This window comes from Chamaea fasciata, unplaced genomic scaffold, assembly GCF_029207755.1.
Source record: "Chamaea fasciata isolate MVZ Bird 193981 ecotype frontalis unplaced genomic scaffold, bChaFas1.0.hap1 SCAF_126, whole genome shotgun sequence".
Lineage (NCBI taxonomy): Eukaryota > Metazoa > Chordata > Aves > Passeriformes > Sylviidae > Chamaea > Chamaea fasciata.
Window position 1 is genome coordinate 5389 of NW_027094211.1, and position 65380 is coordinate 70768.

At 59.3% G+C, this 65380-nt stretch overlaps 6 protein-coding genes and 7 long non-coding RNA genes across 19 annotated transcripts in view; 7 read left to right on the forward strand and 6 right to left on the reverse strand.

Moving 5' to 3' along the window:
• Positions 1–11145: 11145 nt before the first annotated feature.
• LOC136304574 (putative high affinity immunoglobulin gamma Fc receptor IB) lies at positions 11146–14017 on the reverse strand. The gene is made up of 7 exons (XM_066208076.1): positions 13987–14017; positions 13343–13363; positions 13024–13254; positions 12507–12773; positions 11638–11842; positions 11321–11532; positions 11146–11240 (listed from the first exon to the last, which is right to left on the reverse strand). Exons 1-7 carry the CDS (start codon positions 14015–14017, stop codon positions 11146–11148), a joined length of 1062 nt encoding a protein of 353 aa, XP_066064173.1.
• A 2752-nt stretch (positions 14018–16769) lies between these two features.
• Positions 16770–18155, forward strand: LOC136304592 (low affinity immunoglobulin gamma Fc region receptor II-like). The gene is made up of 4 exons (XM_066208088.1): positions 16770–16801; positions 17267–17287; positions 17376–17606; positions 17847–18155. The coding sequence occupies exons 1-4, from the start codon at positions 16771–16773 to the stop codon at positions 18140–18142; spliced, it is 579 nt and encodes a 192-aa protein (XP_066064185.1). The 5' UTR covers position 16770; the 3' UTR covers positions 18143–18155.
• Positions 18156–18575: 420 nt separating this feature from the next.
• LOC136304575 (Fc receptor-like protein 2) lies at positions 18576–19600 on the forward strand. The gene is made up of 3 exons (XM_066208077.1): positions 18576–18879; positions 19011–19313; positions 19509–19600. The coding sequence occupies exons 1-3, from the start codon at positions 18576–18578 to the stop codon at positions 19598–19600; spliced, it is 699 nt and encodes a 232-aa protein (XP_066064174.1).
• A 341-nt stretch (positions 19601–19941) lies between these two features.
• LOC136304586 (uncharacterized) lies at positions 19942–20683 on the forward strand. Its single transcript, XR_010724676.1, has 2 exons — positions 19942–20170; positions 20257–20683. It is a non-coding gene; the product is annotated as an uncharacterized lncRNA (long non-coding RNA).
• Positions 20684–23744: 3061 nt separating this feature from the next.
• Positions 23745–29399, forward strand: LOC136304572 (uncharacterized). 3 transcript variants are annotated; one of them, XR_010724670.1, is made up of 4 exons: positions 23745–24008; positions 24198–24267; positions 28454–29180; positions 29292–29399. It is a non-coding gene; the product is annotated as an uncharacterized lncRNA (long non-coding RNA). The 3 variants fall into 3 exon arrangements; XR_010724671.1 differs by lacking the exon at positions 29292–29399 and having other exon boundaries at positions 24195–24267; positions 28454–29276; XR_010724669.1 differs by lacking the exon at positions 29292–29399 and having other exon boundaries at positions 28454–29276.
• Positions 29400–29403: 4 nt separating this feature from the next.
• LOC136304573 (uncharacterized) lies at positions 29404–31340 on the forward strand. The gene is made up of 3 exons (XR_010724672.1): positions 29404–29435; positions 29594–30573; positions 30834–31340. It is a non-coding gene; the product is annotated as an uncharacterized lncRNA (long non-coding RNA).
• Positions 31341–31386: 46 nt separating this feature from the next.
• LOC136304588 (uncharacterized) lies at positions 31387–32512 on the reverse strand. Its single transcript, XR_010724677.1, has 3 exons — positions 32371–32512; positions 31943–31964; positions 31387–31855 (listed from the first exon to the last, which is right to left on the reverse strand). It is a non-coding gene; the product is annotated as an uncharacterized lncRNA (long non-coding RNA).
• A 49-nt stretch (positions 32513–32561) lies between these two features.
• LOC136304576 (low affinity immunoglobulin gamma Fc region receptor II-like) lies at positions 32562–35215 on the reverse strand. The gene is made up of 6 exons (XM_066208078.1): positions 35185–35215; positions 34620–34640; positions 34301–34531; positions 33768–34046; positions 32642–32840; positions 32562–32565 (listed from the first exon to the last, which is right to left on the reverse strand). Exons 1-6 carry the CDS (start codon positions 35213–35215, stop codon positions 32562–32564), a joined length of 765 nt encoding a protein of 254 aa, XP_066064175.1.
• A 6568-nt stretch (positions 35216–41783) lies between these two features.
• On the forward strand, positions 41784–43698 carry LOC136304589 (uncharacterized). 2 transcript variants are annotated; one of them, XR_010724679.1, is made up of 4 exons: positions 41784–41864; positions 42597–42618; positions 42694–42756; positions 43289–43698. It is a non-coding gene; the product is annotated as an uncharacterized lncRNA (long non-coding RNA). The 2 variants fall into 2 exon arrangements; XR_010724678.1 differs by lacking the exon at positions 41784–41864 and having other exon boundaries at positions 42510–42618.
• A 1435-nt stretch (positions 43699–45133) lies between these two features.
• On the reverse strand, positions 45134–46903 carry LOC136304582 (uncharacterized). The gene is made up of 3 exons (XR_010724673.1): positions 46881–46903; positions 46713–46792; positions 45134–46625 (listed from the first exon to the last, which is right to left on the reverse strand). It is a non-coding gene; the product is annotated as an uncharacterized lncRNA (long non-coding RNA).
• Positions 46904–47101: 198 nt separating this feature from the next.
• Positions 47102–50150, reverse strand: LOC136304581 (low affinity immunoglobulin gamma Fc region receptor II-like). Its single transcript, XM_066208084.1, has 7 exons — positions 50120–50150; positions 49476–49496; positions 49157–49387; positions 48640–48906; positions 47844–48113; positions 47452–47754; positions 47102–47371 (listed from the first exon to the last, which is right to left on the reverse strand). The coding sequence occupies exons 1-7, from the start codon at positions 50148–50150 to the stop codon at positions 47277–47279; spliced, it is 1218 nt and encodes a 405-aa protein (XP_066064181.1). The 3' UTR covers positions 47102–47276.
• A 10055-nt stretch (positions 50151–60205) lies between these two features.
• LOC136304571 (uncharacterized) lies at positions 60206–63159 on the forward strand. 4 transcript variants are annotated; one of them, XR_010724667.1, is made up of 5 exons: positions 60207–61000; positions 61112–61255; positions 61414–62139; positions 62261–62389; positions 62834–63159. It is a non-coding gene; the product is annotated as an uncharacterized lncRNA (long non-coding RNA). The 4 variants fall into 4 exon arrangements; XR_010724668.1 differs by having other exon boundaries at positions 61133–61255; XR_010724666.1 differs by having other exon boundaries at positions 60206–61255; positions 62266–62389.
• Positions 63160–63864: 705 nt separating this feature from the next.
• The window catches only part of LOC136304577 (low affinity immunoglobulin gamma Fc region receptor III-like), a 3166-nt gene continuing 1650 nt past the window's right edge, over positions 63865–65380 (reverse strand). Inside the window, exons 5-6 of the mRNA XM_066208079.1 lie at positions 64382–64656; positions 63865–63894 (exon numbers count right to left, since the gene is read on the reverse strand). Coding sequence (XP_066064176.1) covers positions 63865–63894; positions 64382–64656 — 305 coding nt within the window. The remainder of the gene's footprint in view (positions 63895–64381; positions 64657–65380) is intronic.

Genomic DNA, 65380 nt, shown 5'->3' on the forward strand with positions numbered 1-65380 from the left:
AATCTCCCTGAGTCTCCAGCAGGTCCATGGGTTTGTTCCCGGCCTGCTGGGCAGCAACCCAGCCCACAGGGAAGGCTTTGGCTGGGCCACATTTAGGAACTCTGCCCATTTTCCTCCTTCCCACCCTCAAACTTCATTTATTTCCCATGGCATCAGCTCCCAACAGGGTTGAAACTCTGTCCATCCTTGGAACAGAGCACAGGAATCCGTGGAAATGCCTGTGTGTCCCTCAGGGTCTGCTTCCCTGGGAAATGCACTCCACCCTGCCCTGAATTCCCCTGCCTGGGCACTCCCTGCTCCTGCTGGGACACCCGTGTTCCCCAGATCCACGGCTGGAGCCCCTGCTCAGTATTTCCACACTTTTCCCTCTCTTCTGGTGTCCACATCCAGAACACAAACATTCTTTCTGGGAGGTTCCAAAGGGCTGCAGGTTTTGTTCAGGAAGGAGGGTCCCGGTCGTGTTGTTGAGCAGATGGGTGTGGGATCTGCAGAACTTCTGGGGCTCTCTCAGCCCCTTGCTGAGAGGGACAAAATGATCAATTGCTGCATTTCCGGACTGCTTCCCTCACAGTTGCCCCTGCAGGAGGGTTTGCAGCCAGCCCTGCTCTGAAAACCATCCAAGGCCCTCGCAGAGCCACTGCTTGGGCTCCCATTGGCTTTTGTGCTTCTTGCAGGGCCCAGCAAACCACAGCCAGGCCTTTTCCTGCCACAGAATTGTCACCTTTGCAGCAGCTCGAAAGCTGCCAGAATCAAAGCCAAGGGGGCGGGGGGAGCCTCAGGTCGTGGCTGCCACCTGGGGCTGGCCAGAGCAGGGCTGGCCAATGCCCATCCCTGTGCACTGGGGCTGGGCCATGGCTGGGCCCCACACTTGGATGGCCACTGGCTTCAAGGCGGAGGAGTTGGGGAGCTCCTTCCTGCCTGGGGCTCCATTCCCGAGCTGCTCTCACTGGCTCACATCCTGCAGGGGACAAGTGAAAATGGAGATATCTGGACCCTGCCTGGAGCTGCCATCCCCCAGGACAGGATCCCCTTGGCCAGCATGTGTCCCCCCCGGGACAGGATCCCCCCAGAACAGGACCCCCCTTGCTGTTCCCCCCAGGACAGAACCTGTCCCCCCGTGTGTCAGCCACTGCCCATCCCTGGGACCCCCGTTCCCCTGGGAACCCATCCATGGGACCCCCATTCCCTTGGTCTCTGCTCCCTGGGACCCCCATCCCAGGACTCCCATTGCCCAGGACCACCATTGCCTTGATCCCATCACATGGGCTGCTTCTTCTTCCATAACCACTCTTCCCAAGGGTCCCCTATTTTTTTCCCCTTCACCCCCAACTCTGGGACCTACATCCCATTATCCGAAATTCATGGGGACCATGATCACCCCGGAGCCCCATCCCTGAATATCCCCAGGCATGAAGACCCCAATTCCCCTGGATCCCCATTCTCTTGGACACCCCTCCTTGGTTCCCCACATCCCCTGAGCCCCCCACTCCTGGGAACACCATCCCCCACTGTGCCCCCAGACTATCCCATAATGTCCCCAGCCTGTCCCCTGCTGTGTCTCCACCCATCCCCCACCAAGGGCCACCTACTCATGGGGACGAGGTGTGACCTTTCCTCCTTCCTCTTCATCCGAAGAGCCGCCACCCAGGGGACCGGTGGCCACAACAGCGAGTGACAGCCAGTGCACATGGCCGGGGACATGGGGATGGCCGGGAAGGTGGCGCTGCTCCTGTGGGGTGAGTGCCCCGGGCACGGGCCTGACACCCCGGGGATGGGTCCTGGTGAGGCAGAGACCGGTGGGGAGGGGGCACAGGGGGGCTGGGGTGTCCCCTGAGGTCCCCAAGGCCAGTAGAGCCAGTGTATGGGCATGGACCCCAGTGTGAGCAGAGGAGTGGGGTGGCTGTGGGGACAGGAAAAGGGGAACTGGGATGTGGGAGCAGGAGCAGGGAGATAGAGATGTGGGGACCAGGATGTGGCCAAAGGAACCTTGGGGTGGTGCAGCAGTGGGAACAGGGACAGAGGAACAGGGCTGCCAGTACAGAGAGAAGGGCCATGTACCATGCAGATGGGCTGTGAGGACAGGAGCTGTGAGGCTGGTGGTGGTGACCTTTGAAAACATGGGGTGGCTGTGGTGTCCCCATTCCCGGAGTGTCCACAGTGTCCCCGTGTCTTGCCTCAGCCGAGTTGCCAGGATGTCTCTGTCCTCGAAATTTCCATGCCAAACCATTCCCCATTGGGACAATTTTGTGATAGTCTCCACATCCCATCCCCCAGGAGCTTCTCTTGCTGGCCTGCCACCCCAACCCAGCCCTGTCCCTTCTCCCTTCCAGCCCAGACCCTCGGCCTCGCTGGTGAGTCCTCGGGCGACACCACATCCCCACCTCGCTGTCCTCAGCCCTGCGCTGACCCTGGCAGGCTGGTGTCCTCTGTCACCTGCAGGTGCCCAGACCACCCAGCTCCTGGTGGAGCCCCCCTGGAGGCCGGCGGTGCTGTGGGACCGGGTGACACTGACCTGCTGGGGCTTGGGGCCCACCGGTGCCACCACCTGGTACAAGGACGGGCGGCGCTGGGGGCAGAAGGGATCTGACCGCATCCTTGTCACCAGGAGTGGCAACTACACATGTGACAGACCCGGCAGTGGGCTCAGCCCCCCCGTGTCAGTATTAAATGGTTAGTGGGGCTGTGAGGTTGGTGCCCCATGAGGGCTCAGCGTGGGCTCCTGTCCACGTGTGGCTTCATGTCCCAGTCCCCAGCACATGTGGACATGCCAGTGCATCCCACTGTACCCCTGTGCACACCAATTTGTTCCAGTGCACACCAGTTCATCCCAGGGTGATGGGTTTCCCCCTGGTATTCCTAGGGGCCTCTGGTGTAATGGGGACCCCCCGGACCCCTCTTGAGTCCCTCAGTGTGAGAACCCCCCTGCCCCACAGACCGACTGGTGCTGCAGGTGCCAACACAGACACTGCTGGAGGGGGACACGGTGACACTGCGCTGCCGGGTCACGCAGGACATGTCGGTCACTGGGGTGCGATTTTACCACAAGGAGATGGATCTGGGGCGGCCCGTCAGTGGCACCGAGCTGTCCCTGTCCCCCCTGCAGCTGCACCACAGCGGTCGCTACCTCTGCGGGGGCTTGGTGGGCTCGGGAATGTCACAATGGCACAACTCAGCACCAGTGACAATGACAGTGCATGGTGAGCATCCGCACAGCTGCCACCTTGATATCCCAACACCCCAACACCTTATGCCTTGACAATCCCAAAGCCACTTCCCAGTGGACTCAGAGTCACAGTCCTAACCTCCTGTCTCCTTCCCAGAGCTCTTCACTGTGCCGGTGCTGGAGGGTCCCCCCGAGCCCATCGAGGGGTCCCGCCTCCATCTCAGCTGCCTCAGCACCCCCAGACCCCTGCGGCCCCGAACCCGCCTCCTGCACCTCTTCTACCGGGATGGGCAGTTGGTGGGGGGCCCGCAGGTGTCCCCGCAGCTCCTGGTGCCCGCCGTGGGGGTCTCCGACTCGGGGAATTACACCTGCCAGGTGCGCTCTGAGGAGAGGAAGGTGTGGAAGAGCAGCGCCCGGCTCTGCGTCACAGTGCACAGTAAGTGTGGGGATGGGCACGGGGAGCCCCCACAGCCTCCCTGGGTCCCCTAGCCCTGCCTGGAGACCTCTATTACTGTCCGGACACCCCACACCGGTGGTGGGTCCCCCATGCTTTCCTGGATCCTTTGCCGGGTTCCCCAGCCCTGCGTGGGTACCCCCATCTATCCTGTAAACTTTTTCCATGTTCCCCAATCACTGCTCTGGTCCCCCTCCATGTCCCCCCTATCCCCTCCCTGCATCCCCACACCCTCCCTGGAGTCTACCATCATCCTTCTCCAGGTGTCCCCTCCCTGAACCCCCCATCATTTCTTGGCATTCATTCCTAAGCCCCTAGCTCTGCATCCCCTTTTCCTCACTGGGAATCCTCTGCTCCTCCCAGAACATCCCCAAGTCCCTCACTGTCCCCTGGTGTCCCCCTCTCCCCTCAGGAGTCCCACTCTCAGGGGTGTCCGCGTGGGTACAGCCCCCCGGGGGACAGGTGGCACTGGGGGACCGCCTGGTGCTGAACTGCACAGTGGCCGAGGGGACAGGTCCCCGGACCTTCTCCTGGCACCGGGGGGGCTCAGGGACACCACTGGGCAGTGGCCCCCACCTGGAGCTGCGCCGCGTTGGGGACAATGACAGTGACCACTACCAGTGCCGGGTCAGCGATGGGGACAGCACGGCCGAGAGTGTCCCCCTGAATGTCACCGTCCTGGGTGAGTGGGACCCTCGGACTGGGGGTGATCCCACCCACGGCACCCCCAGCCCACCTTGCCAGGTGCCAGCCCTGTCTGTGTCTCTGCAGTGCCCGTGGCCAATGCCACCATCACCCCCGGTCCCCTGTCACACCAGGTGCACACAGGTGACCCCGTGACCCTGCGCTGCTCGGTGCAGGTGGGCTCAGCCCCTGTCAACTTCACCTGGCTGCACAATGGCCAGGAGGTGGCCCAGGGTCCCATCCTGGAGCTTGGGGACATCGATGTGGGACATTCGGGCACCTACCAGTGCATGGCCACCAACCAGCTGGGACAGGACGGGCACCGCGTGTTCTGGGCACTCAGCCCTGAGCTGGCCCTGGAGGTGACCCCTGGCTCACCCTGGGTCACAGGTGGGCTGACACAGGGTCACACGGGGGATGCAGGACTTCTGGATTTCTCGGTGACCCCACTGTGTCCCCCTCTGTCCCCAGCAGTGGCTGCAGGGGTCGTCGGGTCCCTCCTGTTCCTGCTCCTGCTGTCATCGTGGGCTGGCACCGGCGGCACCGCCTGTGTGGGTGACAATGAGGGGGAATGGGGGTCCCAGGGATTAGGATCAAGCTCCTCCAGAACACACGGGCCATATGGTGTCACCAACAGCTCCTGACTTGGGTGAAGCTGAGCCCCCAGAGACCTTGACTGGGGGCCCTGGGAGATTTGGGGAGCTCCTGGAGGGTCATGCAGGGATGTTGCGGGTTCTGTCAGGGTTTTAGGGCAGTTTGGGGGCTCATGGGGTTCAAGGGTAGTTCGAGGTTTTTTAGGAGCTTCAGAGATGCTCGAGGCTCCCAGGGGCAGTCAGGGGACCCGATGTTATTCAGAGCCCGTGAGGACCCCACCAGTCACCCTCCCCTCTTCCCTTTGCAGCCCTCAGGAAGCAGCAGGAAAGGTGAGTGAGGTCTCAAGATCTGACGCCTCATTTTACCCTCACCTGAGACTCCCCCCAGACCCACAGACACTCCCTTATCCCCACAGGGCCCTCCAGGATCCTCCGGCCCCCCCAGAGGTGGAGGAGCTGCTGTATACCCACATCGTGGGCATCGAGCAGGCAGGGGGTGAGTACAGGAGGGGCCAGGGACACGTCATCCACGGGTGTCACCCCCCACCCAGGTCCTCATATCTGGTATCTCTCGCAGGGCCGCCCCGGGCCACATCCCCCCAGGTGACCTACATGGAGATGCCGGGACCCCACAGGTGACAGCGGGACCCCAGTGACATCTATGGGAATTTGCTGTGACACTGGGGGACACTGGGAGCACCGGAGGTTCCTGTCCAAGGACACCCCCTCTGTGTGTCCCTCCCAGCTCTTGTGGGTGCCCACCGTACCCAGGGGGTGGCCACGAGTGGCGGGTCCCATGTTGGCCCCACAGCTCCCCATTCCAGTGCTCCCAGTGCTCCCAGTACCCACAGGGGCTCCCCATTCTCCCCCCCATTGCCAGGGGCCAGAAGACCTTTGTCCTTCTCATTGGTTCTAAAATGCAGATTTTTGGTTAAACTGGGAGAAATGGTTTCTGTTTGTTCAGCACTGCCAGGTCAGCTCGGACGGAAGGAGGTCCCAGTCAGGCTGTTGAAGAGATTGGTGTGGGGTTTACAGAGATATGGGAACAGGAATAACAGTTCTTTACTAGAATATCTATAACAAGACAAACAAACAACAACACCGCCACCAACAACAAACAAAAGCACAAACCCAGTCCCAGCCCTCTCGGGGCTGCAGGCACTTCCCCTGCGGTACAGTTCCGGGCACAGCCGGCAGGGGCGCTGGTGGCTCCCGGCCGGGCAGGGCGGGTGCGATGATTCCCCCGCGGCTGCAGGGGGCGCTGTGGAAACAGCTCGGCTGTCTCTCTCTCCATGGTTAATGGAGACTCAGCGGGCGGGAGAGAGAGAGAGAAGCGTCCTTCCCTCACTGACGGGGCTGGGGGGCAGCTGGGGACGGTGCCGCTCCGGATGGCAAAATGGACTGCGGCAGGAACCCTCGGAGTGGCGGCTGGAACGGTGGGAGGAGGCACACCCAGGGTGGCAAAGGAGGTGTAGCAAAAACTCTGAAGCTGTAGCAGGAGCCGTGGGGCTTGGGTGGGGCACGGGGTGTTGGGTTCAAGTGTAGGAAAAGCCAAAGTAGTCACAGAAAACAGCGGAGCTGGGCAGCCACAGCCGTGCTCCCACAAACAGCTGCTGCACGCAGCCATGAGACACACCCTCTGGGAAGGGTGAGGGGCTCTGGGTGCTGGGTTCTCCCCTGAGACATCTGAGAATATGGTGAGGGTCCTTTCCCTGAGGGAGTTTAGAAGATGCCAGTTCAAGGGCTGCCCTTCTCAGCAAAGCCTCACTCATGGTAGGAGAAGCAGTGAAGGGTGGAACTCTGCGGTGGCGGCCAATTGTCCCCAGAGCAAGAGCAGCACTGTCCCACCTCCGGTGCCAGGAGCAAGAGAGAGGAGCCAAGATCAGCCCCTCACCCTCCAGCCAAAATCTCGTGGTATGTCTGCCCTTGCCAACAGATGTTGTTCCTGCACCCTGAGGAGCCCCACAGCAGAAGGGTCCTGGGAGAACCCCAGGCAGAGATTGAGCTGTGGAATTCCCTCTGTCTCCACAACAGCTCTGCCAATGCCCAGCGATGTCTTTTGGGCTCCCTGAAATCCCCTCTCCTGGGAGAATCAGTGCCAAGGATTCCTGGGGCAGAGTCTGACATCATAGAAGGGAAATGTGTGACATCACAGAGTGGGCTGTGACATCACAGGGCAGCTGTGTATGACATCACAGAGCACATGACGACATCCTATGGTAGTTGTTTGACATTCACAGAGATGACTGTGACATCTCAGAGTGGTGGTGTCACATCATAGAGGAGGTTGTTACATCACAGAGCAGGCTCACAGCAGGTCTTTGAGGTCACTGGATTGGTCACTGCTGCACTCCCCTCTCAAAGCTGCCCTGCAGAGAAGCTCCCCTGTGCTCCTCATGCAGAGTCTGGTTCCCTGTCCTCCTAGGTTCCCTCCTGCCCCCCAGCAGCACAGCCTGCCCCGGAGGACGTTCCACAAGATCAGTCCCCAGAACCTGACACGGGGATGACGGCTGGAGCCACGGATGGCGTGGGACCGGAGAACAGGGACCCCCCAGCAGCATTCCTGTCTCACCCCGTTGGGGGGCCTGGGCCAGGGCTCCTTCCCCAGAGCTACAAAGGCCCCAGACAGGACCAGGATGAGGAGGACAGACCCCGCCAGCCCCCAGTGGTGTTCGAGGTCATGGACAGCAACCACCAAAAGGGCCTTCAGGGGAGGGGCTTTCACAGCACTCCCCTCCCCAACCTGTCCTGTAACCCTGTCCACTGACTCTCAGGCATCCATATCCCACCTCTCCCACATCTCCATGTCCCACAGCCCCCACACACCCATATCCCTTGGATCCCATGCATTGACACCTCACACCTCCCAATGCATCCACCTCTCTCAGCTCCCACATATTCCTGGTGATTCCTGTGGCCAGCACCAGCCCAGCCCAGTGTGTGGAGCCACACTGAGGGTCCTCAGCCCTCTTTCCCCCCACCCAGAAGCAGGAGAAAATCACCCACGGGAATGTCTCTGCTGAGAAGGGTCTGCTGGCAGTGCTGACATCGGCCACTGGCTGCCTGAGCTTGCAGAAGGAACAACCCCTTCCTTCCTGCCTGCCTTCCTGCCTTCCTTCCTGCCTGCCTGCCTGCCTGCCTGCCTGCCTGCCTTCCTGCCTTCCTTCCCGCCTTCCTTCCTGCTTTCTCCCTTCCTTTCCCTTCCCTTCCTTTCCTCTCACCCTGGATTCGAGGGTGCACTGGGAAGTGGGGAGTGGGGATGGCAGAGATGGAATGGCGGCAGCAGAGAGGGTATCTGGGTCGAGACAAGGACCAGGAGAGATCACTCATCAAATCCTGTAATAGGTAAAACAGCATCAGAATTGGAGAGAAAAAGTCCTTTCAAGGATCTAAAGACAGGTTTATTAAGAAAACTACAAGAGAGAAAAAAAAAAATAAGAATCTGAAAAAAACCTTCAAAACACTTCCCCTCTTCCCCAAAAACTCCTTTCTTTCTCTCTGACAACATCCAGAGAAAACAAAACTTAGACTTCATGTCAGTCACTACCTCTAAAATAGTCTTTCATCAGTCCTCTCAGAGACAAAAGTCTCTTCTGGTTGGCCATGGAAACTTCCCCACAAGAAAGAACAGTTCTCTTGTGGCTTTTTCATTCTCACAAAACCAGCCGCCTCTGAACCTGCATTTGTGAAGTCCCTCCCATATCACACAGCCTTCCCACAGCTGCGTAATGGGCCATGTAAACTCATGGGGTACCATTTTAAAGATGAACGGTTCAAAAGCAAAGGTTTTCTTCACCTCTAGGAACAGAGATCTTGTCTCTTTTTGGGGGCAGATCTTCATCTTCATCACTCTCTCTGTTCAAGCTTCTCATAAGATCACAACTACTTCAGTATTTACTTCGTTGACCACAAATGCCTTTGCTCAGATCTAAAATCTGAATACTCTGATCTCGCCATCCATGCCTTCCAGGACTTAGAGAGATATTCTAGGATATCACAGTCCATTCCCAAGGCTTACAAAAGAATTTCAGCCTAAAATCAAGGCATCTTCTCGTTCTATTGCCATCTAAGATTCAGCTCCTCCTTCACTGACTATGTCGTCATATTGTCTTTCTATTTGTCTTCACTCTGTCTTTTTGTCTCAAGAGAGGATTAGTGCTTTGTAAGTTCCATCCATGCAGAGGAAGAGTTTCCATTCTCCCAATCTGCAGAGGCCGTGATGGTTCTCCCGGGCAGTGGCCGAAGGTGGTAAATTCAGGCCATGCCAGGGCTGGGCCAGGATCTCCGGGGTTCTGACTGCATTCAATTTCCAGCTGCGGGGCCGCTCCGCACGGCTGCAGAGCTGCCCCTGCTCTTGGCCGCAAGATCTCTCCAGCTGCTGGGGCCTCTCCCTCCGCAAGGGGTCTTGGTGCCGGTGTCTGGAGCTGTTCATAGTAAAGAATTCTTCCAAAGCCGCGCTGGGGGCTTCCCCCGTTCCTCTGCCCGGCAGCGCTGGGGGCCCGGCCCGGCCCTGCGAGGCCTCCCGGGGCCGCCATGGGGGCGGCTTTAGCGGCAGGATGTCAGCAGCCGCTGGAGGCCCGATCCGGCCGGGACGGGGCGTTCTCTCCTCCCCTGCCCTGCCCGGGAGCCGCCGGGCCCGGCCCTGCCAAGGCTCCAGCAGCGGCCGGGCCCGGCCAGGCCGCACCAGGCCCGGGGCCACGCGGCGGAGCGGGGCCGACCCCGCCAGCACCTGGGGACCTCTGCCCAGGCGGGAAGGGAAGAGAACTTTTCTGGGATTCTTCTGATTTCAACCTGTGTGGCCACAGAGGCGTACCTAGCTCATTAATTGGTTCAATAGGTTGTCGATATTCAAAGCTAATCGCTGATTTGTTTTGCCAAAGCTATTCTTCAATCAATGCAAAACCAGCACAGGCATGCACTGTAAGAAAATGAGTCATGGGTGAAACCAAGCAAAAGAACGCCCAGAACATGTAAACTCGAAAGTATTTTTGAAATATGCATAATCTTCTTGAATATGTATTCAATCAATACAATGAAAAGGTACACAAGAAGAATTGTTATAGAGAACTGTGCGCCTTGGGCTGTTGCCCAGCACCCAGCACGCTGTTTGCTGTCCCTTTTCTACCTTATTAATATTTAAAGATATTAAGGAGTGAGCCTTGTTTCTCACACAGTTTAATCAAAATGCTGAAGTTCAGGTACAGTAGAGGGAAAAGGGTCATGGGCCGGCCCAGCACTGGGTGAGGGAAGGACGAGCCCAGTGGGGTGCCGTGAAGAGGAAGAAGGGACCGCTGAGGGGAATCGATGTCCCCCAGCGCTGCCAGTGTCCCCAGTGTCACAGCCCACTCTCAAAGGTGTCATGGGGATCCTACTGTCCCTCATGGGGTCCTGGCACATCTGCGTTGGTCACTTGTGGATCCCGAGGTGTGGCAGGACCAGGGGACACCAGTGGGGGCCCGGAGAGTGACACCAGTTGTGGGGACCTGAGTGGGGGGTGACACCTGGGGATGATGTTTCCGTGTCCCCCCTGTACTCACCCCCTGCCTGCTCAGTGCCCATGACGTGGGGGTCCAGCACTGCCCCCTCCTCTGGGGGGGTCCTGTGGGGATAAGAGGGGTCTGAGGGGTGTCTGGGGAGGGGCAAAGGAGAGTCCCAGCCAGAGCCCCCCACTCACCTGTCCTGGGGCTTCCTGGCAGCTGCAAGATTAAGGAGAGAGGGTGACCTTGGGGACCCCAGGACCACTGAACCTTCCTGGGAACTTGGCAGCATCAAACACCCACAGGACCCCTAATTTCCACTGAAGCCCTGATTCCCAACAGACACCTGATTCCCCCCCAGTCACTCCAAGCACCCCTGGAATCCCCCAAAACTTCTGCAGTGCCCCCACCACCCCTCAGTGTCTCTGACCCACTGTGCCCCAGAACCTCAAGCCAGGCAGAGAGAGGCACCCCCCAAACTCCCCCAGGCCACCAGAAAGATCCCCCAACATCCCTGTATGGCCCTTGAAGACGTCCCCAAACCATCCAGGAGTTCACAGTGGCACCCCAATGCTCCTCAAAGCCCACCCAGGGATGGCCCTGGAACACAACTAATTCTCCAAATTCTCCAAATTCCCCCCAAATCCCCCAGGACCCCCAGCCGAGCTCACTGTGGGCTCAGTTTTCCCCAGCTCAGGGGCCCTGGGTGCTGGCCCAGCTCTGCTCCCACTCTGGGGGCTTCCCCTCACTCCAGGACCCCCATCCTCCTCATTGTCACCCATCCCAGTGGTGCCAGCAGTGACAGCCCCCGATGACAGCCAGGAGCAGGAGCAGGAACAGGAGGGTCCTGCCGACATTCACAGCCACTGCTGGGGACAGAGGGGGAAACATTTGGGTCAGTGTGAACCCTGGGTGTCCTGAACACCCCGGTGACCCCTTGTGAGCCCACCTGTGGCCCAGGGTGAGTCAGGGGTCACCTCCAGGGCCAGCTCAGGGCTGAGTGCCCGGAACACGCGGTGCCCGTCCTGTCCCAACTGGTTGGTGGCCATGCACTGGTAGGTGCCTGAATGTTCCACACTGATTTTCCCAAGCTCCAGAACGGGACCCCGGGCCACCTCCTGGCCATTGTGCAGCCAGGTGAAGGTGACGGGCTGAGCCCACCTGCACTGAGCAGCGCAGGGTCACGGGGTCACCTGCGTGCACCTGGTGTGACAGGGGACCGGGGGTGATGGTGACATTGGCCACGGGCACTGTGGGGACACAGACAGGGCTGGCATCTGGTGAGGTGGGATGGGGGCGCTGCGGTTGGGATCACCCCCAGCCCGAGGGTCCTGCTCACCCAGGATGGGGACATTCAGGGGGACACTCTCCTCTACGCTGTCCCCATCGCTGACCCGGCAGTGATACTGGCCACTGTCATTGTCCCCAACGCGGCGCAGCTCCAGGTTGGGGCCGGTGCCCAGCAGTGTCCCTTAGCCCCCACGGTGCCAGGTGAAGGACAGGGGACCTGTCCCCGCGGCCACTGCACAGCTCAGCACCAGGCAGTCCCCCAGTGCCACCTGTCCCCCAGGGGGCTGTGCTGACACGGACACCCCCGTAAGCAGGACCTCTGTAGGAGAGGGGACAGCAAGGGTCAGTGAGGGACACCAGGGGACAGTGAGGAACACGGGGCAGGAGGGGGGGGTGGAGAGGGGCAGGGGAATCCCAGTGAATAAGAGGGGGGGGCAGAGCCTGGAAAGGAACCCTAAAGAACATGGGGGGGTTCAGGGAGGGGACACCTGGAGAGGCAGGGGGGTAACCCAGGGAGGGTGTGGGGACCCAGGGAGGGGATGGTGTGACCTGGGGACCGTGGGGGCAGAGCAGGGAGGGGTGGGGTTGACTCAGAGATGGGCGAAGCGACCCAGTGAGGGATGTGTAGATGAGGAGGGAGACTCAAGCAGTGATGGGGGGTCAAAGGAAAAGTTTACAGGAAAGATGGGGGTGCCCACGTAGGGCTGGGGGATCCTGTGAGAGAGCCGGGAATGGATTCAAGACACGTAGCAGAGATAGGGGATCTGGGCAGTAATGGGGGACTGCAGGCAGTACTGGGGGTCCCCAACCAGGGGACCCAGGGAGGCTGTGGGGGTGAGGCTCACCGTGCACTGTCACTGTCACCGGCGCTGACTCCTGCCACCCCCGTGATACCCCGGAGTTCACCCAGACCCGGCAGCGGTAGCGGCCGCTGTGGTGCAGGTGCAGAGGGGACAGGGACAGCTCGGTCCTGGGGAGGGTCTTAATCAGCTCCTTGTTCCCACGGTAGAATCGCACCTCAGTGACCAACAGGTCCCACCGGCATCGGCAGCGCAGTTTCACCGTGTCCCCCTCCAGCAGTGGCCGTGCCGGCACCTGCAGCACCAAGGGGCCTATGGGACACAGGGGTCCCATCACACTGGGGTGGTCTCGTTTTTGTGGGGACCCCATTGGGTCACAGCCAGAGCACCAGGGGTCCCCAATTCCACAAACAGGGTCCCCCCGCACTGGGATGCTCTGGGATGTCCCCGTGTGCAGGGGACAGGCTCAGGCCACACCAAGAAGTGACCCATGGAGCGGAGCCCACCCAGAGCCCTCGGGGTGCCACAGGTGGTGGGTTGAGGACACCCAAATCTCCCTCACCGTCTGAGACTGTCACGGGGGGGCTGAGCCCACTGCCAGGTCTGTCACACTCGTAGCTGCCACTCTCGGTGGCAGTGAAGCGGTCGGGCCCCTCCAGCCACCAGCGCTGCCCGTCCTTGTACCAGGTGGTGGCACCGGCAGTCCCCGAGCCCTGGCAGGTCAGTGTCACCCGGTCCCACGGCACCGCCGGCCTCCAGGGGGGCTCCACCAGGAGCTGGGTGGTCTGGGCACCTGCGGGTGACAGAGGACACCAGCCTGCCAGGGCCACCATGGGGCTGGGGACAGCGGGGTGGGGACATGGCATCCCCTGGGGACTCACCAGCGAGGCCGAGGGTCTGGGCTGGAAGGGAGAAGGGACAGGGTTGGGTGGGGACAGCAGCACCTGGGGGACATGGTGTGGTGTCTGTCCCCAGACTGTCTGCAGTGGGAACACTGGTGTAGCACAGAGGTCTTGAGGACAGGGACACCTCAGTCACCCTGGGCTGAGGCAGAACATGGGGACACTGTGGACACCCCATGCTCCTACAGGTCACCACCACCATCCTCACAGCCCTGGTCCCATCAGCAACATCCCCATGGCCCGTCATCCCATTCTAATGGAACTCATCCCCACAGCCCATCTGCATGGTACATGGCTCTTGTCCCTGGCCCTGCATCCCTGTGCCCCTGTACCTGTCCCCACAACTGCTACAGCCCCAAGGTTCCTTTGCCACATCCTTGTCCCCACATCTCTATCCCCCTGTTCCTGTCCCCACATCCCATTTCCCCTCTTCTTGTCCCCCTTTTCCTGTCCCCACAACCACCCCACTCCTCTGCTCACACTGGGGTCCATGCCCATGCACTGGCTCTGCTGGCCTTGGGGACCTCAGGGGACCCCACAGCCCCCCTGTGCCCCCTCCCCACCGTTCTCTGCCCCACCAGGGTCCATCCCCGGGGTGTCAGGCCCGTGCCCGGGGCACTCACCCCACAGGAGCAGCGCCACCTTCCCGGCCATCCCCGTGTCCCCAGCCATGTGCACTGGCTGTCACTCACTGCCAGGGGCAGCTGTCGGCTCAGTGGAAGTTCTTTGGCAAAATGGGAAGGAAGTGAGGTCAGGTCTCATCCTCATGCGTAGGTGGCACTTGCTGGGGTCAGGTTGGCCACAAGCTGGTGACAGGCTGTGAGCAGGGTGGGGACAGGGTGGGGACAAGGCTGGGTGGCACAAGATGGGACAGGGGGTTCCAGGAGTGGGATGCTTAATGGTTTTGGGGAGCCAAGGATGGGTGTCCAGGGGAATGGAGCTACTGAGGAGTGGGAGTCACCAGGGATGGGGGTGTCATGGGACTTGGGGTCCCCAGGGCTGGGGGACTCAGGGATGGGAGTCCCAGGGGAACATGGGCTCCAGGGACTTCGAGTCATGGGATGGGTGTACTAGGAATGGAGTGCAGGGGGAATGGGTCAGGCTCGTGGGAATGGGGATCTTCTGAGAGAATTCATGTCCTGGGGGAAGGGGGGTTGTAGGGCATGTCATTTGTGGAGAGGGTTCCTCTGAATGGGGGTCCTGGGCCATGGAGATCTTAGGGAATGTAAGTACTCGGGTGGGGGTTCCAGGGAGAGGGGACATAAGAAATGGAGGTCCTCTGTTTGAGTTCCCATGGGAATGGGGTTCCAGGGATGGACAGTGGCCCGATGAGCCCATGGGTCACAGCTCCTTCAAGGGGTGTACCTCACCTTTTGGGTAGACCCAGGGACCTGCACTGACCCCCTCATATGTGTCTGGTTTGGGGGAGGCACCACAAGGCAATTCTGAGGGGCTAATCCCCAGTGATATTTTCCTCTCCACATTATCCATTTTCTTCCTCATTCCCCTCAATTTCACAACGCCCCATTTCATGCCTTGATAACCCTGGGGGGCACCTGAGCAGGGAACGGGTTGGGAGAATCCCAGCGTGGGGGAAGCAGAGGTGAGGGGTCTGCAGGGAGGGGTGGGAGGCTGTGGGGGATGGGGGTGTCGGGCTGTGTCCCTCAACACTTTCACTTTCTCTCTCCTGCAGCAGAAGGAAGAGGCCGTTTGTGCTGAGTGTCACACGGGGGGTGGGTTCTGCCTCACAGGGGACACATGCGTTCCAAGGGGTCCTGTCCTGGGGGATGGCAGCTCCAGGCGGGGTCCAGACTTCTCCATTCTCACTCATCCCCTGCAGGATGTGAGCCGGCAAGAGCAGCTTGGGAATGGAGCCCCAGGCAGGGAGGAGCTCCCCAACTCCTCCTCCTTGAAGCCAGTGGCCATCCAAGTGTGGGGCCCAGCCATGGCCCAGCCCCAGTGCACAGGGATGGGCATTGGCCAGCCCTGCTCTGGCCAGCCCCAGGTGGCAGCCACGACCTGAGGCTCCCCCCGCCCCCTTGGCTTTGATTCTGGCAGCTTGAGAGCTGCTGCAAAGGTGACAATTCTGTGGCAGGAAAAGGTCTGGCTGTGGTTTGTTGGGCCCTGCAAGAAGCACAAAAGCCAATGGGAGCCCAAGCAGTGGCTCTGCGAGGGCCTTGGATGGTTTTCAGAGCAGGGCTGGCTGCAAACCCCCCTGCAGGGGCAGCTGTGAGGGAAGCAGTCCAGAAATGCAGCAATTGATCATTTTGTCCCTCTCAGCAAGGGGCTGAGAGAGCCCCAGAAGTTCTGCAGATCCCACACCCATCTGCTCAACAACCTGACCGGGACCCTCCTACCTGAACAAAACCTGCAGCCCTTTGGAACCTCCCAGAAAGAATGTTTGGGTTCTGGATGTGGACACCAGAAGAGGGAAAAGTTTGAAAATACTGAGCAGGGGCTCCAGCCGTGGATCTGGGGAACAGGGGTGTCCCAGCAGGAGCAGGGAGTGCCCAGGCAGGGGAATTCAGGGCAGGGTGGAGTGCATTTCCCAGGGAAGCAGACCCTGTGGGGCACACAGGCATTTCCACGGATTCCTGTGCTCTGTTCCAAGGATGGACAGAGCTTCTCCCCTGTTGGGAGCAGAAGCCATGGGAAGTAAATCAAGTTTCAGGGTGGGAAGGAGGAAAATGGGCAGAGTTCCTAAATGTGGCCCAACCAAAGCCTTCCCTGTGGGCTGGGTTGCTGCCAGCAGGCCGGGAACAATCCCATGGACCTGCTGGAGACTCAGGGAGATTCCACACTCTGTGTTATCCACAAGCAAACGCTGCTGTGGGATGCACCAATGGGCTCCTAAAGGGAACCAGAAAGTCTCGTTTCTCTGTGATTTGTTTATGTTTTTATTGTGACTTGTTGGGAGGGCAACAATTAAAAGTATTCTATCAGCTAGATCGTTTTCTACATTTTCAGCGTGATTTTGCTGAGTTTTTTTTTCACTGGGATAAAAATGCTGTGGGGAAACATTTTTGCCTTTATTTCCTGCATGTTTAATTTTGTCTCAACCAACTGGGCGTCTGGTAATTAGAGCAAATTCACCTCCATCTCTGAATTCCCCCTAGACATGGAGACCCCCATTCCCTCGGACCCCCATTCTCAAGAACACCCATTTTTGGCTCTCCACAACCCCTGAGACCCCCACTCCTGGGAACACCATCCCCCACTTAGCCGCCAGACCATCCCATAATGTCCCCAGCCTGTCCCCTGCTGTGTCTCCACCTTTCCCCCACCCTGCCCCCACCAACACGTGGGGATGAGGTGCGACCTTTCTATTCGTCCAAAGAGCCGCCACCCAGGGGACCGGTGGCCACAGCAGCGAGTGACAGCCAGCCTGGATGGCCGGGGACACGGGGATGGCCGGGAAGGTGGCGCTGCTCCTGTGGGGTGAGTGCCCCGGGCACGGGCCTGACACCCCGGGGATGGGCCCTGGTGAGGCAGAGACCGGTGGGGAGGGGGCACAGGGGGGCTGCGGGGTCCCCTGAGGTCCTCAAGGTAGGGACAGGGGAACAGGGATGCAGGGACAGGGACAAGGGCCACATACCATGGGGATGGGGCATGAAGACAGGTGCGATTAGAATGGGATCATGGGCACAGGGCAATGACGATGTGGCTGTCGGGACAGGAGCTGTGAGGATGGTGGTGGTGTCCTGGATGAGCATGGGGTGTCCACAGTGTCCCCATGTCCTGCCTCAGCCCAGGGTGACTGAGGTGTGTCTTACCTCAACACCTCTGTGCTACACCAGTGTTCCTTTGGGGACAGTCTGCAGTGAGACACAGCACCGGATTCCCCAGGTGCTGCTGTCCCTGCAGGGGCCCCCCCATCCAGCCCTTGTCCCTTCTCCCTTCCAGCCCAGACCCTCGGCCTTGCTGGTGAGTCCTCGGCAGATGCCATGTCTCCACCCCGCTGTCCCCAGCCCCGTGGTGGCCCTGGCAGGCTGGTGTCCCCTGTCACCCGCAGGTGCCCAGACCACTGAGATCCTGGTGGAGCCTCCCTGGACACCAGCAGCGCTGTGGGACAAGGTGACACTGACCTGCCAGGGCTCGGGGACCGCCGGTGCCACCACCTGGTACAAGGATGGGCAGCGCTGGGGACATCAGAGATCCGGACACTTCACTGTCACCGAGAGTGGCAGCTACGAGTGTGACAGACCCGGCAGTGGGCGCAGCCTCCCCGTTAGAGTCTTAAATGGTGAGGGGGGTTTCAGGGTCTCCAGCCTGGCACCTGCAGGGTCCCCAAGGGCTCTGGGTGGTCTCTGCTCTATGGGTCACCTCCTGGTGTGACTAGAGTCCGTCCCCTGCACACAGGGACATCCCAGAGCATCCCAGTCTGAGGGGACTCTTCCCTTGCAATGGGTGGCCCCTGATGCCCCCCAGTGTCATCAGGACTCTTCAGATGCCCCTGGTGTGACAGGACCCCTCTGTCCCCCAGACTGGCTGGTGCTTCAGGTGCCGGCGCGGCCACTGCTGGAGGGGGACACGGTGACACTGCGCTGCCGGAGCTACCAGGGCAAATCGCTTACCAACGTGCACTTCTTCCATGAAAGGAAGGATTTGGGAGGGCCCCATGACAGGACCGATCTGTCCCTGTCCCCCCTGCAGCTGCACCACAGCGGCCGCTACCGCTGCAGGGGCAGGGTGGGGGCTGTAATGCCAGAGTGGATGCAGTCACAGCTGGTGACAGTGACAGTGCGCAGTGAGTGCAGGGATGGGGACAGGCAACCCTGACATCCTCCGAGGGCTTCCCCCCTCTACCTGCATCCTTCATCCTTCCCTTCACTCCTCCCTGCGTCACCCAAAATTTCCCAAGTGCCTCCTTGTTCCCCCATGACTGCCTGGTTCCCTCTCCGCATCCCTCATCTCTCTCTCTGTCCCCCCACCCCTCCCTGGCATCTCACACCCCTTCCAAGGTCCCCGCTCAACCCTCTGGTTGCACTTCCGTCCCTGGGTCCACCCACCCCTCTCCAAACCCCACATCATTCCCTGAGTCTCCTCAGTCTCTTGTGTAGTCCCCCATCCCTGCCTGACTCTCTCCACCTTTCCATGGGGTCACTCCATGGTCACCAGATCCCAACGCACCTCCCAGGGTCCACTTCTCACTGGGGTCCTCTGTGCTCCCCTCCAATCCCCCCTCCTTCCCGTCTTGTGTCCTCCACCCATCATGGCAAGATCATCTTACCTGTGTCTCCCCGCAGGGGTCCCTGTCTCGGGGGTGTCCGTGTCAGTGCGGCCCCCCGGGGGACAGGTGGCACTGGGGGACCGTCTGGTGCTGAGCTGCTCTGTGGCCACGGGGACAGGTCCCCGGTCCTTCACCTGGCACCGGGGGGGCTCTGGGACACCGCTGGGCAGTGGACCCCGCCTGGAGCTGCGCCATGTTGGGGACAATGACAGCAGCCAATACCAGTGCCGGGTCAGTGATGGGGAAAGCACGGCCGAGAGTGTCCCCCTGAATGTCACCGTCCTTGGTGAGTGTGACCCTCGGGCTGGGGGTGGCCTCACCCACAGCATGCTCCAGGAAACTCTCATCCCCATGTCCCTGTCCCTCTTGTTGGCTGCCAGCCCTTCCCCCACCCTCACCCTGTCTGTGTCCCCGCAGTGCCCGTGGCCAATGCCACCATCACCCTCCGGCCCCTGTCACACCAGGTGCAAGCAGGTGACTCCGTGACCCTGCGCTGCGCGGTGCAGGTGGGCTCAGCCCCTGTCACCTTCACCTGGCTGCACAATGGCCAGGAGGTGGCCCGGGGTCCCGTCCTGGTGATTGAGGAAGTCAATGTGGGACATTCGGGCACCTACCAGTGCGAGGCCACCAACCAGCTGGGACAGGACGGGCACCGTGTGTTCCGGGCACTCAGCCCTGAGCTGGCCCTGGAGGTGACCCCTGGCACACCCTGGGTCACAGGTGGGCTCACAGGGGGACACCCTGGTGGTCTGACACTCCCGGGGGTTCGGTGACCTCAGTTTTCCCCCACTCTCTCTGGCAGTGACAGAGAGGGAACAGGGAACAGGAAACAGGATGGGTCACCTGAGGTCACAATGGTTGCAGGACCCCTGGGGTGATGGGTGACCCCTCTGTGTTCCCCTTTGTCCCCAACAGTGGCTGCAGGGGTCAGTGGTTCCCTGTTGTTCTTGCTCCTGCTCCTGGGTGTCATCATGGCCTGGCACTGGTGGCACCGCATTGGTGGGTGACCATGGGGGGAACGGGGTTCCCCGAGAGGGGTGGGAAGCCCCCAGACTGAAGGGGTGATAGGGTGGTACCCACAGCTCCTGACTTGGGTTGTGCTGAGCCCCCAGTGTCCTTGGCTGAGTGTCCTGGGCGATTTGGGCAGTTGTGGGAGGGTCACACAGCAATGTTGGGTTTTCTTTTGGGGTCCTGGGGGATTTTTGAGGGTCTCCCTCCCTGCTGCACTTGGGGTTCTGGGTGCTCAGGGCACCGGTTCAGGGGTTCTGGGGGGCTCTAGAGATGCTCAGGGGTCCTGTGGGAATTGAGGGTCTGGTGGTGGTTCAGGATTCCCGTGGGTGGTCAGGGCCCTGGGGATCCCACAGTCACCCCTTCCCTCTCCTTTGCAGCCACCAGGAAGAAGCAGGAAAGGTGAGTGGGGGGCTCCATTCACAACCCCTCTTCTACTCTCACACCCTGAACCCTCCATGTGCTCCCAAAACCCCTCCATCCCCACAGGGCACATCCACAGCCCCTGGCCCCCCCAGAGGAGGAGGAGGTTCTGTACACCCATGTTGTGAAAATCGAGCGGGCAGGGGGTGAGTACGGGGACAGGGGAATACAGGGACACGTCACCCGCTGGTGTCACCCCCAGCCGGGTCCCCCCAGCCAGTGTCTCTCACAGGGCTCCCCAGTGCTGCCCTCCCCAAGGACACCACGGTGACCTATGCAGAGCTGCCAGGACCCCATGGACGACCACAGGATACCAGCAACATCTACGAGAGTGTGCCGTGACACTGAGGAAACTGGGGGGCACTGGGGGACACCGGGGATCCCCTCACCCTGGGCTTCTGTGGTTGCCATCCAGCCTGAGGTGGTGGTCAGGAGAAGGGGCTGGTGCACAGAGCACCCAGTGCTCCCCATTCCATCTCCCAGTACCACCACGGCTTCCCCATTTCCCCTCCCATTGTTCCCAGTACACCCAGGGGCTCCCCCTTTCCCTTCCCAGTACTCCTATAGTCCCAGTGGCGGCACATTCCCCCTCCCAGTGCAAGGAGGGCACACGGTCGGTTTCGATACACTTCAGCCCAAAATGCAGCTTTTTGGTTAAACTGGCACAAGTGGTGTTTGTTCAGCCCTGTTGGGCTTTAGGAATGGAATTCTCCAGTTTTGGCTTCCACTAAACAACCAGGGGCCTGGGGAGCCCCGAGGGTGGAGGGCCCGAAACGGCCGAAGGGAGACCCCGGCAGGGCGGGGGAGCAGAGACCCTGGGCTGGGCTCTGCGGAAAGGAGGGACCGGCACGGTGGTCCCAGAGCACGGGGAAGGGGCCCAGCTGCCATGGCGCTGCGAGTGCCGGGACTGTCACGGCGTGTCTGAACCGACTGTGAGAGCGTGTCCCAAGCCACTGTCGCCATGTGTCGGGACCGCCCTTGGCCAGGGTGACGCCCCCACAGCTTTGGGCACTCGGAATGGGCAGGGCAGGGGCGGGGCAGAGCCCTGTCCATTCCCCGTGCCCTGTGCAGGTGAGGAGGGCAGGGATGGAGCAGCTTTGGGGACACCTGGAATCGATACAAGGTCATTCCCCAGAGCCACACCATGACTGTGGGCAGAGCCCCGGCTCAACATTTCCACACTTTTCCCTCTGGTCTGGTGGCTGCAGCCAGAACCCAAATATTCTTTCCATGAGGTTCCAAAGGGCTGCAGGTTTGAGATAAGAAGGAGGAGGGTCCCGGTTAGGCTGTTGAGCAGATGGATGTGGGATTTGCAGAACTTCTGGGGCTCTCTCAGCCCCTTGCTGAGAGGGACAAAATGATAAATTGCTGCATTTCCGGACTGCTTCCCTCACAGCTGCCCCTGCAGGGGGGTTTGCAGCCAGCCCTGCTCTGAAAACCATCCAAGGCCCTCGCAGAGCCACTGCTTGGGCTCCCATTGGCTTTTGTGCTTCTTGCAGGGCCCAGCAAACCACAGCCAGGCCTTTTCCTGCCACAGAATTGTCACCTTTGCAGCCGCTCTAAAGCTGCCAGAATCAAAGCCAAGGGGGCGGGGGGAGCCTCAGGTCGTGGCTGCCACCTGGGGCTGGCCAGAGCAGGGCTGGCCAATGCCCATCCCTGTGCACTGGGGCTGGGCCATGGCTGGGCCCCACACTTGGATGGCCACTGGCTTCAAGGAGGAGGAGTTGGGGAGCTCCTTCCTGCCTGGGGCTCCATTCCCGAGCTGCTCTTGCCGGCTGACATCCTGCAGGGGACGAGTGAGAATGGAGGAGTCTGGAACCCTCCCGGAGCTGCCATCCCCCAGGACAGGACCCCCTGGCTGTGCCCCCCAGGAGAGAACCCGCCCCCCCATTTCACAGTCACTGCCCATCCCTGGGTCCCCCGTTCCCCTGGGAACTAAACCATGGGGGCCCCATTCCTTATGTTTCCTGTCCCGTGGAGCCCCATCTCAGGATTGCCATTCCCCAGGATCTCCGTGGCCCCGGAGCCCCATTCCCAAGGAATCCTCTCCACAAATTCCATCCCCTACAATGCCCCTTCCCCCAGGACCTGGATTCTCTCAGGACCCCTCATTCCCACAGGACCCTCCATTCCCCCTGCACTCCATCCCTGGCACACCCATCCCATCACCCCAAATCCCTGGAGCCCACGCTCTCCTGGGACTCCCTGCACTGAGTCCCCCGAGCCCTGGGGTCCCCCATTCCCATGGCACCCCTCTCCTGAGTGACTCCCCCTCCTCAGGACTCCCATTGCCCTGGATGCCCATCCCTGGTTCCCCAAACCCCCTGAGCCCCCCACTCCTGAGAACCCCCTGTCCCACCTTGTGCCACCCAGCTTTGTCCCCACCCTGCCCACAGCCTGTGGTCACTCTGCCACCAGCAAAGGCCACAGCCATGTTGGGGACGCGGCCTGATGTCACTTCCTTCCCCATTCTTTGGAAGAGCCACCACCCAGGGGACCGGTGGCCACAGCAGCGAGTGACAGCCAGCCTGGATGGCCAGGGACACGGAGATGGCCGGGAAGGTGGCGCTGCTCCTGTGGGGTGAGTGCCCCGGGCACGGGCCTGACACCCCGGGGATGGGCCCTGGTGGGGCAGAGACCAGTGGGGAGGGGGCACAGGGGGGCTGTGGGGTCCCCTGAGGTCCCCAAGGCCAGCAGAGCCAGTGCATGGGGTGACCAGGGTCATGGGCTGGCAATGGGGACAGGAGAAGGGGGACAGAACTGGAGGGGCCAGAATGTGGGGAGAGGAATTATGGGGCTGGTGCACCTGTGAGGACAGCGACGGGGAAACAGGGATGCAGGGACAGGGACAAGGGGACAAGCACCATGCAGATGGACTATGGGGACAGAGGCTGTGGGACTGGGGGAGTGACCTGTGCCAGCACGGGCTCCCCATGTCTGGGGTGTCCTTAGTGTCCCCATGTCCTGCCTGAGATGGGGTGGCTGCAGTTCCCCGATCTCCGAGACATCTATGCCACACCAGTGTCCCCATGGGGACAGTTCAGGGACAGCCCCCACACCCTGTGCCCCCATACCTGTCTCCATGGGGCCACCCCACCCAGCCCTGTCCCTTCTCCCTTCCAGCCCACACCCTCGGCCTCCCTGGTGAGTCCTCGGGGGATGCCATGTCCCCACCCTGCTGTCCCCAGCCCCATGGTGGCCCTGGCAGGCTGGTGTCCTCTGTCACCCGCAGGTGCCCAGACCACCCAGCTCCTGGTGGAGCCTCCCTGGATTCCGGCAGTGCTGTGGGACCAGGTGACACTGACCTGCCAGGGCTCGGGGACCGCCGGTGCCACCACCTGGTACAAGGATGGGCGGAGCTGGGGGCCGAACGGACCTGAAAATGTCAGTGTCACCTATTCTGGCACCTACCGCTGTTACAGACCTGGCAGTGGGCTCAGCCCCCCTGTGATAGTCTCAAATGGTGAGGGGGCTTTGGGTGTCCCCAGCGTGGCACCTGTGGGACCCTGAGGGCTCTGGGTGGGCCCTGCTCCATGGGTCACCTCCTGGTCTGACCAGAGCTCGTCCCCTGCACACAGGGACATCCCAGAGCATTCCAGTGCAGGGGGACCCTGTTTGTGGAATTGGGGACCCCTGGTGCTCTGGCTGTGACCCAATGGTGGGTCCCCATGAAAATGGGACCCCTGTGGTGTGACAGGACCCTCGTGTCCCCCAGACTGGCTGGTGCTACAGGTGCCGGTGCAGATGCAGCTGTAGCGGGGGACACAGTGACACTGCGCTGCCGATGGCGGCAGGGCCTGTCAGTCACCAAGGTGTGATTCTACCGTGGGGACGAGGAGGTGAGGATGTCCCTCAATGGCACCGAGCTGTCCCTGTCCCCTCTGCAGCTGAGCCACAGTGGCCGCTACCGCTGCCGGGGCTGGGTGTCCTCTGACGTATCATCAGCGTTGCAGGAGTCGGCGCCACTGACAGTGACAGTGCACGGTGAGCCTCACCCCCACAGCCTCCCCGGGTCCCCTGGTTGGGGACACTCAGCCCCGTCTGGGGACCCCCAGCCCTGCCTGCAGTCCCCCATTACTGCCCAGACCCCCCATCCCTGCCGCGGGTCCCTCATCCATCCCCGGGTCTCTCACAGGGCTGTCAGATCAGTGGTGGCCACACTTGTATCAGCAGGTTCCGAGCACTCAGAACCAGCGCTGGCGGAGGCAGCCATGCGCCGCGCACCGCGCTTTTCCGGGGCCAGGTGTGTGGAGAGTGTGATGGATAACTGGCTAGCTGCAAAAGGTCACGCAGACATGAGAGAGTTTTGCTGAGCACACAGGAACTCTCATGTAAACCAGCAAGGCAGTAAGCTTCTATTTCCTTGAGCACAGCTGCTATACGATAACAAGACTGATAACAAGACATTGTAGCTGAAAGATAAGAGGGAGAAGCCTGGTTAAACTAAAACTTACTCAAACAATGTAACTACAAAGGAATGTAGAAAGAGGCGTAGCTGACTTTTAGTCTGAGCACCAATCCTGAGCTTAACTTTTGCAATATGTATGAGCTGATTATAGAAGATATAAATGTGTGTATGCTACCTGAAATAAACGAGATTTGCTGACCATGATAGCATGAGGCTCTTCTCCTGCGGCTCCGGTTAACCCAACATTTGGCGCCCGAACGTGCTTCTCCCCTACCCTCTTTAGAGCTGCATTGGGGTCGGGTCCTTTGGACGGCGGATTTACGCCCGGGGTGGTCACATCGGTGCGCCCTGCCGCTACGCGCTGCCGACGCCTGGGGGTTTGCAACTGTACCAGTGAGTATGGAAAGGCAAGCAGCGTATGATCTCTTTACCGCTTTTCTTAGAAAGCGGGGATTTAAGGGGCTTGACTTAGATAAGGAGCTCCCCCCTCTTTTGAGCCATGCTACATCTTATGGCTCTTTTGCTAACCCCCATACTGTTCATGAATTAGCCGAATGGCGCAGGTATGGGGATAAGCTTTGAGAATTAGTGTTAGATGATGATAAGCCAGCGAAAAAGATGAGCAAGTTGTGGAGAACTGTGCATAATGAATTGCTTATGTGTCAGGCAGAGAAGAAAGCTGTCGATAATGCTCGTGAAATGCACACTAGAAATAAAGCTTATGGAGATGACCCTTCCGCTCCAAACCCTCCGGTCTTTGCAACCGTTGACCTCCTGTCATCTGACTCTGTAGAGCCGGCCAGTACACCCACCGTTCAGCCCTCGCCACAGCCCTCTGCTCCACTAATGCCTTCACCCCCCACCCCCATGAATGCAGAGGCTAGGAATGCCCCTCCCTGTCCTGTTGCCACGGAGCCGTTCCCCGAAGCCTTATCGGACCTCGCGGAGGCTATGGCACGAGAAAGACGGGAGGTATGGGCGGCACTGGCAAATCAGGGCTGGCGGGAGGGAGATACGGATCTGGCCGCGGCAGCTCAGGAGCAGATGTCGTCCCCCCTCGCCCTCCCAGTTATCTTTCACAATAACCCGCAGGGAGGGCAACGGGCGGAGGTTACTAATTTAGACTGGAAACTTTTGTCACAACTACGATCTACCGTAGCGAGCTATGGGGTCACAAGCGAACCCGCTAAACAAATGTTAGAATTCCTTTTTAATACGAATCTCCTGTTGCCCGCAGATGTTAGAGGTCTTTCTCGTTTAATTTATACCCCACATCAAAGGTTACTGTTTGAAGCCCGATGGAGGGAAGAGGCGGCTGCAAGTGCCGCACTCCCTCGTCCCCAAGGAGACCCCTTACTCGGCATTACTGTTGACGAGCTTATGGGTCAAAGACTGCTTCATAGAGTAGAGGCTCAAGCTACCCTAAGTCCTGATAAATTGAGAGAGGCCATGGCGGTAGCTAAAAGAGCTATGGAGAAAATTAGAGATCCAGGAGGTGTTCCTCTTTATATGGGGATAAAACAGGGGAGGGAGGAGCCTCTTGGCCCCTTTGTGGACAAAATCATTGATGCTTTAAGTAAAGCAGGCATTGCTGAGCACATGCAAGATGCCCTAGTTAAACAATGTATCTTGCAGAATGGGAATGCTAATACTCGTTCCCTCATAGCTTCAGCCCCTGGGAATTGGAATGTTCAAGATTTGTTAGATAAAGCGGCAGCCATGCCTTCCAGCACTCAGGTATTTGTGGTAGAAGCGCTGCAAAAGATAGGTGAGGGGTTACAACAGCAAGCTCAGGCTTTTAGAGAACAAGCAGTATCAGCTCAGACTCAGGTTTTAGCTGCCCTCGCACCCCTCCAAGCGGCGACAGCGCGTCAAAGCCCCAATACCGGTGGGAGGATAAAGTGTTCCGCTGCGGAAAGCCGAGACACATCCGCCGCGAATGTAGTGCCACGGGCGTATGGTGCGGCAAGTGCCGATCCAATACCCACAACAGCACCGCTTGCCGATCTGGATCGGGAAACTCCAAGACCAGCGCGAAACTGGGCCGCGCCGAGACACAAATAGTTCCAGCCACACCATCGATGGGCAACTCTTGCCAGCAACCTCCGGCAGCCTCGGATTAGACCTAGCAGCAGCAGTAAATGTTACCCTATATAACAGCAGTCCACATGTGATTTCTACCAGAATTTTTGGACCTATTCTCATTAATGGACAACCCACAAGAAGACTCATTTTAGGTCGATCGTCTGGGTCTGTTTTGGGCCTACTGGTAGAACCTGGAGTTATCGACGCTGATGCTGAAGGAAAGATTTTTGTTATAGCTCATACACCTTTCCCGCCAGTGAACATTCCAAAAGGCCAACGGATCGCCCAGTTCATACCTCTACCGCAATTAACTATGAGCATACCACCACGATCTGATGAGCCGCGCGGAACAAAATGCCTTGGCTCCTCAGGAGGTATCACTCTTCCTGTCATAGACTTATCTACAAGGCCCAAAAGGACCATCCAGGCTCCACCGTCCACTTTGCATGAAGCACAAAAACTATTGGGAGACCTCCAATGGCTCAAGCCTGTAGTTGGCATTCCTAACACCCTTCTAGAAGCGTTGCGCCCCCTCTTAAAAGGCACAGACCCCTGTGCTCCGGTTGTACTTTCTGCAGATCAAATCAGTGCCCTTCAAAGTATTTTGTGGTGTGTTGCCAATGGCTTTGTCACCAGGTTGAATCCATCCCTTTCTGTTTCACTGACTATTTGAAATAACAAAGATCACCTTCTAGAAGCCATTACGCAGAAAAAGAAAACGGGGGAGAGACCAGGAAATATGGAGGACTTGGGGGTCCTGGAATGGATTAGCCCTCCCTTACAGCAAAGAAAAACAATTACACAAAAAATTGAAAAACTTGCCTTGCTAATTATGAAAGGCCGATTACGCACAATAGAGCTAAGTGGCAAGGAACCTAGTGTGATACATCTACCTATGGAAAAAGCGTCCCTGGACTGGTTTCTGCTTAACTCCGCAGAATTGGCAGAGGCATTACTACAAGCACCGAGTTTTGTTACAACAGGCACTCTTAAACCGAAATTATTGCACTGGCTAGGAGAATGGCAATTAATTACTAAACCTTTGAGAGAAGACCAACCTATTCCACACGCAATTACAGTTTTTACTGATGCAGGAAAGCGCTCTCGCCGAGCAGCAGCTACTTGGAACAAAGCAGGCCAGTGGCATCATCATGTGATTCCAGCAAGCCCACAGGACAATCTCCAGACGTTAGAATTATTGGCAGTTATATGAGCTTTTCAAACCTTCCAAGAACCTGTTAATGTAGTTTCTGACTCACTTTATGTAGTGGGAGTTGTCTCCAAAATTGAAGACGCAAGTCTCAAAGAAGTTAACAACCCCCGACTGAGTGAACTTTTCATGCAACTTCAGCGCACATTACAGGCTGGTTAAAACATTTGATACAAGTAGTGCTTGTGATTTTGCTTGTAATTGTTGTTTTGCTTTTAGTTTTGCCTTGTGTGTTGCAATGTTTGCAGCGTATGGTATTGTCAATGTTTGATAATTTTAAGATGACAATGATAGCAGTAAAAGAAAACGGGGGAAGTGTGGAGAGTGTGATGGATAACTGGCTAGCTGCAAAAGGTCACGCAGACATGAGAGAGTTTTGCTGAGCACACAGGAACTCTCATGTAAACCAGCAAGGCAGTAAGCTTCTATTTCCTTGAGCACAGCTGCTATACGATAACAAGACTGATAACAAGACATTGTAGCTGAAAGATAAGAGGGAGAAGCCTGGTTAAACTAAAACTTACTCAAACAATGTAACTACAAAGGAATGTAGAAAGAGGCGTAGCTGACTTTTAGTCTGAGCACCAATCCTGAGCTTAACTTTTGCAATATGTATGAGCTGATTATAGAAGATATAAATGTGTGTATGCTACCTGAAATAAACGAGATTTGCTGACCATGATAGCATGAGGCTCTTCTCCTGCGGCTCCGGTTAACCCAACACAGGTGCCTCTGGCAGCAGGGGCGGCCCGGCGGTGCAGAGGAGCCGTGGGGGCCGCCGTGGGTAGCGGCGAGCGGGGAGCGGGTTGCGGCGAACGGGGACCCGGCACAGGAACTCCCGGCAGTCACCAACCCAGCGGAACTGACCCAGTGGGATGGGATTCACCAGACCACAGGAGAGTTGTTTATTTCCTTTTGTTTTCCAGGGAGAAAGAATGGTCTGTTTTTCTCTTTTTTTCCTCTCCTTTCCTTTCTTTCCTTTTTTCCCCTTTCCTTTTCCTTCTGGCTGATTGGGAAGGTGGGCCTTGTCAGGTGAGCCTGTAGTTGGCTGGTTGGGAAGGCGGGCCTTGTTCAGAGGGCCTGTGATTGGCTGGTTGGGAAGGCAGGTTTTGTTGGGAAGTGCTGTGGTTGGCTAGTTGGGAAGGTGAGTCTTCTGGAGATGATTGTGATTGGCTGGTTGGGAAGGTCTGTGGTTGGCTGGTTGGGAAGGTGGGTCTTGTGGAGAAGATTGTGATTGGCTGATTGGGAAGGCCTGTGGTTGGCTGGTTGGGAAGGTGTGTTTTTTCAGGAGACCTGTGACTGGCTGTCAGAAGAGGACTGGGAGCAAATAGAGAATCCCCAAGGAGAAAAGAAGGAATTGAAGAGATATCAACACACATACCCCCCAAACAGTCCCCTGGGCAGTAGGCAAACCCAGTGGAGATGTAACCTGAACACCAGGAGTGAAAATAAGGTGTTGGGGCTTGGTTTCTTTTTCTTTCATTTTCTTTCCTTGTTACCTGTGAGACTTTTTCTCCCACTGAGTTGCTAAGAAGCACTGATGGCTGCGTGCTTGAGATGGCAGGAATGGGAAAACTCTCGGCAGGGATGGGAAACTCTCATTCACTCGATCTGTGCCTTTGGATGGTGACGGTGGAGCGGCTGCTTGGGGAAAGGAATTCACTGCTGCTGCAGGTGCCCGGCTCAGTCCTGTTTCTTCTGGTGTGGGGTGAGCCTCTGCTCCTGGGCCCAGCCATGGAACTGGGATCTTGTTATTGCCTGCCTCACTTAAAGTAGGGCCTGTTGCTGTGCTGGGAGCAGGGTCACTGTTGTCCCTCCTCCTGCTGTTTCTTCAGCACTGCTCTGAGTCTTTTCACTACTCTGTAGCCCACAACCCCTGCCTGCTGAGACATCCTGCATCTTCAGCCACAGCTTGGGAGTTCCTGATCCATCCCTTCCATTCCTTCAGCCTCAGCTCTGGAGTTTCTGATCTATCCCTTCCATCCCTTCCTATCTGGGACAGAGCCACCATGACTGTGCGCTCCCTGAGCCCGCCTTACAGCGCCCCCTGCAGCCGCGGAGGGATCACCGCACCTGCCCCGCCCACCGGGAGCCACTAGCGCCCCTGCTGGCTGTGCCCGGAACTGCACCAAAGGGGAAAGTGCCGCGCTCAGGGAAGCTGTTACGGGCTTCCTGGTTCTGTTTATTATTAATGCTGTGGTTGTTGCTGGTTGTTTGCCTTGTTATACATACTAGTAAAGATCTGTTATCCCTATCCCCATATCTTTGCCTGAGAGCTCCTTAATTTTTCATAATTATAATAACTAGGAGGGAGGAGGTTTGCATTCCCCATTCCAAGGGACGCCCTGCTCTCCCCAGAAGACACCTGTCTTTCAAACTAAGACATACTGGCAGCCAAAAATTGACGAATTCTGTTCCTAAAGCCTGACAGAGCTGAGCAAAGAAAAACATTTGTGTCCGTTTAACCAAAAAAGCTGCATTTTTGTTCCAGGAGCAGGAAACCAGGTCCTGTGCTGTGGCCCTGGTTGGTGCCTGAGGTGTTTTGGTTTCCTGAAATTCCTTTCCCAGGGAATTTTCTGTAAACAAGAGACATCTTTTGGTATGGGCAAATTGTTTGCGTTTCTTTCCCTAGGAGGGACTTCTTCTTGACGTCCCTCTACTCTGACCAATGTGATTGAGGAGGTTTGTCTTTGTTTCATGAATCCAATTGGTCTGCATAGAATAGCATAAGAAGGGAGACACATCCCAAGAATAAAGGAGTAATTTTCGGCCTTCTCAAGTCAGAGTCTTTGTGTTCTGGTGCACAACAGCGTCACTGTGCTCCTTTGGAAATGGGATGGGCAATGGTAAGCCACGTAGTGTACTGGGAACATTGGGAAGCGGATTGCAGGGCCACGGGGAGCATGGGGGTTGAGAGGACTCAATCTGATTTTCATTTCTGTCTCAACACACGCTATACATGAGCAAATAAAAGCAGTTAACCGTGACACAAAAGCAGCGATTTTGCTTTGGGTCTCTTGGGGGGATCAGGGGCTTGCTTGGAGGTTCAGCTTGGTCCTCCTCTCTGCCTCAACTTTTCCTCCCGGTGGTCCTTCTCTGTCTGCAGCCGTTCTTCCCTGCTTTGCTGCTTCTGCGAGGCAGCTCATTCCTGCGACGACCTGGTGCTCTACCGCTTCCCCAACCTGGTGCTCCTCTGCTTCCCCAACACGGTGCTCCACAGCTTCCCCAGCGGAGCAGAGGCTGCCTGCACACACCTGCCATCTCTGCCATTTTTCCCGTGTTCCCCGCAGCAACGAGCCTGCTGCACCCCAGAACCTGCCCGTAGCAGCCAGCCCAAAGCCACCAGTGCCACAGCACTAGCCCACAGCCAGCACACAGCCATGACTCAGCGTTGCCAGAGACACGCAGGTGCCGCCACTTGGAAATCCCACCCAGCCACTGACAAAAGCCACGAGGGCTCACCACACACACACTCCATCTGCCGAGCTGATGCCAAAAGTGCGCCCGGGGTTATTGTGGTAATGCTGTCCCTGTCTTCTGTTTCTCTCTCTGTCTCTTTCCCTCTCTATTCTCTCTTCTATCTCCCTCCCATAAGAACACTTAGCCTCCTTTATCAATAAACAGTTCTCAGATATAATATTGCCGCATTTGTGCTTCATTTTAATCCGAGAAATCGATCAGAAAGAATCCGCCCCGACTGCCCCTTTTACAGTGAGATGGGACAGGGAGAGTGGGAGGGGGAATGTGGAACCCCTGGGTGTGCTGCCAGCACTGTGGGGAGAGAATGGGGAAGCCACTGAGGGTACTTGGAGCATTTGGATGGGGATTGGGGAGGGGATGGGGGAGCCCCTGGGGGCACTGGGAGAGGAAATGAGGAGCACAGGGTGCCCTTTGTAGCCTCCCCCTGACCCATGACCACCTCCCTTGGAAGGATGGGCAACCACAGGAGCCATGGAGGGAGCACCTCCAGTGCCACCCAGTGCCTCCCGCTTCCCAGAGTCTCACAACGGTTGTTGTAGAGTGTCATAGATGTCACTGGGCTCCCATGGTTGCCCGTGTGGCCCCTGCAGCTGCATGTAGGTCACCTGAGGATCCTCCCTGGGGGATGCCAGGGGCTCCGGGGGGGCCCTGTGGGAAGAAGGGAGTGTGTGGAAGGGGATGAAAGGTTCTGGTGGTTTGGGTAAAAGATGCATCATGGCTGGAGCCTGCACTCACCTTTCCTGGTGCTTACTGGTATCTGCAAAGGAAAACTGAATTGGTAACTTTGGAGTCCCAATAGGCCCCCATCCACCCACAGGAATCCTGAACAACCCCCAGGCCTTCAATTCTCCCCCAGGTCCCCCCAGTATCCCTGATGGCCCCCAGAACCCCTGAATCACCACAGTGCTCTGGACCACTTGCGATCCCAGAACCCAGAGCCTGGCAGGGAGGGGAACTTTCCAAATTCCCCCAGGATCACGGAGAGAACCCCCAACATGCCTGCAAGACCCTCCAACACCACCCCAAATCCTGGAGGATGCTGAGCAAAAGGCCTGAGCACTCAGCGCTGCCCAAGTCATTGACTGTTGGTGCCACCAATCACCCTCACATTCCAGGTGACCTCCCACCTCCCCAGGGCCCCCATTGCCCCCATTGTCACCCACCCACGTTGTTCCACCGATGCCAGCCCACAGCTGCAACAATGAGCACGACCAAGGACAGGACGGAACAAGCAACCCCTGTGGCCAATGCTGGGGACAGAGGGGGACGCATTGGGGACACTCTGAACCCTGGAGGTCCTGAACACCCCGGTGACCCCGTGTGACGCCACCTCTGCTCCAGTGTCCACGTGGTGTCACCTCCAGGGCCAGCTCGGGGCTGAGTGCCCCGAACACGCGGTGCCCGTCCTGTCCCAGCTGGTTGGTGGCCACGCACTGGTAGGTGCCTGAATGTCCCACATCGACGTCCCCAAGCTCCAGGACGGGACCCCGGGCCACCTCCTGGCCATTGTGCAGCCAGGTGAAGGTGACAGGGGCTGAGTCCACCTGCACCAAGCAGCGCAGGGTCACGGGGTCACCTGCGTGCACCTGGTGTGACAGGGGACCGGGGGTGATGGTGGCATTGGCCACGGGCACTGTAGGGACAGAGACAAGGCTGATGCTGGGGGGAGGGGCTGGCAGCCAGCAAGAGGGACAGAAACAGGGGAATGATCGTGTCCTGGAGGATGCTGTAGGTGGTGTCACTCCCAGTCAGAGGGTTCTGCTCACCCACGACGGTGACGTTCACACGGACACTCTCGGCCACACTGTCCCCATCGCAGACCCGGCAGTGATAGTGGCCACTGTCATTGTCCCCAATGTGTCACAGCTCCAGGGGAGGGCTGGTGCCCAACAGTGTCCCCGAGCCCCCCCGGTGCCAAATGAAGGACAGGGGACCTGTCCCCGCGGCCACCGCACAGCTCAGCACCAAGTGGTCCCCCAGTGCCACCTGTCCCCCGGGGGGCTGCACTGACATGGACACCCCTGAGACAGGGACCCCTGTGGGAGGGGGCAACAGCAAGTGACAGTGAGGGACACGGGGGGAATGAAGAGAGGCAGGGGGACCCCAGTGAGAAAGAGGGGGTTCAGAGCTGGGGGGGGCTTGAAAAGGACCCCAAGGAAGGATGGGGGGTTTGGGGAGGGGACACCTGGAGAGGGATGGGGGGACCCCAGGGAGGGTGTGGGGACCCAGAGAGGGGATGGTGGGACTTGGGGACCGTGGGGGCAGAGCAGGGAGGAGTGGGGTTGACTCAGAGACGGGCAAAGCAACCCAGTGAGGGATGGGGGGATGAGGAGGGGGACTCAAGCAGTGATGGGGGACATAGGAAAAGTTTACAGGAAAGATGGGGGTGCCCACGTAGGGCTGGGGGATCCTGTGAGAGACCCGGGAATGGATGAGGGACCCGAGGCAGGGATGGGAGATCTGGGCAGTAATGGGGGTCTGCAGGCAGGGCTGGGGGTCCACAAACGGGGCAGAGTGTCCCCAACCACGGGACACGGGGGGCTGTGGGGGTGAAGCTCACCGTGCACTGTCACTGTCACCGTCACCGGCGCCGACTCCCGCCACTCCCATGACTGTGATACGCAGGAGTGCATCTGGCCCCCGCAGCAGTAGCGGCCACTGTGGCTCCGCTGCTGACGGGACAGGGACAGCTCGGTGCCATTGAGGGACATCCTCACCTCCTCGTTCCCACGGTAGAATCGCACCCCGGTGACCGACAGGTCCTGCCGCCATCGGCAGCGCAGTGTCACCGTGTCCCCCTCCAGCAGCAGCCGCGCTGGCACCTGCAGCACCAGCCAATCTGGGGGACACGGGGGTCCTGTCACACCGGGGGGGTCCCGTTTGTGCGGGGAGCCCCCATTGGGTCACAGCCAGAGCACCAGGGGTCTCCAATACCACAAACAGTGTCCCCCCGCAGACTGGGATGCTCTGGGATGTCCCCGTGTGCAGGGGACGGGCTCTGGTCACTCCAGGAGGTGACCCATGGAGCGGAGCCCACCCAGAGCCCTCGGGGTCTCACAGGTTCCCGGCTGGAGACCCTGAAACCCCCTTCACCATTTAAGACTGTCACGGGGGGGCTGAGCCCACTGCCACGTCTGTAACAGCGGTAGGTGCCACTCTTTGTGACATTGAAGTGGCCGAGTCCCTCCTGCCGCCAGCTCCACTCATCCATGTACCAGGTGATGTCACCGGCTGTCCCCGACCCCTGACAGGTCAGTGTCACCCGGTCCCACAGCACTGCCAGAATCCAGGGAGGCTCCACCAGGAGCTGGGTGGTCTGGGCACCTGCAGGTGACAGGGGACACCAGCCTGCCAGGGCCACCATGGGGCTGGGGACAGCAGGGTGGGGACATGGCATCCCCTGAGGACTCACCAGCGAGTTCGAGGGTCTGGGCTGGAAGGGAGAAGGGACAGGGCTGGGTGGGGGTGGCACCATGGGGAGACAGGTGACGGGCCACAGGGTGTGAAGCTGTCCCTGAACTGTCACCGGGGGGACACTGGTGTGGCATAGATGTCTCGGAGATCGGGGAACTGCAGCCACCCCATCTCAGGCAGGACATGGGGACACTAAGGACACCCCAGATATGGGGAGCCCGTTCTGGCACAGGTCACTCCCCCAGTCCCATGGCCTCTGTCCCCATGGCCCATCTGCATGGTACTTGTCCCCTTGTCCCTGTCCCTGCATCCCTGTTTCCCTGTCCCTGTCCTCACAGTCGCACCAGCCCCATAATTCCTCTCCCCACATTCTGGCCCCTCCAGTCCTGTCCCCCTTCTCCTGCCCCACCAGCATCCCACAACGCTGATTACCTAATTGCACTGGCTTTGCTGGCACTGGGGACCTCAGGGGACCCCACAGCCCCCCTGTGCCCCCTCCCCACCGGTCTCTGCCTCACCAGGGCCCATCCCCGGGGTGTCAGGCCCGTGCCCGGGGCACTCACCCCACAGGAGCAGCGCCACCTTCCCGGCCATCCCCGTGTCCCTGGCCATCCAGGCTGGCGGTCGCACACTGGCAGTGGCGGCTGTCCCCTGGGTGGTGGCTCTTCGGCCAGGGTGGAAGGAAGGGAGGTCAGGTCTCATCCTCATGCGTAGGTGGCACCTGGTGGGGGCAGGGTGGCCACAAACTGGGGACAGGATGTGGGCAGGCTGGGGACAAGGCTGGGTGGCACATGGTGGGACATGGGGTTCTCAGGAGTGGGGGGCTCAGGGGTTTGCGGAGCCAGGGATGGGTGTCCAGGGGAATGGGGGGTCCCAGGGATGGGGGGACTCAGGGCTGGGAGTCCCAGAAGAATGTTGGCTCCAGGGATTTGGGGTCATAGGATGGGGGTCCTAGGGATGAGGGTGCCGGGGGAATGGGGGATTATGTGGGAATGTGAGGGTCCTGGGAGAAACAAATCCATGGGTGAAGAGGGATTGTAGGGGACGGAATTTGGGGGAGACTGTTCCTTGGGAATGGGGGTCCTGGGCCATGGAGATATTGGAGAATGGCAGTCCTGGGATGGGGGTCCCAGGGAGGTGGAACATAAAGAATGGGGGTCTGTTGGTTGGGTTCCCAGAGGAATGGGGGGCCCAGGGATGCGCACTGGCTGGTTGGGTCCATGGGTTGCAGCTCCTTTCCTGGCTACCTCAGATATTGGGGTGACCCAGAGCCACGCAGAGCCCACTCAAGGTGCTGGTGACCTGGGGATCACCACAGGCAGATTCCGAGGGGCTCTGGGTCGCTGTCTCCCCAGACCCCCAGGAGCTTTTTCATCTCTTCTTTTCCATTTCCTTCTTTTCTCCCACAGTTTCACACCTCTCAGTTGCATGGCTTGATGAGTCTGGGGAGCACCTGAGCAAGGAACAGGTTGAGGCGACTCTGGGGAAGAGGAAAAGTGGGTTCTGGTCCAGCAGGAGGAGATATGGGGGCTGTGGCGGATGGGGGTATCCAGCTTTGCCCCCCCCCCCCAACACTTTCTCTCTCCTGCAGCAGAAGGAAGATGCCGTTTGTGCAGAGGGAAGAGTTCTATTCTGGGGTCATCCAGGAGGGTTGTGTCCTGTTCAGGGGTTCCCTGCTCTGGGACTGCAACATCCTGGGGAGATCCTGTCCTGGGGGGGACACATGATGGCCAAGGGGATCCTGTCCTGGGGGATGGCAGCTCCAGGCGGGGTCCAGACTTCTCCATTCTCACTCATCCCCTACAGGATGTGAGCCAGCAAGAGCAGCTCGGGAATGGAGCCCCAGGCAGGAAGGAGCTCCCCAACTCCTCCTCCTTGAAGCCAGTGGCCATCCAAGTGCGGGGCCCAGCCATGGCCCAGCCCCAGTGCACAGGGATGGGCATTGGCCAGCCCTGCTCTGGCCAGCCCCAGGTGGCAGCCACGACCTGAGGCTCCCCCCGCCCCCTTGGCTTTGATTCTGGCAGCTTGAGAGCTGCTGCAAAGGTGAGAATTCTGTGGCAGGAAAAGGCCTGGCTGTGGTTTGCTGGGCCCTGCAAGAAGCACAAAAGCCAATGGGAGCCCAAGCAGTGGCTCTGCGAGGGCCTTGGATGGTTTTCAGAGCAGGGCTGGCTGCAAACCCCCCTGCAGGGGCAGCTGTGAGGGAAGCAGTCCGGAAATGCAGCAATTGATCATTTTGTCCCTCTCAGCAAGGGGCTGAGAGAGCCCCAGAAGTTCTGCAAATCCCACACCCATCTGCTCAACAACCTGACCGGGACCCTCCTTTCTGAACAAAACCTGCAGCCCTTTGGAACCTCCCAGAAAGAATGTTTGTGTTCTGGATGCGGACACCAGAAGAGAAGGAAAAGTGTGGAAATACTGAGCAGGGGCTCCAGCCGTGGATCTGGGGAACAGGGGTGTCCCAGCAGGAGCAGGGAGTGCCCAGGCAGGGGAATTCAGGGCAGGGTGGAGTGCATTTCCCAGGGAAGCAGACCCTGTGGGGCATACGGGCATTTCCACGGATTCCTGTGCTCTGTTCCAAGGATGGACAGAGTTTCTCCCCTGTTGGGGGCAGAAGCCATGGGAAGTAAATCAAGTTTCAGGGTGGGAAGGAGTAAAATGGGCAGAGTTCCTAAATGTGGCCCAGCCAAAGCCTTCCCTGTGGGCTGGGTTGCTGCCCAGCAGGCCGCGAACAATCCCATGGACCTGCTGGACACTCAGGGAGGTTCCACACTCTGTGTTATCCACAAGTGAACGCTGCTGTGGGATGCACCAATGGGCTCCTGAAGGGAACCAGAAAGTCTCATTTTTGTGGGATTTGTTTGTGTTTTTACTGTGAGCGACTTGTTGGGTGCCCAATGATTAAAAGGATTCTATCGACCAGACCATTTTTTACATTGTTAGTTTGATTTTTGGTGAAGTTATTTTTTTATTGGGAAAAAAATTGTTTTCGGAAAAGATTGTTGCCTTTATTTCATGGCTGTATAATTTTGTCTCAGCCAATTGGGCATCAGGGAATTAAACCAAATTTAGCCGGGCATTTACCATCATCAGGGCAAGGTTCTATCTGGTGGCCCCTTAGGTTTGGGCAGCCCAGGTGTCACAGGGACCCACTGGGGACAGCGGGAATGCTCAGGACCCTCCAGGATGTGCCACCTCTGGGACAGGAATCCCCAAGGATGTGGCACCCCCAGAACGAGGAATCCCCTGGGACAAGACCCTGGGACACGACCCAGGTGTCACCACAGCAGAGGAGCCCTTTTCCCTCAGGGCAGGACCCCTCTGGATGTGTCCCCCAGGACAGAACCCACGGCCTCAGCTCAGCATAAACGGCCTCTTCCTTCTGCTGCAGGAAAGAGAAAGTGAAAATCTTTCATCGCCCACAGCCCCCAAACACTGCCTGCACCCCCCAGCCCCCTTGGCCCCTTCCTGGGATCCCCCCACCGTTCCCTGCTCAGGTGTTCCCTGGGATGGCTGAGCCAGGAAATGGGGGGATGGGAAAAGCCCAGGGGTGTGTGGGGCACAGACCCAGAGCCTCCACCCTGGGGTGCCCCCCTGGCCATGAGCACACTGTGGGGGCTGTGCTGGGCTCTGAGTCACCCCGAAATCTGAGGCACCCAGGGCAGGAGCTGAGACCCCCGTGCCCACCCAGCCACTGCCCATCCCTGGGACCCCCATTCCCCTGGGAACCCAACCATGGCACCCCCATTCCCTTGGTCTCTGCTCCCTGGGACCCCCATCGCAGGACTCCCATTGCACAGGACCACCATTGCCTTGATCCCATCCCATGGAATGCTTCTCCTTCCTCTCAGAACCCCAGTTCCCAGGGGCCCCCTTTTCACCCCTGGACCCCCAACCCTGGGACCCATATTCCATGACCCAAAACCCCTGGGGAAAAATTTTCCTGCAGGACCCCCATCCGTGAATCCCCCGAGACATGGAGACCCCAATTCCCCTGGACCCCCATTCTCCTGGACACCCGGCCTTGGTTCCCCACATCCCCTGAGGCCCCCACTCCTGGGAACACCATCCCCCACTGAGCCCCCAGACTATCCCATAATGTCCCCAGCCTGTCCCCTGCTGTGTCTCCACCCATCCCCCACCCTGCCCCCACCAAGGGCCACCTACACGTGGGGACGAGGTGTGACCTTTCTTCCTTCCTCCTCATCCGAAGAGCGGCCACCCAGGGGACCGGTGGCCACAGCAGCGAGTGACAGCCAGTGCACATGGCCGGGGACACGGGGATGGCCGGGAAGGTGGCGCTGCTCCTGTGGGGTGAGTGCCCCGGGCACGGGCCTGACACCCCGGGGATGGGCCCTGGTGAGGCAGAGACCGGTGGGGAGGAGGCACAGGGGGGCTGCGGGCTCCCCTGCGGTCCCCAAGGCAGGGACAGGGGAACAGGGATGCAGGGACAGGGACAAGGGTCATGCCCGTACCATGCAGATGGGCCAGCGGGACTGGTGCCGGGGGAAAGGGGTCACAGACGTGGGGCCATGGGGGTGTGGCTGTCGGGACAGGTGCTGTGAGGATTACGGTCGTGATCTGTGCAAGCATGGGGGGTCCACAGTGACCCCATGTCCTGCCTCAGCCCAGGGTGACTGAGGTGTCCCTGTCAGCAAAACCTCTGTGCTACACCGGTGCTACCCTTGGGGAGAGTTTGGGGACACATCACACCATGTCCCCCCAAATGGTGCTGTCCCTGCAGAGCCACCACCGCCCTGATCTGTCCCTTCTCCCTTCCAGCCCACACCCTCGGCCTCGCTGGTGAGTCCTCAGGGGATGCCATGTCCCCGCCCTGCTGTCCCCAGCCCCGTGGTGGCCCTGGCAGGCTGGTGTCCCCTGTCACCCGCAGGTGCCCAGACCACCCAGCTCCTGGTGGAGCCCCCCTGGAGGCCGGCGGTGCTGTGGGACCAGGTGACACTGACCTGCCAGGGCTTGGGGACCGCCGGTGACACCACCTGGTACAAGGACGGGCAGCGCTGGGTGCAGAACAGTTGGAACCGCTTCACTGTCACCAAGAGCGGCACTTACAAGTGTCAGAGACACGGCAGTGGGCTCGGCCCCCCCGTCACAGTCCTAAATGGTGAGAGGGGATCTTAAATGCTCACAGTGGCCTCTGGATAGGTCTGGGTGGGCTCCACTCCGTGGGCGTCCTCACACCCCTCGGGTGCAAGAGCCCGTGGGCACTGCACTGAGGGTCATCCCAGTGCATCCCAGTGTGATGGGACCCCCTTGGTGACACCTGTGCCACGGAGCGTCTCCTGGTGTTCCTGGGATCCTCCAGTGCAATGGAGACTCCGCCCAGATGTCTGCGGTGCCATGGGCACCCTCCTCTGACCTGTCTCCAGCCTCTCAGTGTGATGGGACTCTCCTGTCCCACAGACCAGCTGGTGCTGCAGGTGCCAACACAGACACTGCTGGAGGGCGACGAGGTCAAACTGCGCTGCCGGGTCAGGCAGGACACATCGGTCAGCAGGGTGCGGTTTTACCAGGACGGGAAGGATCTGGGGGAGTACTTCAGGGGGGCCGAGCTGTCCCTGTCTCCTCTGCAGCCAAACCACAGTGGCCGCTACCACTGTGAGGGTTTGGTGAGCTTCTGGCCATTATCGTCATCTCCAGTGACAGTGACAGTGCACGGTGAGCACTCCCACGGCTGGAACCCCAATATCCTGACACCCCCACAGCCACATCCCAGGGGACTCAGAGTCAGTCCTCCCCTCATCTCCTTCCCAGAGCTCTTCACGGTGCCGGTGCTGGAGGGTCCCCCCGAGCTCATTGAGGGGTCCCCCCTCAATCTCAGCTGCCTCAGCAGCCCCAGCCCCCTGCGGCCACGAACCCGCCTCCTGCACCTCTTCTACCAGGACGGGCAGTTGGTGGGGGGCACGCAGGTGTCCCCGCAGCTCCTGGTGCCCGGGGTCTCCCACTCGGGGAATTACAGCTGCCAGGTGCGCTCCGAGGGGGGGGCCGTGCAGAAGAGCAGCGCCCGGCTCCGCGTCACGGTGCACAGTGAGTGTGGGGATGGGCACGGGGAGCCCCCACAGCCTCTTCGCGTCCCCTGCCTTGCCTTGGGACCCCCATTCCTGCTTGGACCCCCCATGCCTGTCGGAGGTCATTCATCCTTTCCCACGTCCCTCGCAAAATGCCCCAGCCCTTCCTGGGTACCCCCATCTTTCCTCTGAAGTTTTTCCACATCCTCGCATCACTGCTCAGGTCCCCCTCCATGTCCCTCCATCCCTCACTGGGTCCCTTCACCCATTCCTGGTTCATCCCCACTCCCCTCTGATCTCCCCTCATGGTCCCCAGGTCCCACCGTACCCTCCCTGTGGTGCCCCCTCAGCCCGCTCCAGCTGTCCCCTCCCTGAACACCCCATCATTCCTTGGGGTTTTATTTCATGCCCCCCATCAGCTCTGGGCCCCTTCTTTCTCACTGGGGTCCTCCTGCCCCTCGAAAATGCCCCTCCCATGTCCCTCACTGTCCCCTGCTTTCCCCCACCTCCTGCAGGTGTCCCTGTCTCAGGGGTGTCCCTATCAGCACAGCCCCCCGGGGGACAGGTGGCACAGGGTGACCGCCTGGTGCTGAGCTGTGCAGTGGCTGCAGGGGCAGGTCCCCTGTCCTTCACCTGGCACCGGGGGGGCTCAGGGGAACCGCTGGGCACTGGCCCCCGCCTGGAGCTGCAGCGTGTTGGGGACAATGACAGTGGCCACTACCAGTGCCGGGTCAGCAACGGGGACAGCGTGGCTGAGAGTGTCCCCCTGAATGTCACTGTCCTGGGTGACTGAGACCCTCAGGTTGGGTGACCCCACCCACAGCATGCTCCAGAAAACTCTCATCCCCGTGTCCCTGTCCCTCTTGCTGGCTGCCAGCCCTCCCCCTCTCCTCAGACCCATCTCTGTGTCCCCACAGTGCCCGTGGCCAATGCCACCATCACCCCCGGTCCCCTGTCACACCAGGTGCATGCAGGTGACCCCGTGACCCTGCGCTGCTCAGTGCAGGTGGGCTCAGCCCCTGTCACCTTCACCTGGCTGCACAATGGCCAGGAGGTGTCCAGGGGTCCTGTCCTGGAGCTTGGGAACGTCAGTGTGGGACATTCGGGCACCTACCAGTGCGTGGCCACCAACCAGCTGGGACAGGACGGGCACCGCATGTTCCGGGCACTCAGCCCTGAGCTGGCCCTGGAGGTGACCCCTGGCACATCCTGGGTCACAGGTGGGCTCACACGGGGTCACTGGGGTGTTCAGAACCTTTGGAGTTGGGGTGACCCCAATGTGTCCCCCTCTGTCCCCAGCAGTGGCTGTGAATGTCGGCAGGACCCTTCTGTTCCTGCTCCTGCTCCTGGCTGTCATCGGGGGCTGTCACTGCTGGCAGCACTGGGATGGGTGACAATGGGGGGAATGGGGGTCCTGGAGTGAGGGGAAGCCCCCAGAGTGGGGGCAGAGACAGGGCAGCACCCAGGACCCCTGAGCTGGGGGAAACTGAGCCCACAGTGACCTCGGCTGGGGGTCCTGGGGGGTTTGGGGGGAAATTTGGATGGTCTTGGTTGGGCTCCAAGGGCGTCCCTGAGTGGGGTTTGAGGGACATTGGGATGGCACTGGAAGCTCCTGGAGGGTTTGGGGAGCTCTTGGAGAGCTGTGCAGGGATGTTGGGGGATCATTCTGGGGTCCTGGGGAAGTGTGGGGGGTACCTCTCTCGTCTGGGCATTGGGTTCTGGGGCACAGAGGATCGGGGACACTGGGGGGCTTGGGGGACACTGAAGTGGTGCAGAAGGTCTGGGGAGTTCAGGGGTTCTTGGAGTGTTCCATGGCAGAATCAGGGGTCTGGTGGGAATTGGGGCTCCAGTGGGGATTTGGGGGTCCTGTGGGTGGTTGGATTTGCCAAGGTCCCAGGAAGGTTCAGGCGTCCTGGGGTCTCCATGGTCACCCCCTCTCCTTTCCCTCGCAGCCTCCAGGAAGCTCCAGGACAGGTGAGTGGGAGGGTCATTACAGGACTCCACATTCCCCCACCCCAGACACCCGTCAGACCCCCATCATCCCCACAGGACCCCACCCAGAGGAAGGGATGGTGCTGGACCCCCACATCATGGGCACTGAGCTGGCAGGGGGTGAGTACAGGGGGAACAGGGACACGTCACCCACGGGCGTCACCCCCCACCCAGGTCCCCACAACCAGTGTCGCTCTGAGGGCCTCCCCAGGTGTCCCCTGGCCCTGCCCCACCTTGGGATCCACAAGTGACCAACATGGAGCTGCCAGGACCCTATGATGGACAGTAGGGTTCCCATGACACCTTTGTGAGTCTGCTGTGCCACTGGGGACACTGGCAGCGCTCAGGGGCATCGATTCCCCTCCGTGGTCCCTTCTTCCTCTTCACTGCACCCCACAGGGCTCGTCCATCTCTTATAAATGATCAAGAGCCAATTCAAAATCCAAAGATTTATTTAGCTATTTCAAAAATCAATTTCGAAATGCCTCGATAAATCAGGACAACATCGATTGGATGTTGGGTGGACAACCAGGCAGCAGCAAGGGTGCTTTCCGGTATTGCCCACAAATTCGGACTCTCAGGGCAGCAATGTTAGACATTTTTTATGCCCTGAGGCAGTGCACGACTATTTCAATATTCTTCTCTCCCCGAGGGATGTTTTGAAGGGATTTCCTGAAGAACTGAAAAGAAGTCCAGAAAGAGTCACTGAATCTTCTTTTGGGGCACTTGATGAGGACATCTGCTAGATTTCCATCAAGATCGGTATCAGATTCTTAAGTAGCTGTGAAAATGCGGCCCACCTTTGATTAATGAGCCGTCTCCACATTATCTCCACTGTTTATGTTGCAAATTTTGTGGTTTCACAGCTTGGACAATGGACTCTGGAAGTTTGGAGACATTGCTACCGAGAATCTAGGTTTTAGTTACAATAGATAATTTTACCAGGTACAATTTTATTACGCGAATTTAGACACTGCATCTGTTACACTTCCCTCATCCAGTGCTGGGCGGGCAGTTGACCCTGTTCCCTCTATTGTACCCAAACTTCAGCATTTTGATTAAACTGTGTGAGAAGCAAGACTGACTCCTTCATATTTTTAAATATTCATAAGGGATAAATAAGGTATAAAAGGGACAGCAAACAGCGTGCTGGGTCCTTGGACACTGCTGGAGGCACACGGTTATCTATAACAATTCTTCTCTTCCCTTCCCGCCTGGGCAGAGGTCCCCAGGTGCCGGCGGGGTCGGCCCCGCTCCGCCGCGTGGCCCCGGGCCTGGTGCGGCCTGGCCGGGCCCGGTCGCTGCTGGAGCCTTGGCAGGGCCGGGCCCGGCGGCTCCCGGGCAGGGCAGGGGAGGAGAGAACGCCCCGTCCCGGCCGGATCGGGCCTCCAGCGGCTGCTGACATCCTGCCGCTAAAGCCGCCCCCATGGCGGCCCCGGGAGGCCTCGCAGGGCCGGGCCGGGCCCCCAGCGCAGCCGGGCAGAGGAACGGGGGAAGCCCCCAGCGCGGCTTTGGAAGAATTCTTTACTATGAACAGCTCCAGACACCGGCACCAAGACCCCTTGCGGAGGGAGAGGCCCCAGCAGCTGGAGAGATCTTGCGCCAAGAGCAGGGGCAGCTCTGCAGCCGTGCGGAGCGGCCCCGCAGCTGGAAATTGAATGCAGCCAGAACCCCGGAGATCCTGGCCCAGCCCCGGCACGGCCTGAATTTACCACCTTCGGCCACTGCCCGGGAGAACCATCACGGCCTCTGCAGATTGGGAGAATGGAAACTCTTCCTCTGCATGGATGGAACTTGCAAAGCACTAATCCTCTCTTAAGTGAGACGAAAGGACAGAGTGAAGCCACGTAGAGAGACAATATGAAGACATCAAAGTCAGTGAAGGAGGAGTTGAATCTTAGATGGCAAGAGAAGGAGAAGATGCCTTGGTTTTCGGCTGAAAATCTTTTGTAGGCCATGGGAATGGACTGTGATATACTAGAATATCCCTCTAAGATGTTCTAGGAGATGAGAGTATACAAATTGTAGATCTGAGCAAAGGTTTTTGTGATGAGCTAAGTAAATATTGAAGTAGTTGTGATCTTTTGAGACGCCTGAACAGAGAGAGAGATGAGATGAAGATCTGCCCTCAGAAAGAGGAAAGATCTCTGTTCCTAGAGATGTAGAAAACCTTTGCTTTTGAACCGTTCATCTTTAAAATGGTACCCCATGAGTTTACATGGCCCATTACGCAGCTGTGGGAAGGCTGTGTGATATGGGAGGGACTTCACAAATGGAGATTCAGAGGCGGCTGGTTTTGTGAGAATGAAAAAGCCACAAGAGAACTGTTCTTTCTTGTGGGGAAGTTTCCATGGCCAACCAGAAGAGACTTCTCTCTCTGAGAGAACTGAAGAAAGACTATTTTAGAGGTTGTAACTGAGCTAAAGTCTAGGTTTTGTCTTCTCTGCATGTTGTCAGAGAGAAAGAAAGGAGTTTGTGGGGAAGAGAGGAAGTGTTTTGAAGGTTTTATTCTGATTCTTATTATTTTTGTTTTCTCTCCTGTAGTTTTGTTACTAAACCTGTCTTTATACTCTTTTAAGCTTTAGGCCTGCTCTGCTTTTCTCACAATCTTATCGGACAGCAGTAGAAAAAGTAAATCATTCTTGTGGGCACTCAAACCACTACACTAATTGGTGCCGTGACTCGGATACAGGAATTGGCAAACCTGAAACCACTACAATGCCATACTGCAGATGAAATCGATATATTTTATTTCCTCACAAGGCACCTGTTCTGTGGTTTGACAAATCTTGGTGACCTACGAGTCAGTGGTAGATTCCTCTTTGCATTCTTTCTTTCAATGTTCATTTACTTGGTTCTTTTCAATGTTATCTTACCACAGAGATAAGATACTCCAGCAGTAGATGAAATCAATGTTAGCTACTTCACAAAATAATCTGCATTATTCTCACCATTGTCAGTTAGTTACACAGATCAAGGCATTAGCTACTTCTGCAACAGTTAATGTTATACTGCACTGCAAATAGGTTCCATTTTGATGGTTTGCGAGAGCCTAAACAAAAACATATTTATCACATGAAAATTTAGAATCTCCACAGCGATTAGGGTCAAAAGGCTGACAAATTTTACTACATCAAAAGCTGTTTAAATACGATTACAAACTGTATTACATAGAACTAATTAACAAAAGCCAATACAATACTAAAAGCCAATGACAACAAAGTTATTTATAACAGGGGAAGGTGTATGGAAGGGTTTTGTGACTTCTCCTTTTTCTGCCCTGATTTTGTCTCCAATAAATTCAATTCATATCTCTAATTCTGACGCTGTTTTGCCCCTGAGAGGATTTCATGAGTGATCTCTCCTGGTCTTAGGAGGGAGGGAGGGAGGGAGGGAGGGAGGGAGGGAGGGAGGGAGGGAGGAAGGAAGGAAGGAAGGAAGGAAGGAAGGCAGGAAGGCAGGCAGGAAGGAAGGCAGGAAGGCAGGCAGGAAGGCAGGCAGGAAGGCAGGAATGCAGGCAGGGAGGAAGGCAGGCAGGAAGGCTGGAAGGAAGGAAGGAAGGAAGGAAGGAAGGAAGGAAGGAAGGAAGGAAGGAAGGAAGACAGGAAGGAAGGAGGGGGTTGTTCCTTCTGCAGACTCAGGCAGCCAGTGGCTGATCTCAGCACTGCCAGCAGCACCTTCTCAGCAGAGACATTCCCATGGGTGATTTTCTCCTTCTTCTGGGTAGGGGGGGAAGAGGGCTGAGGACCCTCAGTGTGGCTCCACACACTGGGCTGGGCTGGTGCCAGCACACTGGAGTAGTGTGGCTGCCCATGGGTGGGGTCCCCCACTGCCCCCCAGTTCCCCCAGAGCCCCCAGTGCCCACTGGAGCCCCGAGTGTCACAGCACATTCCCGTAGGTGTCACTGAGTTCCCGCTGTCGCCCATGGGGTCCCCGCAGCTCCGCGTAGGTCACCTGGGGATCCTGGAGCGCGGTGGCACAGGGGGACGCTGCGAGAGACACTGGCTGTGGGATCTGAGTGGGGGTGACACTCATGGGTGACGTGTCCCTGTGTGTGTGTCCCACCCTGTACTCACCCCCCGTCTGCCTGGTGCTCACGACGTGGGTGTACAGCACCTCCCCCTCCTCTGGGGGGGCCGGGGGATCCGGAGGGGCCCTGCGGGGATAAAGGGGATGTGTGGGGGGGAATGGGAGGTCTTGGGGTTGGGGTAAAAGGGGACAGTGTGGTTTGAGCCCACACTCACCTTTCCTGCTGCTTCCTGGACTCTAGAAAGGAAAGAGGGGAAAGGTAACTCTGGGGTCCCCAAGGCCCCCTCAGAAATCCTGGCACCCTACTGGACCCTCAATTTCTCCCAGGACCCCTGATCGTCCCTGATACCCCCCAGAACCCCTGAACCACCCAAGTGCTCTGGACTTTGTGAGTGCCCAGAAGCCCAATTCTGGCAAGGAGGGGGACCCTCCAAATTTTTCCAAGGTCACTGAAAGAAGCCCCAACATCCCTACAATACCCTCAAACAGCACCCCCAATCCTTGAGGACCCTGAGCAAAGGTCCTGAGCACTCAGGAGCTGTGGGTGTCACCCATCACCCCAACATTCCAGGTGGCCTCTCACCTCCCCAGGGCCCCCATTGCCCCCATTGTCACCCACCCATGTTGTTCCACCGGTGCCAGCCCACAGCTACACCCACGAGCAGGACCAGGAACAGGAGGGACACGCCAACCCCTGTGGCCACTACTGGGGACAGAAGGTACACACATTAGGGTCACCTATCACTCCAGGGTTCCAGCAAACCCAATGACCCTGTGTGACCCCACCTCTGCTCCAGTGTCCACGTGGTGTCACCTCCAGGGCCAGCTCAGGGCTGAGTGCCCGGAACACGCGGTGCCCGTCCTGTCCCAGCTGGTTGGTGGCCACGCACTGGTAGGTGCCCGAATGTCCCACACTGACGTCCCCAAGCTCCAGGACGGGACCCCTGGCCACCTCCTGGCCATTGTGCAGCCAGGTGAAGTTGACAGGGGCTGAGCCCACCTGCACTGAGCAGCGCAGGGTCACGGGGTCACCTGCGTGCACCTGGTGTGACAGGGGACCGGGGGTGATGGTGACATTGGCCACGGGCACTGTGGGGACACAGACAGGGCTGGCATCTGGTGAGGTGGGATGGGGGTGCTGAGGTTGGGATCACCCCCAGCCCGAGGGTCCTGCTCACCCAGGACGGTGACATTCAGGGGGACACTCTCCTCTACGCTGTCCCCATCGCTGACCCGGCAGTGATACTGGCCACTGTCATTGTCCCCAACGCGGCGCAGCTCCAGGTTGGGGCCGGTGCCCAGCAGTGTCCCTGAGCCCCCACGGTGCCAGGTGAAGGACAGGGGACCTGTCCCCGCGGCCACCGCACAGCTCAGCACCAGGCAGTCCCCCAGTGCCACCTGTCCCCCGGGGGGCTGTGCTGACACGGACACCCCCGAGAGCAGGACCTCTGTGGGAGAGGGGACAGCAAGGGTCAGTGAGGGACACCAGGGGACAGTGAGGAACACGGGGCAGGAGGGGGGGGTGGAGAGGGGCAGGGGAATCCCAGTGAATAAGAGGGGGGGGCAGAGCCTGGAAAGGAACCCTAAAGAACATGGGGGGGTTCAGGGAGGGGACACCTGGAGAAGGGGGGGGGGAACACAGGGAGGGTGTGGGGACCCAGGGAGGGGATGGTGTGACCTGGGGACGGTGGGGGCAGAGCAGGGAGGGGTGGGGTTGACTCAGAGATGGGCGAAGTGACCCAGTGAGGGATGTGTAGATGAGGAGGGAGACTCAAGCAGTGATGGGGGGACATAGGAAAAGTTTACAGGAAAGATGGGGGTGCCCACGTAGGGCTGGGGGATCCTGTGAGAGAGGCGGGAATGGATTCAAGACACGTAGCAGAGATGGGGGATCTGGGCAGTAATGGGGGTCTGCAGGCAGTGCTGGGGGTCCCCAACCAGGGGACCCAGGGAGGCTGTGGGGGTGAGGCTCACCATGCACTGTCACTGTCACCGGCGCTGACTCCTGCCACCCCCGTGATACCCCGGAGTTCACCCAGACCCGGCAGCGGTAGCGGCCGCTGTGGTGCAGGTGCAGAGGGGACAGGGACAGCTCGGTCCTGGGGAGGGTCTTAATCAGCTCCTTGTTCCCACGGAAGAATCGCACCTCAGTGACCAACAGGTCCCACCGACATCGACAGCGCAGTGTCACTGTGTCCCCCTCCAGCAGTGGCCGTGCCGGCACCTGCAGCACCAAGGGGCCTATGGGACAGAGGGGTCCCATCACACTGGGGTGGTCTCGTTTTTGTGGGGACCCCATTGGGTCACAGCCAGAGCACCAGAGGTCCCCAATTCCACAAACAGGGTCCCCCCGCACTGGGATGCTCTGGGATGTCCCCGTGTGCAGGGGACAGGCTCAGGCCACACCAAGAAGTGACCCATGGAGCGGAGCCCACCCAGAGCCCTTGGGGTGCCACAGGTGGTGGGTTGAGGACACCCAAATCCCCCTCACCGTCTGAGACAGTCACGGGGGGGCTGAGCCCACTGCCAGGTCTGTCACACTGGTAGCTGCCACTCTCGGTGATAGTGAAGTGGTCGGGCCCCTCCAGCCACCAGCGCTGCCCGTCCCTGTACCAGGTGGTGGCACCGGCAGTCCCCGAGCCCTGGCAGGTCAGTGTCACCCGGTCCCACGGCACCGCCGGCCTCCAGGGGGGCTCCACCAGGAGCTGGGTGGTCTGGGCACCTGCGGGTGACAGAGGACACCAGCCTGCCAGGGCCACCATGGGGCTGGGGACAGCGGGGTGGGGACATGGCATCCCCTGGGGACTCACCAGCGAGGCCGAGGGTCTGGGCTGGAAGGGAGAAGGGACAGGGCTGGGTGGGGACAGCAGCACCTGGGGGACATGGTGTGGTGTCTGTCCCCAGACTGTCTGCAGTGGGAACACTGATGTAGCACAGAGGTCTTGAGGACAGGGACACCTCAGTCACCCTGGGCTGAGGCAGGACATGGGGACACTGTGGACACCCCATTCTCCTCCAGGTCACCACCACCATCCTCACAGCCCTGGTCCCATCAGCAACATCCCCATGGCCCGTCATCCCATTCTAATGGAACCCATCCCCACAGCCCATCTGCATGGTACATGGCTCTTATCCCTGTCCCTGCATCCCTGTGCCCCTGTCCCTGTCCTCACAACTGCTACAGCCCCAAGGTTCCTTTGCCACATCCTTGTCCCCATATCTCTATCCCCTTTTTCCTGTCCCCACATCCCATTTCCCCTCTTCTTGTCCCCCTTTTCCTGTCCCCACAACCACCCCACTCCTCTGCTCACACTGGGGTCCATGCCCATGCACTGGCTCTGCTGGCCTTGGGGACCTCAGGGGACCCCGCAGCCCCCCTGTGCCCCCTCCCCACTGGTCTCTGCCTCGCCAGGGCCCATCCCCGGGGTGTCAGGCCCGTGCCCGGGGCACTCACCCCACAGGAGCAGCGCCACCTTCCCGGCCATCCCCATGTCCCCGGCCATGTGCACTGCTGTCACTCACTGCCAGGGGTGGCTGTTGGCTGAGTGGCAGTTCTTTGGCAAAATAGGAAGGAAGTGAGGTCAGATCTCATCCTCATGCGTAGGTGGCACTTGCTGGGGTCAGGTTGGCCACAAGCTGGTGACAGGCTGTGGGCAGGGTGGGGACAGGGTGGGGACAAGGCTGGGTGGCACAAGATGGGACAGGGGGTTCCAGGAGTGGGAGGCTTAATGGTTTTGGGGAGCCAAGGATGGGTGTCCAGGGGAATGGAGCTACTGAGGAGTGGGAGTCACCAGGGATGGGGGTGTCATGGGACTTGGTGTCCCCAGGGCTGGGGGACTCAGGGATGGGAGTCCCAGGGGAACATGGGCTCCAGGGACTTTGAGTCATGGGATGGGTGTACTAGGAATGGAGTGCAGGGGGAATGGGTCAGGCTCGTGGGAATGGGGATCTTCTGAGAGAATTCATGTCCTGGGGGAAGGGGGGTTGTAGGGCATGTCATTTGTGGAGAGGGTTCCTCTGAATGGGGGTCCTGGGCCATGGAGATCTTAGGGAATGTAAGTACTCGGGTGGGGGTTCCAGGGAGAGGGGACATAAGAAATGGAGGTCCTATGTTTGAGTTCCCATGGGAATGGGGGTCCAGGGATGGACAGTGGCCCGATGAGCCCATGGGTCACAGCTCCTTCAAGGGGTGTACATCACCTTTTGGGTAGACCCAGGGACCTGCACTGACCCCCTCATATGTGTCTGGTTTGGGGGAGGCACCACAAGGCAATTCTGAGGGGCTAACCCCCAGTGATATTTTCCTCTCCACATTATCCATTTTCTTCCTCATTCCCCTCAATTTCACAACGCCCCAGTTCATGCCTTGATAACCCTGGGGGGCACCTGAGCAGGGAACGGTTTGGGAGAACCCCACCGTGCGGGAAGCAGGGGTGAGGGGTCTGCAGGGAGGGGTGGGAGGCTGTGGGGGATGGGGGTGTCGGGCTGTGTCCCTCAACACTTTCACTTTCTCTCTCCTGCAGCAGAAGGAAGAGGCCGTTTGTGCTGAGTATCACACGGGGGGTGGGTTCTGCCTCACAGGGGACACATGCTGGCCAAGGGGTCCTGTCCTGGGGGATGGCAGCTCCAGGCGGGGTCCAGACTTCTCCATTCTCACTCATCCCCTGCAGGATGTCAGCCGGCAAGAGCAGCTCGGGAATGGAGCCCCAGGCAGGAAGGAGCTCCCCAACTCCTCCTCCTTGAAGCCAGTGGCCATCCAAGTGCGGGGCCCAGCCATGGCCCAGCCTCAGTGCACAGGGATGGGCATTGGCCAGCCCTGCTCTGGCCAGCCCCAGGTGGCAGCCACGACCTGAGGCTCCCCCCGCCCCCTTGGCTTTGATTCTGGCAGCTTTCGAGCTGCTGCAAAGGTGACAATTCTGTGGCAGGAAAAGGCCTGGCTGTGGTTTGCTGGGCCCTGCAAGAAGCACAAAAGCCAATGGGAGCCCAAGCAGTGGCTCTGCGAGGGCCTTGGATGGTTTTCAGAGCAGGGCTGGCTGCAAACCCCCCTGCAGGGGCAGCTGTGAGGGAAGCAGTCCGGAAATGCAGCAATTGATCATTTTGTCCCTCTCAGCAAGGGGCTGAGAGAGCCCCAGAAGTTCTGCAGATCCCACACCCATCTGCTCAACAACACGACCGGGACCCTCCTTCCTGAACAAAACCTGCAGCCCTTTGGAACCTCCCAGAAAGAATGTTTGTGTTCTGGATGTGGACACCAGAAGAGGGAAAAGTGTGGAAATACTGAGCAGGGGCTCCAGCCGTGGATCTGGTGAACAGGGGTGTCCCAGCAGGAGCAGGGAGTGCCCAGGCAGGGGAATTCAGGGCAGGGTGGAGTGCATTTCCCAGGGAAGCAGACCCTGAGGGACACACGGGCATTTCCACGGATTCCTGTGCTCTGTTCCAAGGATGGACAGAGTTTCTCCCCTGTTGGGAGCAGAAGCCATGGGAAGTAAATCAAGTTTGAGGGTGGGAAGGAGGAAAATGGGCAGAGTTCCTAAATGTGGCCCAACCAAAGCCTTCCCTGTGGGCTGGGTTGCTACCCGCAGGCCGGGAATAATCCCATGGACCTGCTGGACACTCAGGGAGATTCCACACTCCGTGTTATCCACAAGCAAACGCTGCTCTGGGATGCACCAATGGGCTCCTAAAGGGAACCAGAAAGTCTCGTTTCTCTGTGATTTGTTTATGTTTTTATTGTGACTTGTTGGGAGGACAACAATTAAAAGTATTCTGTCAGCCAGATCGTTTTCTACATTTTCAGCGTGATTTTGCTGATTTTTTTTTTCACTGGGATAAAAATGCTGTGGGGAAACATTTTTGCCTTTATTTCCTGCATGTCTAATTTTGTCTCAACCAACTGGGCGTCTGGTAATTAGAGCAAATTCACCTCCATCTCTGAATTCCCTCTAGACATGGAGACCCCCATTCCTTCGGACCCCCATTCTCAAGAACACCCATTTTTGGCTCTCCACAACCCCTGAGACCCCCACTCCTGGGAACACCATCCCCCACTTAGCTGCCAGACCATCCCATAATGTCCCCAGCCTGTCCCCTGCTGTGTCTCCACCTTTCCCCCACCCTGCCCCCACCAACACGTGGGGATGAGGTGCGACCTTTCTCTTCATCCGAAGAGCCGCCACCCAGGGGACCGGTGGCCACAGCAGCGAGTGACAGGCAGTGCACATGGCCGGAGACACGGGGATGGCCGGGAAGGTGGCGCTGCTCCTGTGGGGTGAGTGCCCCGGGCACGGGCCTGACACCCCGGGGATGGGCCCTGGTGGGGCAGAGACCGGTGGGGAGGGGGCACAGGGGGGCTGTGGGGTCCCCTGAGGTCCCCAAGGCAGGGACAGGGGAACAGGGATGCAGGGACAGGGACAAGGGTCACATACCATGGGGATGGGGCATGAAGACAGGTGCCATTAGAATGGGATCATGGGCACAGGGCAATGACGATGTGGCTGTTGGGACAGGAGCTGTGAGGATGGTGGTGGTGTCCTGGATGAGCATGGGGTGTCCACAGTGTCCCCATGTCCTGCCTCAGCCCAGGGTGACTGAGGTGTGTCTTACCTCAACACCTCTGTGCTACACCAGTGTTCCTTTGGGGACAGTCTGCAGCGAGACACCGCACCGGATTCCCCAGGTGCTGCTGTCCCTGCAGGGCCCCCCCCATCCAGCCATTGTCCCTTCTCCCTTCCAGCCCAGACCCTCGGCCTCGCTGGTGAGTCCTCGGGGGATGCCATGTCCCCACCCCACTGTCCCCAGACCCGTGGTGGCCCTGGCAGGCTGGTGTCCCCTGTCACCCACAGGTGCCCAGACCACTGAGATCCTGGTGGAGCCTCCCTGGACACCAGCAGTGCTGTGGGACCAGGTGACACTGACCTGCCAGGGCTCAGGGACTGCCGGTGCCACCACCTGGTACAAGGATGGGCAGCGTTGGGGACAGCAGAGATCCGGACACTTCACTGTCACCGAGAATGGCAGCTACGAGTGTGACAGACCCGGCAGTGGGCGCAGCCCCCCCGTTAGAGTCTTAAATGGTGAGGGGGGATTCAGGGTCTCCAGCCTGGCACCTGCAGGGTCCCCGAGGGCTCTGGGTGGTCTCTGCTCTATGGGTCACCTCCTGGTGTGACCAGAGTCCGTCCCCTGCACATGGGGACATCCCAGAGCATCCAGGTCTGAGGGGACTCTTCCCTTGCAATGGGTGGCCCCTGATGCCCCCCAGTGTCATCAGGACTCTTCAGATGCCCCCGGTGTGACAGGACCCCTCTGTCCGCCAGACTGGCTGGTGCTGCAGGTGCCGGCGCGGCCGCTGCTGGAGGGGGACAGGGTGACACTGCGCTGCCGGAGCTACCAGGACAAATCGCTCACCAATGTGCACTTCTTCCGTGAAGGGAAGGATCTGGGAGGGCCCCATGACAGGACCGAAATGTCCCTGTCCCCTCTGCACCTGCACCACAGCGGCCGCTACCGCTGCAGGGGCTGGGTGGGGGCTATAATTCCACAGTGGAGGGAGTCGCAGCTGGTGACAGTGACAGTGCGCAGTGAGTGCAGGAATGGGGACAGGCAACCCTGACATCCTCCAAGGGTTTCCCCCCTCTACCTGCATCCTTCATCCTTCCCTTCACTCCTCCCTGCGTCACCCAAAATTTCCCAAGTGCCTCCTTGTTCCCCCATGACTGCCCAGTTCCCTCTTCACATCCCTCATCCCTCTCTCTCTGTCCCCCCACCCCTCCCTGGGATCCCACACCCCTTCCAAGTTCCCCGCTCAACCCTCTGGTTGCACTTCCGTCCCTGGGTCCACCCACCCCTCTCCAAACCCCACATCATTCCCTGAGTCTCCTCAGTCTCTTGTGTAGTCCCCCATCCCTGCCTGACTCTCTCCACCTTTCCATGGGGTCACTCCATGGTCACCAGATCCCAACGCACCTCTCAGGGTCCACTTCTCCCTGAGGTCCTCTGTGCTCCCCTCCAATCCCCCCTCCTTCCCGTCTTGTGTCCTCCACCCATCATGGCAAGATCATCTTACCTGTGTCTCCCCGCAGAGGTCCCCGTCTCGGGGGTGTTTGTGTCAGTGTGGCCCCCCGGGGGACAGGTGGCACTGGGTGACCGCCTGGTGCTGAGCTGTGCCATGGCCATGGGGACAGGTCCCCGGTCCTTCACCTGGCACCGGGGGGGCTCAGGGACACCGCTGGACAGTGGCCCCCACCTGGAGCTGCGCCATGTTGCGGACAATGACAGCGGCCAATACCAGTGCCGGGTCAGAGATGGGGATAGCGTAGAGGAGAGTGTCCCCCTGAATGTCACCGTCCTTGGTGAGTGTGACCCTCGGGCTGGGGGTGGCCTCACCCACAGCATGCTCCAGGAAACTCTCATCCCCGTGTCCCTGTCCCTCTTGCTGGCTGCCAGCCCCTCCCCCCACCCTCACCCTGTCTGTGTCCCCACAGTGCCCGTGGCCAATGCCACCATCACCCCCGGTCCCCTGTCACACCAGGTGCACGCAGGTGACCCCGTGACCCTGCGCTGCTCGGTGCAGGTTGGCTCAGCCCCTGTCAACTTCACCTGGCTGCACAATGGCCAGGAGGTGGCCCGGGGTCCTGTCCTGGAGCTTGGGGACATCAATGTGGGACATTCGGGCACCTACCAGTGCGTGGCCACCAACCAGCTGGGACAGGACGGACACCGTGTATTCCGGGCACTCAGCCACAAGCTGGCCCTGGAGGTGACCCCTGGCTCACCCTGGGTCACAGGTGGGCTCACACAGCATCATCCTGGTGGTCTGACACCCCCGGGTTGTCGGTGACCTCAGTTTTCCCCCACTCTCTCTCTGGCTGTGACAGAAAGGGAACAGGAAACAGGAGGGGTCACCTGAGGTCACAATGTTTGCAGGACCCCTGGGGTGATGGGTGACCCCTCTGTGTTCCCCTTTGTCCCCAGCAGTGGCTGCAGGGGTCAGTGGTTCCCTGTTCTTGCTCCTGCTCCTGGGTGTCATCATGGCCTGGCACTGGTGGCACCGCATTGGTGGGTGACCATGGGGGGGACGGGGTTCCCCGAGAGGGGTGGGAAGCCCCCAGACTGAAGGGGTGATAGGGTGGTACCCACAGCTCCTGACTTGGGTTGTGCTGAGCCCCCAGTGTCCTTGGCTGAGTGTCCTGGGCGATTTGGGCAGGTGTGGGAGGGTCACACAGCAATGTTGGGTTTTCTTTTGGGGTCCTGGGGGATTTTTGAGGGTCTCCCTCCCTGCTGCGCTTGGGGTACTGGGTACTCAGGGCACCGGTTCAGGGGTTCTGGGGGGCTCTAGAGATGCTCAGAGGTCCTGTGGGAATTGAGGGTCTGGTGGTGATTCAGGCTTCCCACGGGTGGTCAGGGCCCTGGGGATCCCACAGTCACCCCTTCCCTCTCCTTTGCAGCCACCAGGAAGAAGCAGGAAAGGTGAGTGGGGGGCTTCATTCACAGCCCCTCTTCTACTCTCACACCCTGAACCCTCCATGTGCTCCCAAAACCCCTCCATCCCCACAGGGCACATCCACAGCCCCTGGCCCCCCCCAGAGGAGGAGGAGGTTCTGTACACCCATGTTGTGAAAACCGAGCGGGCAGGGGGTGAGTACGGGGACAGGGAAATACAGGGACACGTCACCCGCTGGTGTCACCCCCAGCCGGGTCCCCCCAGCCAGTGTCTCTCACAGGGCTCCCCAGTGCTGCCCCGCCCAAGGACACCACGGTGACCTATGCAGAGCTGCCAGGACCCCATGGACGACCACAGGATACCAGCAACATCTACGAGAGTGTGCCGTGACACTGAGGAAACTGGGGGGCACTGGGGGACACCGGGGATCCCCTCACCCTGGGCTTCTGTGGTTGCCATCCAGCCTGAGGTGGTGGTCAGGAGAAGGGGCTGGTGCACAGAGCACCCAGTGCTCCCCATTCCATCTCCCAGTACACCCAGGGGCTCCCCCTTTCCCTTCCCAGTACTCCCATAGTCCCAGTGGCGGCACATTCCCCCTCCCAGTGCAAGGAGGGCACACGGTCGGTTTCGATACACTTCAGCCCAAAATGCAGCTTTTTGGTTAAACTGGCACAAGTGGTGTTTGTTCAGCCCTGTTGGGCTTTAGGAATGGAATTCTCCAGTTCTGGCTTCCACTAAACAACCAGGGGCCTGGAGAGCCCCGAGGGTGGAGGGCCCGAAACGGCCAAGGGGAGACCCCGGCAGGGCAGGGGAGCAGAGACCCTGGGCTGGGCTCTGCAGAAAGGAGGGACCGGCACGGTGGTCCCAGAGCACGGGGAAGGGGCCCAGCTGCCATGGCGCTGCGAGTGCCGGGACTGTCACGGCGCGCATGAACCGACTGTGAGAGCGTGTCCCAAGCCACTGTCGCCATGTGTCGGGACAGCCCGTGGCCAGGGTGACGCCCCCACAGCTTTGGGCACTCGGAATGGGCGGGGCAGGGGCGGGGCAGAGCCCTGTCCATTCCCCGTGCCCTGTGCAGGTGAGGAGGGCAGGGATGGAGCAGCTTTGGGGACACCTGGGATCAATACAAGGTCATTCCCCACAGCAACACCATGACTGTGGGCAGAGCCCCGGCTCAACATTGCCACACTTTTCCCTCTGGTCTGGTGGCTGCAGCCAGAACCCAAATATTCTTTCCATGAGGTTCCAAAGGGCTGCAGGTTTTGTTCAGGAAGGAGGGTCCCGGTCGTGTTGTTGAGCAGATGGGTGTGGGATCTGCAGAACTTCTGGGGCTCTCTCAGCCCCTTGCTGAGAGGGACAAAATGATCAATTGCTGCATTTCCGGACTGCTTCCCTCACAGCTGCCCCTGCAGGGGGGTTTGCAGCCAGCCCTGCTCTGAAAACCATCCAAGGCCCTCGCAGAGCCACTGCTTGGGCTCCCAATGGCTTTTGTGCTTCTTGCAGGGCCCAGCAAAGCACAACCAGGCCTTTTCCTGCCACAGAATTGTCACCTTTGCAGCAGCTCTAAAGCTGCCAGAATCAAAGCCAAGGGGGCGGGGGGAGCCTCAGGTCGTGGCTGCCACCTGGGGCTGGCCAGAGCAGGGCTGGCCAATGCCCATCCCTGTGCACTGGGGCTGGGCCATGGCTGGGCCCCGCACTTGGATGGCCACTGGCTTCAAGGAGGAGGAGTTGGGGAGCTCCTTCCTGCCTGGGGCTCCATTCCCAAGCTGCTCTTGCCGGCTCACATCCTGCAGGGGATGAGCGAGAATGGAGAAGTCTGAAACCCTCCTGGAGCTGCCATTCCCTAGGACAGGACCCCCTGGCTGTGCCCCCCAGGAGAGAACCCGCCCCCCCATTTCACAGTCACTGCCCATCGCTGGGTCCCCCTTTCCCCTGGGAACTAAACCGTGGCGTCCTCATTCCTTATGTTCCCCCTCCCGTGCAGCCCCATCTCAGGATTGCCATTTCACCAGGATCTCCGTGGCCCCAGAGCCCCATTCCCAAGGAACCCTCTCCACAAATTCCATCCCCTACAATGCCCCTTCCCCCAGGACCTGGATTCTCTCAGGACCCCTCATTCCCACAGGACCCTCCCTTCACCCTGCACTCCATCCCTGGCACACCCATCCCATCACCCCAAATCCCTGGAGCCCACGCTCTCCTGGGACTCCCTGCACTGAGTCCCCCGAGCCCTGGGGTCCCCCATTCCCATGGCACCCCTCTCCTGAGTGACTCCCCCTCCTCAGGACTCCCATTGCCCTGGATGCCCATCCCTGGTTCCCCAAACCCCCTGAGCCCCCCACTCCTGAGAACCCCCTGTCCCACCTTGTGCCACCCAGCTTTGTCCCCACCCTGCCCACAGCCTGTGGTCACTCTGCCACCAGCAAAGGCCACAGCCATGTTGGGGACGCGGCCTGATGTCACTTCCTTCCCCATTCTTTGGAAGAGCCACCACCCAGGGGACCGGTGGCCACAGCAGCGAGTGACAGCCAGCCTGGATGGCCAGGGACACGGAGATGGCCGGGAAGGTGGCGCTGCTCCTGTGGGGTGAGTGCCCCGGGCACGGGCCTGACACCCCGGGGATGGGCCCTGGTGAGGCAGAGACCGGTGGGGAGGGGGCACAGGGGGGCTGCGGGGTCCCCTGAGGTCCCCAAGGCCAGCAGAGCCAGTGCATGGGATGACCAGGGTCATGGGCTGGCAATGGGGACAGGAGAAGGGGGACAGGACTGGAGGGGCCAGAATGTGGGGAGAGGAATTATGGGGTTGGTGCAGCTGTGAGGACAGGGACAGGGAAACAGGGATGCAGTGACAGGGACAAGGGGACAAGCACCATGCAGATGGAGCATGGGGACAGAGGCTGTGGGACTGGGGGAGTGACCTGTGCCAGCACGAGGTCCCCATGTCTGGGGTGTCCTTAGTGTCCCCATGTCCTGCCTGAGATGGGGTGACTGCAGTTCCCCAATCTCCGAGACATCTGTGCCACACCAGTGTCCCCATGGGGACAGTTCAGGGACAGCCCCCACACCCTGTGCCCCCATACCTGTCTCCATGGGGCCACCCCACCCAGCCCTGTCCCTTCTCCCTTCCAGCCCAGACCCTCGGCCTCGCTGGTGAGTCCTCGGCAGATGCCATGTCCCCACCCCGCTGTCCCCAGCCCCGTGGTGGCCCTGGCAGGCTGGTGTCCCCTGTCACCCGCAGGTGCCCAGACCACCCAGCTCCTGGTGGATCCCCCCTGGAGGCCGGAGGTGCCGTGGGACCGGGTGACACTGACCTGCCAGGGCTCGGGGACTGCTGGTGACACCACCTGGTACATGGATTGGCAGAGCTGGTGGCCGAACGGACCTGAAAATGTCAGTGTCACCTATTCTGGCACCTACCGCTGTTACAGACGTGGCAGTGGGCTCAGCCCCCCTGTGACAGTCTCAAATGGTGAGGGGGCTTTGGGTGTCCCCAGCGTGGCACCTGTGGGACCCCGAGGGCTCTGGGTGGGCCCCGCTCCATGGGTCACCTCCTGGTCTGACCAGAGCTCGTCCCCTGCACACGGGGACACCCCAGAGCATTCCAGTGCAGGGGGACCCTGTTTGTGGAATTGGGGACTCCTGGTGCTCTGGCTGTTACCCAATGGTGGGTCCCCATGAAAATGGGACCCCTGTGGTGTGACAGGACCCTCGTGTCCCCCAGACTGGCTCGTGCTACAGGTGCCGGTGCAGATGCAGCTGTAGCGGGGGACACAGTGACACTGCACTGCCGATGGCGGCAGGGCCTGTCAGTCACCGAGGTGCGATTCTACCGTGGGGATGAGGAGGTGAGGATGTCCCTCAATGGCACCGAGCTGTCCCTGTCCCCTCTGCAGCTGAGCCACAGTGGCCACTACCGCTGCCGGGGCTGGGTGTCCTCTGACGTATCATCAGAGTTGCAGGAGTCGGCGCCACTGACAGTGACAGTGCACGGTGACCCTCCCCGGGTCCCCTGGTTGGGGACACTCTGCCCCGTCTGGGGACCCCCAGCCCTGCCTGCAGTCCCCCATTACTGCCCAGACCCCCCATCCCTGCCACGGGTCCCTCATCCATCCCCGGGTCTCTCACAGGGCTGTCAGATCAGTGGTGGCCACACTTGTATCAGCAGGTTCCGAGCACTCAGAACCAGCGCTGGCGGAGGCAGCCATGCGCCGCGCACCGCGCTTTTCCAGGGCCAGGTGCCTCTGGCGGCAGGGGCGGCCCGGCGGTGCAGAGGAGCCGTGGGGGCCGCCGTGGGTAGCGGCGAGCGGGGAGCGGGTTGCGGCGAACGGGGACCCGGCACAGGAACTCCCGGCAGTCACCAACCCAGCGGAACTGACCCAGTGGGATGGGATTCACCAGACCACAGGAGAGTTGTTTATTTCCTTTTGTTTTCCAGGGAGAAAGAATGGTCTGTTTTTCTCTTTTTTTCCTCTCGTTTCCTTTCTTTCCTTTTTTTCCCTTTCCTTTTCCTTCTGGCTGATTGGGAAGGTGGGCCTTGTCAGGTGAGCCTGTAGTTGGCTGGTTGGGAAGGCGGGCCTTGTTCAGAGGGCCTGTGATTGGCTGGTTGGGAAGGCAGGTTTTGTTGGGAAGTGCTGTGGTTGGCTAGTTGGGAAGGTGGGTCTTGTGGAGAAGATTGTGATTGGCTGGTTGGGAAGGCCTGTGGTTGGCTGGTTGGGAAGGTGTGTTTTTTCAGGAGACCTGTGACTGGCTGTCAGAAGAGGACTGGGAGCAAATAGAGAATCCCCAAGGAGAAAAGAAGGAATTGAAGAGATATCAACACACATACCCCCCAAACAGCCCCCTGGGCAGTAGGCAAACCCAGTAGAGATGTAACCTGAACACCAGGAGTGAAAATAAGGTGTTGGGGCTTGGTTTCTTTTTCTTTCATTTTCTTTCCTTGTTACCTGTGAGACTTTTTCTCCCATTGAGTTGCTAAGAAGCACTGATGGCTGCGTGCTTGAGATGGCAGGGATGGGAAAACTCTCGGCAGGGATGGGAAACTCTCATTCACTCGATCTGCGCCTTTGGATGGTGACGGTGGAGCGGCTGCTTGGGGAAAGGAATTCACTGCTGCTGCAGATGCCCGGCTCAGTCCTGTTTCTTCTGGTGTGGGGTGAGCCTCTGCTCCTGGGAGCAGCCATGGAACTGGGATCTTGTTATTGCCTGCCTCACTAAAAGTAGGGCCTGTCGCTGTGCTGGGAGCAGGGTCACTGTTGTCCCTCCTCCTGCTGTTTCTTCAGCACTGCTCTGAGTCTTTTCACTACTCTGTAGCCCACAACCCCTGCCTGCTGAGACATCCTGCATCTTCAGCCACAGCTTGGGAGTTCCTGATCCATCCCTTCCATTCCTTCAGCCTCAGCTCTGGAGTTTCTGATCTATCCCTTCCATCCCTTCCCATCTGGGACAGAGCCACCATGACTGTGCGCTCCCTGAGCCCACCCCAAGCGCCCCCTGCAGCCGCAGAGGGATCACCTGCCCCGCCCACCGGAAGCCACCAGCGCCCCTGCTGGCTGTGCCCGGAACTGCACCAAAAGGGAAAGTGCCGCGCTCAGGGAAGCTGTTACGGGCTTCCTGGTTCTGTTTATTATTAATGCTGTGGTTGTTGCTGGTTGTTTGCCTTGTTATACATACCAGTAAAGATCTGTTATCCCTATCCCCATATCTTTGCCTGAGAGCTCCTTAATTTTTCATAATTATGATAACTAGGAGGGAGGAGGTTTGCATTCCCCATTCCAAGGGACGCCCTGCTCTCCCCAGAAGACACCTGTCTTTCAAACTAAGACATACTGGCAGCCAAAAATTGACGAATTCTGTTCCTAAAGCCTGACAGAGCTGAGCAAAGAAAAACATTTGTGTCCGTTTAACCAAAAAGCTGCATTTTTGTTCCAGGAGCAGGAAACCAGGTCCTGTGCTGTGGCCCTGGTTGGTGCCTGAGGTGTTTTGGTTTCTTGAAATTCCTTTCCCAGGGAATTTTCTGTAAACAAGAGACATGTTTTGGTAAGGGCAAATTGTTTGCGTTTCTTTCCCTAGGAGGGACTTCTTCTTGACGTCCCTCTACTCTGACCAATGTGATTGAGGAGGTTTGTCTTTGTTTCATGAATCCAATTGGTCTCTGTAGAATAGCATGAGAAGGGAGACACATCCCAAGAATGAAGGAGTAATTTTCGGCCTTCTCAAGTCAGAGTCTTTGTGTTGTTCTGGTGCACAACAGCGTCACTGTGCTCCTTTGGAAATAGGATGGGCAATGGTAAGCCACGTAGTGTACTGGGAACATTGGGAAGCGGATTGCAGGGCCACGGGGAGCGTGGGGGTTGAGAGGACTCTATCTGATTTTCATTTCTGTCTCAACACACGCTATACATGAGCAAATAAAAGCAGTTAACCGTGACACAAAAGCAGCAATTTTGCTTTGGGTCTCTTGGGGGGATCAGGGGCTTGCTTGGAGGTTCAGCTTGGTCCTCCTCTCTGCCTCGCCTTTTCCTCCCGGTGGTCCTTCTCTGTCTGCAGCCGTTCTTCCCTGCTTTGCTGCTTCTGCGAGGCAGCTCATTCCTGTGACGACCTGGTGCTCTACCGCTTCCCCAACCTGGTGCTCCTCTGCTTCCCCAACACGGTGCTCCACAGCTTCCCCAGCGGAGCAGAGGCTGCCTGCACACACCTGCCATCTCTGCCATTTTGCCCATGTTCCCCGCAGCAACGAGCCTGCTGCACCCCAGAACCTGCCTGTAGCAGCCAGCCCAAAGCCACCAGTGCCACAGCACTAGCCCACAGCCAGCACACAGCCATGACTCAGCGTTGCCAGAGACACGCAGGTGCCGCCACTTGGAAATCCCACCCAGCCACTGACAAAAGCCACGAGGGCTCACCACACACACACTCCATCGGCCGAGCTGATGCCAAAAGTGCGCCCGGGGTTCTTGTGGTAATGCTGTCCCTGTCTTCTGTTTCTCTCTCTGTCTCTTTCCCTCTCTATTCTCTCTTCTATCTCCCTCCCATAAGAACACTTAGCCTCCTTTATCAATAAACAGTTCTCAGATATAATATTGCCGCATTTGTGCTTCATTTTAATCCGAGAAATCGATCAGAAAGAATCCGCCCCGACTGCCCCTTTTACAGTGAGATGGGACAGGGAGAGTGGGAGGGGGAATGTGGAACCCCTGGGTGTGCTGCCAGCACTGTGGGGAGAGAATGGGGAAGCCACTGAGGGTACTTGGAGCATTTGGATGGGGGTTGGGGAGGGGATGGGGGAGCCCCTGGGGGCACTGGGAGAGGAAATGAGGAGCACAGTTTGCCCTGTGTAGCCTCCCCCTGACCCATGACCACCTCCCTTGGAAGGATGGGCAACCACAGGAGCCATGGAGGGAGCACCTCCAGTGCCACCCAGTGCCTCCCGCTACCCAGAGTGTCATGACGGTTGATGTAGAGTGTCATAGATGTCACTGGGCTCCCATGGTTGCCCGTGTGGCCCCTGCAGCTGCATGTAGGTCGCCTGAGGATCCTCCCTGGGGGATGCCAGGGGCTCCGGGGGGGCCCTGTGGGAAGAAGGGAGTGTGTGGAAGGGGATGAAAGGTTCTGGTGGTTTGGGTAAAAGATGCATCATGCCTGGAGCCTGCACTCACCTTTCCTGGTGCTTACTGGTATCTGCAAAGGAAAACTGAAGTGGTAACTTTGGAGTCCCAATAGGCCCCCATCCACCCACAGGAATCCTGAACGACCCCCAGGCCTTCAATTCTCCCCCAGGTCCCCCCAGTATCCCTGATGGCCCCCAGAACCCCTGATTCACCACAGTGCTCTGGACCACTTGAGATCCCAGAATCCAGAGCCTGGCAGGGAGGGGAACTTTCCAAATTCCCCCAGGATCACGGAGAGAAACCCCAACATGCCTGCAAGACCCTCCAACACCACCCCAAATCCTGGAGGATGCTGAGCAAAAGGCCTGAGCACTCAGCGCTGCCCAAGTCATTGACTGTTGGTGCCACCAATCACCCTCACATTCCAGGTGACCTCCCACCTCCCCAGGGCCCCTGTTGCCCCCATTGTCACCCACCCACGTTGTTCCACCGATGCCAGCCCACAGCTCCAACAATGAGCACGACCAAGGACAGGACGGAACAAGCAACCCCTGTGGCCAATGCTGGGGACAGAGGGGGACGCATTGGGGACACTCTGAACCCTGGAGGTCCTGAACACCCCGGTGACCCCGTGTGACGCCACCTCTGCTCCAGTGTCCACGTGGTGTCACCTCCAGGGCCAGCTCGGGGCTGAGTGCCCGGAACATGCGGTGCCCGTCCTGTCCCAGCTGGTTGGTGGCCACGCACTGGTAGGTGCCTGAATGTCCCACATCGACGTCCCCAAGCTCCAGGACGGGACCCCGGGCCACCTCCTGGCCATTGTGCAGCCAGGTGAAGGTGACAGGGGCTGAGTCCACCTGCACCGAGCAGCGCAGGGTCACGGGGTCACCTGCGTGCACCTGGTGTGACAGGGGACCGGGGGTGATGGTGGCATTGGCCACGGGCACTGTAGGGACAGAGACAAGGCTGATGCTGGGGGGAGGGGCTGGCAGCCAGCAAGAGGGACAGAAACAGGGGAATGATCGTGTCCTGGAGGATGCTGTAGGTGGTGTCACTCCCAGTCTGAGGGTTCTGCTCACCCACGACGGTGACGTTCACACGGACACTCTCGGCCACACTGTCCCCATCGCAGACCCGGCAGTGATAGTGGCCACTGTCATTGTCCCCAATGTGTCACAGCTCCAGGGGAGGGCTGGTGCCCAACAGTGTCCCCAAGCCCCCCCGGTGCCAAATGAAGGACAGGGGACCTGTCCCCACGGCCACCGCACAGCTCAGCACCAAGTGGTCCCCCAGTGCCACCTGTCCCCCGGGGGGCTGCACTGACATGGACACCCCTGAGACAGGGACCCCTGTGGGAGGGGGCAACAGCAGGTGACAGTGAGGGACACGGGGGGAATGAAGAGAGGCAGGGGGACCCCAGTGAGAAAGAGGGGGTTCAGAGCTGGGGGGGGCTTGAAAAGGACCCCAAGGAAGGATGGGGGGTTTGGGGAGGGGACACCTGGAGAGGGATGGGGGGACCCCAGGGAGGGTGTGGGGACCCAGAGAGGGGATGGTGGGACCTGGGGACCGTGGGGGCAGAGCAGGGAGGAGTGGGGTTGACTCAGAGACGGGCAAAGCGACCCAGTGAGGGATGGGGGGATGAGGAGGGGGACTCAAGCAGTGATGGGGGA

Excerpts from the sequence above, each read along its gene's own strand:
- LOC136304574 (XM_066208076.1), bottom strand. The coding sequence starts at position 14,017 with ATGGCCGGGAAGGTGGCGCTGCTCCTGTGGG. Across the intron at positions 13,364-13,986 it reads GGTGGCGCTGCTCCTGTGGG|CCCAGACCCTCGGCCTCGCT; the intron begins GTGAGTGCCCCG and ends TCTCCCTTCCAG. Across the intron at positions 11,241-11,320 it reads TGACTCACCCTGGGCCACAG|CAGTGGCTGTGAATGTCGGC; the intron begins GTGGGCTCACAA and ends CTCTGTCCCCAG.
- LOC136304575 (XM_066208077.1), top strand. The coding sequence starts at position 18,576 with ATGGCAAGATCATCTTACCTGTGTCTCCCCGCAGGGGTCCCTGTCTCG. Across the intron at positions 18,880-19,010 it reads CCTGAATGTCACCGTCCTTG|TGCCCGTGGCCAATGCCACC; the intron begins GTGAGTGTGACC and ends GTGTCCCCGCAG. Across the intron at positions 19,314-19,508 it reads TGGCACACCCTGGGTCACAG|TGGCTGCAGGGGTCAGTGGT; the intron begins GTGGGCTCACAG and ends TGTCCCCAACAG.
- LOC136304581 (XM_066208084.1), bottom strand. The coding sequence starts at position 50,150 with ATGGCCGGGAAGGTGGCGCTGCTCCTGTGGG. Across the intron at positions 49,388-49,475 it reads CCAGACCCTCGGCCTCGCTG|GTGCCCAGACCACCCAGCTC; the intron begins GTGAGTCCCCAG and ends TGTCACCCGCAG. Across the intron at positions 47,372-47,451 it reads ACGTGGACACTGGAGCAGAG|TAGTGGCCACAGGGGTTGGC; the intron begins GTGGGGTCACAC and ends TTCTGTCCCCAG.
- LOC136304592 (XM_066208088.1), top strand. The coding sequence starts at position 16,771 with ATGGCCGGGAAGGTGGCGCTGCTCCTGTGGG. Across the intron at positions 16,802-17,266 it reads GGTGGCGCTGCTCCTGTGGG|CCCAGACCCTCGGCCTTGCT; the intron begins GTGAGTGCCCCG and ends TCTCCCTTCCAG. Across the intron at positions 17,288-17,375 it reads CCAGACCCTCGGCCTTGCTG|GTGCCCAGACCACTGAGATC; the intron begins GTGAGTCCTCGG and ends TGTCACCCGCAG.
- LOC136304576 (XM_066208078.1), bottom strand. The coding sequence starts at position 35,215 with ATGGCCGGGAAGGTGGCGCTGCTCCTGTGGG. Across the intron at positions 34,641-35,184 it reads GGTGGCGCTGCTCCTGTGGG|CCCAGACCCTCGAACTCGCT; the intron begins GTGAGTGCCCCG and ends TCTCCCTTCCAG. Across the intron at positions 34,532-34,619 it reads CCAGACCCTCGAACTCGCTG|GTGCCCAGACCACCCAGCTC; the intron begins GTGAGTCCTCAG and ends TGTCACCTGCAG.